The sequence below is a fragment of the Lepidochelys kempii genome, chromosome 5 (assembly GCF_965140265.1).
Source record: "Lepidochelys kempii isolate rLepKem1 chromosome 5, rLepKem1.hap2, whole genome shotgun sequence".
Lineage (NCBI taxonomy): Eukaryota > Metazoa > Chordata > Testudines > Cheloniidae > Lepidochelys > Lepidochelys kempii.
The window spans coordinates 125,688,244-125,759,950 of record NC_133260.1 but is presented as its reverse complement, the minus strand read 5'-3'; the positions used below and the strand labels follow the sequence as shown (position 1 = coordinate 125,759,950).

Below are 71,707 nucleotides of genomic sequence, written 5' to 3'. Positions count from 1 at the left end.
CCGGCTTGCTCTTTTCTGAGAAGTGCAAAGAAGAAATTAAAAGAAATTAAAACCAATAGTAGAAGGTTTTTTAGCCATATAAATAAGAAGAAAGCAAGGAAAGAAGAAGTGGGACTGCTAAACACTGAGGATGGGGTGCAGATTAAAGATAACCTAGGCCTGGCTCAACACCTAAACCAAGGTGGAAGTCAAATTCAAACAGCTTAATGGGACCAAATCAGGGGTCCTGGATAATTTCCCTCCAAGAATATTAAAGGAACTAGCACATGAAATGGCAAGCTCAATAGCAAGGATTTTCAATGATTCCATAAATTCGGGGGTCGTACCCTGTGACTGGAATGTTGCTAAGATAGTTCCTATTTTTAAGAAAAAAAAAAGTGGTCTAGGAAACTACAGGCTTCTTAGTTTGACCTCAGTTGTATGTAAGGTCTTGGAAAAAATGTTGAAAGAGAGAGTAGTTAAGGACATAGAGGTAAATGGTAATTGGGATGAAGTACAACATGGTTTTACAAAAGGTTGATCTTTCTTTGAGAGGATAACTGATTTTTTAGACAAAGGAAATGCACTAGAGCTAATCTCCCTGGATTTCAGGAAGGCATCTGATACAGTTCCACATGGGAAATGATTAGTTAAATTGGAGAAGATGGGGATTAACATGAGAATTGAAAGATGGATAAGGAACTGGTTAAAGGAGAGATTACAGTGGGTCATGCTAAAAGGTGAACTGTATGGCTGGAAGGAGGTTGCTAGTGGAGTTCCGCAGGGACTGGTCTTGGGACCAGTCTCATTTAACATTGTCATTAATGACTTTGGCACAAAAAGTGGGTGTGTGCTAATAAAATTTGTAGATGAGACAAAGTTGGGAGGTATTGCCAATATGGAGGAGGACCAGAATATCATACAAGAAGATCTGGATGACCTTGAACACTGGAGTAATGGAAATGGGACGAAATTTAACAGTGCTAAGTGCAAGGTCATGCACTTAGGGACTAACAACAAGAATTTTTGCTATAAGGTGGGAACATATCAATTGGAAGCTACAGAGGAGGAGAAAGACCTGAGTGTATTGGTTGATCACAGGATGACTATGAGCCACCAATGTGAGGCAGCCATGAAAAAGGCAAATGCAATCCTAGGATGCATCAGGCGAGGTATTTCCAGCAGAGACAGGGAAGTGTTAGTACCGTTATCCAAGACACTGGTGAAACCTCATCTGTGCAATTTTGGTTTCCCATGTTTAAGAAAGATGAATTCAAAATGGAACAGGTGAAGAGAATGGCTACTAGGGTGTTCAGAGGAATGGAGAACCTACCTCATGAGAGGAGACTCAAGGAGCTTGGCTTGTTTAGCCTAACAAAACAAACGGGGAGGGGAGATATGACTGGTCTCCATAAATACATCAGAGGGATAAATATCAGAGGGAGGGAACGGAGTTATTTAAGTTAAGCATCAATGCTGACACAAGAACAAATGGATGTAAACTGACCATCAACAAGTTTAGGCTTGAAATTAGACAAAGGTTTCTAACCATCAGAAGAGTGAAAGTCTGGAACGACCTTCCACAGGGAGCAGTGGGGGCAAAAAACCTAACTGACTTCAAGACTAAGCTTGATAAATTTATGGAGGTGATGGTATGATGAGATTGCCTACAATGGCATGTGACCCATCGGCTACTGCTAGTAGCAAATATCCCCAACGGCCAATGATGGGACACTAGACAGGGAGGGCTCGAGTTACTACAGAGAATTCTTTCCCGGGTGTCTGCCTGGTGAGTCTTGCCCACATACTCAGGGTCTAACAGATCACTATATATGGGGACAGGAAGGAATTTTCCCCCAGGTCAGATTGGCAGAGACCCTGAGATGGGGGTGTTGCCTTCCTCTGCAGCATGGGGCAGGGGTCACTTTCTGGTTTGAACTAGAGTAAATGGTGGATTCTCTGTGACTTGAAGTCTTTAAATCGTGATTGGAGGACTTCAGTAACTCAGCCAGAGGTCGGGGTCTGAGACAGGAGTGGGCGGGTGAGGTTCTGTGGCCTGCAATGTGAAAGAGGTCAGACAAGATGATTATGATGGTCCCTTCTGGCCTTAAAGTCTATGAGATGTCCTCAGTGTCCAGTCCTGGGCTGAAGATCATTCACTGTGTGGGTCCCAAGAAGGCCTGTGTGAAACCCCTGTGGAGAGGAGAATGATTACAGATGTATCCTTGGCACCATCCCTGTGCGTGTTGAAGATAAAGAACATTGTGCTGGACAGAAGGTCCATTAGTTCCTTTGGGAAATTGATGGGTCTTCATGTGGAGATCTAGAGGCCAATAGAAGGGCTCCAGTTTTTCTCCTATAGTTAACCTAATTCCATATCTGATATATACACTTGCTTCAAAGCTCTAATCTTTTCAGGGTCAGGGTGAGAGAATCAATAGTCATTTATGAGAAAGAAAGCCATGAATTGGTCCTTCCTGTCTATGTATCTCTTACATCTTCTTCTTCTTCTTCCGCTTATCCCATCAACTAGGGGTCAGGATGTCAAGCAAGCATCGCGCATCTTCATGTGCCTGAGGAGCCATTAAGGTCTAACTGCTTACCATCTTCTTCAATGCACTCCATCCATTGCCTCGTTGGGTGTCCTTGAGATCTTTTTCCTACCGCTCTCTCCTCCCCACGTCTATCTATAAGGGGAAAAAAATCCATTAATTTAAACCTTGTCAGCAGATCTTAGATAGAAACAAGGGATCCTTGTTGCCCATTAGGGATCAGATCCTAGCCCCATTGAAGTTAATGGCAAAAGTTCAATCGACTTCAATGGGGCCAGGTTTTCACTTAGGTCTTTAGCTGCCTAGTTGAAGAGACACCCAAATACCCTTTTCCTGCAGAAGTCTAGGATAATCAGGTAGAATCTTTGAGGACAATAGCAACAATAAAGGCTGTGGAAATTGCCACAAAGGCCACATTCTTAGTAAGTAAAGGAATCAACTCAACTGTTGCATTATGAAGAAAACCTGATTATGTAGTTGATAGAGAGAAAATCCTAGTAGCCAGTTCAGGTCAGGTCATAGGTAAGATGAAGGATGAGATTTTTGAAGAGTGCCTAAGTATTTACGAGCACAAGTCCCAAGGAAAGACAAATGCTTTTGAAAACCGTGCCCAAGGGCACTAGAATTTGTTTCTTGCAGACTGATTGCTGCCATTCATTAGTTATTCAAAAGTACATTTCTGAATGAGTGGGTTAAGGGCACAAAAGACTCCTTGAGCTGTTACTAAAAAAAATGTTAAATTCCTAGTTAGAAGCTGTCTTGGATCTGCATGGACAAAGTATGGCCTCCATTAGGGAAGAGAAAAGTTTTTCCAATGGCTTGCTTCAATACAAGGAATGATTCAATCGGGCAATCTTTGTGCAAAAACTTGTGCAAACTACACACAGCAGCAAAGAATAAGCTTGTCCCAGGGGAAAGAGCAACAAAATAGGCTAACTCCAACATTTTCTATGATGGGCTGGGGGAGGATAGGGAGAGAACCCACATGGACCAATCCAGAAGATATTCCTTATCAAATTGTAACAATATTAAGGAGACAAGTTGGTGAGATATTATCTTTTATTGGACCAACTTCTGTTGGAGAAGGCAACAAGCTTTTGAGCTTACACAGAGCTCTTCTGCAGGTGACCTGAAGAACACTGAACACAACAATATTTAGGTGCTGAAGGTCAAATTTTGGATCTAAGCTATTGTCCCTTGGGAAAGGACCTCATCACACAAACAACTGGTTTAAAATCATACCTTTAAGCCCCCATATTTATTCACAAAGACATGTTATTTCGACTATTACTATTTACCTGTGTCCTGCATGTTGGAAGTTCAAACCCTAGAGGAGTTTCACTCCTCTGGAGGTTTAAAGTGTGGTTGTAACTCACCAAACCAACTCAAAAATGACACGGTGGGATTCCAGGTTAATTGGGTCTCAGTGAATCTGGATCAAATATGCTCAGTTTTCATATAAAGAGACATTTTTCTAATGGCAAGCCTCACAACCTGGGAGCTGAAAGTCAGTCTGGGTTCTTTCCTTCCGCCTGCCTTCACCAGTTGATAAACATTCTGCAGGCCAGACTGTACCCTCCAGGCCACCTGTGCAAACCTCTTCAATGAGGCTGCAAATCTGTTTCTGTTTGGAATTAAGTAAACAGTTCTGCTGATGATGCACAAGAAGGAATAGGATCCACCTCCCTTCCTTGTAAGCTGCGTTAGTTCTGCAGGGCTAACAGGTGTAAAACGTGGTGATGGTACTTTATTACATGCCTCGGCAGATAAGCATCTGAACACACACAGGATTCAGGCTGGCTCTGTCAGAAAATGTCAAGTGTACACGGATATTTTCCAGAGTAGAACTGCATTTTAAGACAGAATTTTAATATTCATTCAACAGGGTTTGTTTTTTTCAATGAATAAAGTCCATCATTGATAAAGCCAGATTTTTAAAAAAGCACCAAACAAAGAATAACGGTCTGCCCCCAACACCTCCCACTGTGGAGAATACATTGTCATTGAGGCCTTACTTAATTTGCGATATTGCGGAAATTACAGATCCCGCGATATTATGTTTCCATCGCAATTTTGTCAGCTGCCCGGGACTGACAGAGCGTGGTGGGATTCCCGCTGTCAGCCCCATGCATTAATGACTGAAATATAGCTGCAGCAAAATGTCTGGTTATCAAAAAAAAAAATAACAGGCATAACCTAGTAGTTGAGTGTTTATATTGTTCCAGGAAATTTTTCTTAAACAGGTCTTCTCTGGCTTTTCAAAGTTACCACAAATAATAAAGGTCCATTATTACTTTTCCGCCATTTTCCATGACTTGTCCGCAACTCAGCCGCAATTATTTGACAACCATCCTGCGATTCAAGTAGGGCCTTACCTATCATTTTTCCATAAGCGTTGTTTTCTCCCGCACATATTAATGCAATTTGTCAAACTCCCACCCAGCTCTCACCACTCTGGTCATTCACTCCATCTGTGGAGTTCACATAGGGCCTGACCCAAAGCCTCTGGGGGTCTCCTGTGAGGGCTAACTGCCGCGGAAGTTTGAAGTGCTATGTCAGAATGAACAGGGCTCTTTTGATAAACTAGGAAAGCTCTTGTGATTTTTGTAATGTCTGACACCTTGGCCCAGATGACTCAAGCATGGTTTTCCAATGGAGACCTTCATGCAGGTTTGCCGGGTGAGAACATCTATCTGCATAAGAATTCGTTTTAAAAAAACACATTTCCAGCTATAAATTAGCCATGAAAGCTGCCTGGGTTGAAGACGCTGCTCTGTGGACTGTTACCACTTGAAATCTCATTGCATGTTCTTTCTAAAACAAAGTTAATGAGGACTAACAATGCTGTGAAGGCCAATCTCCAACATTACAACTCCCTAATCACCCTGAGAATGTGGCAGCACTCACATAAAAATACATTTTTATCCTGTTGTTCAGGGCTTAAACAGAATGTAAGCTCCAGGAACCCTGGTGTATGGAAAATTTGCCACTGACTGAGCAGCCTAGATACATCTCGCTCCTCCTCCACTCAACTTGTATCTTAAGAGGTTCTTTTGAACTCTTGGTGGATTTTCTATGCCCAGTGGTTTTCCATTTTGCCTTTTAATTTTTACTTTAATGACTTACTTTTAACAAAAGAACAAAGTAACCACAAAGCTTTAAAATAATAATAAAAATAACTCCTCACACACACATTGGGTTGTTTAAATTTTAAATTAGCTTCAGCAAAATTCTGCTTTAATTAAACTTAGAAAATTCCACCTAAACTGCATACTGCGTATAGATTAGTCAGACATTCTGTATTCATCTATTTAGATTGCTGATCTGAAATCTGGCAGTTATCATGTGTGTAGAAGTTATGTGGGTGCTATAGAATGGGGAGACTTTAGATTAATGGATAACTTGTACCTATTCAAACAGATAAAGGTATCTTGGCATCAGAGTGTGTGAGCCCAACAGAACAAAGGCCTCCAAAATGAACCCAATTCTGTTTTCAGCTGTATCCTACAGTAAAAAGAGGACCAAAGAGGCAGAAGTTGTTGGAGTGTATCCAACTTTGTCACTTATTCTAGGCCTATGCTCTGTAAGCTCCTTTACAATGATACAGATTTTTATTTTATAAAAATAGTATTTTATCTGTATGTGCTTTACACTGTGGTATTCAAAACAACTCAGTATGGTGAGGAAAAAAGAATTCCTTAAACCAGTCAATACAAATAGACTGATTTGGGGGGAAAGAGAGTTCTTAGGGCAGTTCCAAAAAGTTAATCCATTTTTTTTAAATAGTATTTTTGTATCATTCAAACACTTCTTTGCTTTTATATTTTTCCTCCTTTATAGACTAGGGTTCTTAAGATAGTCAGTTCTGAGTGGAATTAACCACAAGGTACAGTGTGGGAACGGAAAGGGGAGGAGTAGTGGGGGAATCTACATAAAATTTGTAAATACTTAAAATATTTTAAAAATTGATATGGTATTCCAGAGTTTCACCTTTTCCAAACCGTCCTGTTTTCAGCACTTGTCTTATCTTTTAGGCAATTGCTACAATATATAACAGAGTTGTAACAATTCCAGAAACAGTCCTTTGAATTTCAGTACTACAGCTTTCAGACAAGCAGTCCAGGGTTCCTTGTGCCATTCAGTGATATATCTCTATCCACTACAGCAGACGGGCTCAGAAGAGGGGGTTGAATGAATTGGATATACTAACTTTCAAACAGGGATTTTTTTAAGTTTCATTGCTATAATCTATCTGTCACTCAGCCCATAAAAATGGGGAGCTTTTGTATTCATTCTCTTCATTTTTCTTACAAAAAAGAATCAGCAACATTATATAATGCTGCCCGGGGCTCTATGTCATGTAACTATCTCCTGGCCATTTCTTACAGCGATGGTCTGGTCCGTGTTCCTCAGTATCCGGGGCTGGGTGTAAGACCCCCCTTATGTAAGCAAATATATATGTGTGGACATAGGACAACGCTGAATTCCAAGTTCTGTTTCCCCCTTCACTATTGTTCAGAATGATAAATTGCCTCTTTTTAGTAAGACAACAGCCAGCGCTATTCTTGTTCAATCTATTCCCAGTTTACCAAAACTCAAAGGGCTTCTGTTCCACTGTAACATATTTTTAAATAAAGACCTACAGGGGATCCAACCCTTCCATGGTGAACAACTGGCCCAGAAAGAACTTGGATTGCAGAATGCTTTCGCTAACCTGTACCTTTACTGAGGAGCCCCAGCTACCAGAGATGATGTACCCTGGCAGAGTTCGCCTCTGCTGAAATATTTAGTTTTTGGAGACAGGGCCTGACCCAAAGCCCATTGAAGTCAATGGAAAAATTCCCACTGGCTTAGGTAGGTTTGGGATCAGGCCCCAAGTCCTGTCTTGGGGGAGGGAGGGTGGCAGGAGAATGGGTTGGCTTGGTGTGAGGGCAGCCAAACAGCTGTTAGCAGCATCCACGATGAGTCATTATTAAAGAGAGTCATTGTAGGTTTCACTTGAGTGGAGTGGGTTATTGTCCCTGTGATGGGAGGTATAAGCCCCATCCTGCCTACGGTTGCCAACTCAGTAATATTTAAAAACCGGACACTCCAGAAGGAGTGCTGGAATCTCCTCTGCCCTGTCTCTTCCCCCTGAGGCCCCACCTCTGCCCTGTTTCTTCCCCCCAAAGCCCCACCTCTTCCCCAAGGTCCTGCCCCCATCCACTCCTCTTCCCCTCTCCCCACTATTGCTCGCTGCTTTTCCCCTTCCACACCCTACCTCCCCACCTGGGTCAGGAGAGACTCGCCTGCAGCACCGGGGCTGGGAGCTGCACCCACCCAACGCAGGTAGGAGTCGGCCCCGGCTGAGTAGGGGCTGGCACGGATGATGACCCAGTGCCTCCCCTGCCCAAAGTAACTGGACTTTGGGTGACCAGTCAGTAGATCTGACCGGACTTTCCAGTGAAAAACCAGGCACCTGACTACCCTAAGCCTGCCATAGCTACTAAGGGGGTTAAGAGACAGTAGATACCTCCTCAGCGGAGGCTAATTCGCAGATCTTCAACAGCTGGGTCAGAGCCTGCAGACCAGGCAGGAGGGAGCTGCTGAGGGGACCCTGCGTCAGCCACAAGATGGCAGGAAGCAGCCGAAGGAGCTGGACCCTCTGGGGAGAAAGTGCTGGAAGGAATTGCTCTGCAAAAGGCTCCTGCAGGCAGACAAAGGTAGAGCATGGCCGAGGGATACAGCACACCTACCCGCAATGGGACACATTTACAACCCCCAGGGTGTCGTCCACCACTGATCTCGCCCCACGTTCCCACCCACAGCACTCAAGCGCCTTCTCCCACAACTAAACGTCCTTTCAAACAATTATAGCCGAGTGTGACACTGCACGGCCTGACAGTCAGTAATTGGGCTTTTTTGCATTGCAAAATGATGATTAGCCCCTCCGCTCATTATCAAAGCAAATTAAATTTTTCCATGTAGAGGAGCCAGTTGCATTCATAAAAGCTATATTGTTGATACAGGCAGAAAAAATTAATTCGTGACAAATGTGAGGAAAATTAATAGTCTTTAACCGGGACAATATTTGACTGTGTCTAATTGTCCTTTGCCGCGTAAAGCATGCTATCTCCTGAAAAGTACTGACAGGGATTCTTGCTAAGGTGTCTACATTTATTCTGAAGAGACAGTATTTAAACCATTTGAAACATAGAAATTAACCTAATACCAACCTGGGAAAAGTGCAACAACAACAACAAGTTGCAGAAACTCAGCAGCAGTCTGTGGTGTATTTGTGGATAAATACATTGGCAGAGCTTCCGGGTACATTTCAGGAAGGGCTCATCTAATCCATACCCGTCAGGCGGGGGGGAAAAGAGAAACTGCCAAGGAGCTGATGGTCACTGAGTGCAAAGGGCCCCGAACTGGTCTATGGAATCAGCTGCCTACTGGCACTTTGAACAGCTGCCCCCTGCAGGTGTGAAAGGAGTGACAGAGAAAGAAATTTCAGCCACCCTAAAAATATCCACCTTAGAAAAATTGTGATCTATTTAGTGTCAAATTAGATGTGATACGAATGGCACTAACCCAGGTCAGGGCTTAACTTGTGCCAGGACTTTCTAGGTGTGGCAGGTCGTAGCCCCGGCACCTCTGGGCTTGCCGCATCAGTTATTCAAGTAAAAAAATTGCTTGAGCCCCAGGACCTAATTGCTTGAGCCTCGGCACCTCTTTCAGACCCAGACAGTCGTGCTCCTTGTCCCTTACTTAGTGCTCATGCAACAGGAGAGGAAGCACTAACACTGCCATGTATAACGTGGCCCTTTACAAAGCTGGATGTTCCCAATGCTGCCATTTTAAGAGCTCACACCTGTGTGTGGCCAGCCTCGCTGCCTCTAACCTCTTGTTGGACCCTGGGGAACAGCTGACTGGCAAGGGAATGTCATGCTGGATCAAGCCACCGGTAAACCGGATGTTACTGCTTCAGAAGGGCCCAAGGATGGACGATCAGGGCAAGAGTGAAAAGCATTGGCAGCGACACATGGGGAAGTTGGCACAGGACCATGCCCAGCCAAATCCAGTACTCAATCCAGCTGCTTTGTGCCAGGCCGATGGAGCTCTTGTGTGGCACCGAACAGCTGCAAAATCTCTCATGCTAGCCCTGCCCCAGCTACTGGTGTACAGGGGGTGTGTCGGGGGTGGGTGGGAGTGGGTGTGTCCAAGGTATCCTGGCACCCCAACAATGGAATGGGGCAATTAAGTATGACTTAGAGCAGCCCAGAGACTACTCTTACTTACATTGGGGACTGTTGACACCTAGCTGGGCCCAGCATCACAGTAGCATAAAGAATTTAGAAAAATCTGACCTACAAGGAAAGGTTTAAAAAACTGGGCTTGTTTCGTCTTGAGAAAAGAAGACTGACGGGGGGACCTGATGACAGTCTTCCAATATGTGAAGCACTGGGATAAAGAGGATTTGGAGCAACTGTTCTCCATGTCCCCTGATGGTAGGGCAAGACATAAAGGGCTTAGTTTGCAGCAAGGGAGATTTAGAGTAGACATTAGGAAAATCTTTCTCACTCTAAGGGTAATTCAGCTCTGGAACAGGCTTCCAAGGGAGGTTGTGGAAGACTCAGGACTGGAGATTTTTAAGAACAAGTTGGACAAACTCCTGCCTGGGTGGCCTAGGTTGACTTGGTCCTGCCTTAGCACCGGGGGCTGGATTTGATGACCTTGCGAAGTCCCTTCCAGCACTAGGTTTTTATGATTCTGTAAAGCAGGCTTGAATGCACCTTTGCTCCCCTGCCCAGCCTTGCACTAAGCTCAGCCCTGGGTCAGTGTCACTGGTCCCTCACATTTATACACGCTGAAATTATTCTACAAGAGTTTTGGAGGGGAAAACTTTTTTCAAAATCCCTAGAGGACCAGGGTCTGGCAGATGGCTTGGATCTACAGGGAATGTAAGGAGCAGCCCATAGTTCACAGGGGCAATGTTACCTGGCAACTCCCTGGAGCATTGTGGGAAAACAGGGAATCGGCAAACCCCAACAAGGAGCAAAATCTTGCCAGTGCTGCACCTGTTACCGCCGCTTCCCGGCCCTGGCAGCTAGAGCAGGTGGCTCCTGGAAGGGCTAGACAAAGAGAAATCAGCCAGTTTGCCCTTCTTCCTTGAGTCTGCCCCTTTCTCCACATCTGAAGCCCTACTCTGAATTCTCTCCCCTACTCACCCCCTTCACTGAGGGCTCTATGAATCATATAGAATTAAGACACAAAACCTCGTCTGATGGGCCTCTAACAATCACACAGACAGACCTCTGGAGCTTGATTTTTGCAAGCGCAGCCGTTACTAAAATCCTTTTGACTGCATTAGAGCCTGGTTTTTCGCTGCTGCTACGTCTTCCAGCTCTCTAACAAGCATGCTTGCTTCATTGGAGTGTACAATTATTTTCAACGCTTACGATAACATAAACACTTTCACGTGGCTCTCTCCCATAGTTACACTGTGAAAGGCCTCATACTCCTCGGTCTTATAAAGCATCCTTTATCTCTACTGTTACATATAGCTAAAACATCCACCTCGATCCCCCTTTACACTGATCTGAAATGCTCCCTTCGTTCTACTCAGCTAGGCAAGTTGAAGTTAATTTGCATTGGATAATGATTTTCAATTAAGTGATAACAATCCTGTTCCGTACAGAAATAATCTCGTCCACAGGCCAAATAGTTTATCCTGACTAGGGAACAAGGCTAGAGCAGTGCCGTTACCATTGTCAAGCTACCAGTGCTGGAGAGCGTGATGCTGTGATCAGGGAGGATTAAAGGGAAACCCAAGGGCTAATTCAGCTCTTCTCCATCACTTTTAAAGTGGCCCAGCAATGCAATCAGCACTTGGTGCCAATCCACAAAGATACTGAGGTGTCTAACTCCCTTTGAGGAGCTGGGCCTAAGTATTGTTGACGATCTGCCCGTTCCGTTTTGATTCCTAAAGGAAAGCTAAACTGCTCCAAAAATCTGCGGTTTGTACCTGTTGTGGCTATACCAGCCCTCTGTCCCTCTCCCTTATATAGCATCGGTGACAGTGTTTGGCATCAAAAGGGAGTGACGGACAAGCGGTGCCCACTGTAATCATTATGATGCCAAAAACCCCAAATACACTTAGGTAAGCTGGATTTCAGTTTGCAGATTTCGATCAGCCACTTAAGGGAAAAAATATTTCAACTCAAGGGAAAAGGGCAGCTTTCTCAAAAGAAAAGCATTAGCCTGGAAATGAACGGTTAGGGTGCGCTTTGCAGGGAGAGGAAGGGTGGGGTTGTGCGTAAGGCATTAGCTGGGATTCAGGAAACTTGTGTTTAGTTCCTGAACCTGTGCCAGACTCCCTCTGTGACCTTGGTCAAGTCTGTGAGGCCCTGATCTTGTTCCCATTTACATCTTGTCAAAACTCCCAGTAATTCCAACGAGCACAGAATCGGGGTTTTCATCTCTCTCTGCCTCCAATACCCAGCTGTAAAGGGAGGATACTAATGTCTGCTTTGTCTACTTAGCCAGTAAGCTCTTGGGGATAGGGACTGCTTCTTGGTATGACTACATGCAGCACCAACAACAATGGGGGCTTGCAGTGTTGCTGTATCATTTTAAAATGAGAAGTTACTGAAATGTGCAATTCTCATCACCTAAACAACCTGCACACTGCCCCTGTCAGGGCAAAGCCATGTGGTGGTGCTTAAATGTATGCCTCCTTGTGCATGCATTGCTTGATGTGTGCATTCAAATAGCCAGTTCCTCACTCCTAGGGCTAAATGCTCAGCTACTTAGCTAGGTGCATATGCAAGTCAGAGGTGTACATTTTGCAAGCCCATGAATCCTGCACTGGAGCTGTGTGAATGGGCCTTAGTGTACAGCACAAGCGATGTGACCCACTATGTCACAAAGAATTTGGCAGCGAAAAGAGGGAGTATCGATCAGATTAGATCTCATTAAGTTTCAAGTCACTTTGCAAGCCACACAAAAGGCTTGGAGATTCCAACTCTCAACATAGATTCAATAGCTGACACAGTGTTTGGGGCTCTTTACTAAAATTTCGGTAATGTTACCAAATGCATGACAGGACCCTCACTGTATTCTCTGCAGTATCATCATCATCAAAACTAAACTGAAATTGGCAAAGTAAGTCAACAAGGCATATTTGGTGTTTTTTGTATTGTGTGAGTTCTCTTTACTCACCAATCTCATGATTCAGTAATTCACCAGGGGGCTCCCAGCCACTAGTGACATTCTACTGAGAGTAGCGTACAGATAGATAATCCTAATGTGCAACGCAACAATAACGTGAAAAGAAATACCGGGGAGTGGAGTGGGGGGGGGATCACTACAGGAGTTTGGGTAAATGTTTACATTTTTTAGAAATATAGGGTGAAATCCTGGTCCCAGTAAACTCAATGAGCGTTTAGTCATTGTCTTCCATAGGACCAGAATTCACCCACAGCTAACAGCCTCATATGGCAGACAGCTCAGTTCAACGTACTGAAACTTCAGCATAGAAAAATAAGTCAGAGCTCTTCCAAGTGAAGATGGCAATACCCTTCAATCCACTAGAGGGCACTCCGTCTAGGCCAGGGCTGAGTTACATTAACAGAGCCAAATTCAGAGGCTTGTCCACCTTGTGCATACTGATGTTATTTATTCACATAACTTTTGTTGACAAAACTCTGTAGTGTAGACAATACTTAGGACTGCTTGTACATTGCTGCATGCATTAATCTCACTTGTAGCATCTGCACCCCATGCTTTAAGGTGGCGATAAGTGTTTGTGCAGTGTAATCCTTTGTAAGTCATCAAACAGGAAAGAAACATTAATTAATGTAAAATGCTGGCTTCGTAAAGAAGGTGGTGGGTCAGTGGTTCTCAAACTTTTGTACTGGTGACCCCTTTCACATAGCAAGCCTCTGAGTGCGACCTCCCTTATAAATGAAAAACACTTTAAAATATATTTAACACCATTATAAATGCTGGAGACAAAGTGGGGTTTGGGGTGGAGGCTGACAGCTCACGACCCCCCATGTAATAACCTGGTGCCCCCCTGAGGGGTCCTGACTCACAGTTTGAGAACCCCTGTGTTAGGTCCTGCCTACCAAGAAGGCCCATTGAAACCAAATGAGCCATTATGGACCATCAAAGAACAAAGACTTTGTTGATTTTGTTCCTCCCTCCCTGCACCCCTTGAAGAGGAGACGGGCATATGAACTCATCCCATCAGCTTGAACTCTGTGGGAAAGGCAATAAAAATCCCTAACAAGAAGAAACTTGTATCTCTGTGCTGCTTGGACTTTGGGAGGTCAACATTTCCAAGCATAAGCAAGGGATCCTCAGATGCTTTGCCTGGATTAGCCCTAAAAGACATATAGAGTTTGCACATTACAGCAGCGTTTAGCACCTTTTGGAACCTAACACTGTAACTCATTTCTGTGTGTGTGTTTCCCTGCTTTAACCTTGTAAATAATCTCTTATTTCTTCTTAGTTGATACATCTTTAGATAGTTTATTGTAGGACTGGCTACAAGTGTTGTCTTTGGTGTAAGATCTAAAGTGTAATTGACCTGGGGTAAGTGACTGGTATTTTAAGATTGGGAGTAACCTGAATATTGTTGTGATTTTTGGTGTAAGGGACCATCTATCACAAAGGCCGGCTTGCCTAGCCGGCAGGCTAGACCAGAGTACCCAAGGGGACTGTCTGTGACTCCATGGTTGGCCTGTTATAGCGTCTGAGGAGCTTACACTTGATACTTGGTTGGTGAAATCTAAGTATGGAACTGACAGCCAGGTTGCGGTTTGTGCCCTGAAGTTGGTACTTCTACTCCTAAGCCACTCTAGACAGCTTGACACACATCAAGCAATGAATGACCACGGAATGGACACAGCCCATTTTGTCTGCCTACGGCTCCAGTCGGAGTTATCCAGGCACAAAGGTCTGCCATTGTGCACTGCTGTGGAGGATCTGGGCCTTAGGTTTTAAGCTCCTTGGAGCAGCATCTTAGTTACTGGGATCAGTATCATACTGAGCGCACAGACAGTTCTCCGTCAATATTATCTATTATATTCATGCGTCAGCTCCCTTCCAGCGTAGGGGAGTGAAATACAGTCACCAAGCTAAAATAAAAAGATAAACATTAGAGATGGTCGGAACATTTTTTTGCCAAAATATGCTGTTCCAAAGCTGAAGTGATTGGCAGAGACGTATTGGTTTCCACAAATCTCCATTAGGCAGATTGATAACATGAGGATCCCTGGGACAAGAGCCCAGCTCTGCGGAGCCTGGACAGCTGACGTTCTCACAGCAGCCATGCACAGCCCCGTCCATGGCGCCCTGTGGAGATTAGACACTGCACGAAGCGCCTCCAAAAGGCTTCAGCATGGCAGGCCTCTGATTGGCCCATGCGCACTATTTAGCCCTGGAGGGTGGCCCAGGGTGTTGTCTGGGTAACCACGCAGACTCCTGGCCTGCTGTGACTCCAGACCATGCCTCACTTTCCCATGTCCAATCTCCACCCCAGCCTCACGCTGACCCTGTCTCTTGCTTAGTGATCCCAGCTCTAGCGATTATTCCCATCCCTGCTCGCCGGCTTGTGCGCACCAGCCCAACTGTGACTGCTAGGCCAGACTGCCTAGGCCCTGGTCCCTTACAGAGAGCCAGTGAGAGGCAGCAACAGAGGGAGAGACCCTACAGCTTGGGGCTAGTGGGACTAGCCTGGGTTTGTGGCCTGGCTCTGTCTGATTGGAAGCGATCGGGGAAGAAAAACTTGAGCAGGGTTCTCCCCACTGCCAGGCCAGTACCCTAGCCACCAGGGCACGGAGTGTGACATACACAAGACCATTGTTGTGAAAAGGTTTTGTTTTCAGGCCAGTGTGGAACACAAACACATTTTAAAACCCTGAAAGTCGCCATGAAACAGAATTGTTCCCCTCTAGTCAGCCCTAATACACCTTTGCCAAAAGCGGACGACATTCGCATAAAAATATTGCTCGGGCATGTAGGAATGATATCAGGAGGGCCAAATTGCACCTGGAGCTGCAGCTAGCCAGAGATGTTAAGAGTAACAAGAAGGGTTTCTTCAGGTATGTTGGCAACAAGAAGAAAGCCAAGGAAAGTGTGGGCCCCTTACTGAATGAGGGAGGCAACCTAGTGACAGAGGATGTGGAAAAAGCTAATGTACTCAATGCTTTTTTTGCCTCTGTTTTCACTAACAAGGTCAGCTCCCAGACTGCTGCGCTGGGCATCACAAAATGGGGAAGAGATGGCCAGCCCTCTGTGGAGATAGAGGCGGTTAGGGACTATTTAGAAAAGCTGGACGTGCACAAGTCCATGGGGCCGGACGAGTTGCATCCGAGAGTGCTAAAGGAATTGGCGGCTGTGATTGCAGAGCCATTGGCCATTATCTTCGAAAACTCGTGGCGAACCGGGGAAGTCCCGGATGACTGGAAAAAGGCTAATGTAGTGCCAATCTTTAAAAAAGGGAAGAAGGAGGATCCTGGGAACTACAGGCCAGTCAGCCTCACCTCAGTCCCTGGAAAAATCATGGAGCAGGTCCTCAAAGAATCAATCCTGAAGCACTTGCATGAGAGGAAAGTGATCAGGAACAGCCAGCATGGATTCACCAAGGGAAGGTCATGCCTGACTAATCTAATCGCCTTTTATGATGAGATTACTGGTTCTGTGGATGAAGGGAAAGCAGTGGATGTATTGTTTCTTGACTTTAGCAAAGCTTTTGACATGGTCTCCCACGGTATTCTTGTCAGCAAGTTAAGGAAGTATGGGCTGGATGAATGCACTATAAGGTGGGTAGAAAGCTGGCTAGATTGTCGGGCTCAACGGGTAGTGATCAATGGCTCCATGTCTAGTTGGCAGCCGGTATCAAGTGGAGTGCCCCAAAGGTTGGTCCTGGGGCCGGTTTTGTTCAATATCTTCATAAATGATCTGGAGGATGGTGTGGATTGCACTCTCAGCAAATTTGCGGATGATACTAAACTGGGAGGAGTGGGTAGATACGCTGGAGGGGAGGGATAGGATACAGAAGGACCTAGACAAATTGGAGGATTGGGCCAAAAGAAATCTGATGAGGTTCAATAAGGATAAGTGCAGGGTCCTGCACTTAGGACGGAAGAACCCAATGCACAGCTACAGACTAGGGACCGAATGGCTAGGCAGCAGTTCTGCGGAAAAGGACCTAGGGGTGACAGTGGACGAGAAGCTGGATATGAGTCAGCAGTGTGCCCTTGTTGCCAAGAAGGCCAATGGCATTTTGGCATGTATAAGTAGGGGCATAGCCAGCAGATCGAGGGACGTGATCTTTCCCCTCTATTCGACATTGGTGAGGCCTCATCTGGAGTACTGTGTCCAGTTTTGGGCCCCACACTTCAAGAAGGATGTGGATAAATTGGAGAGAGTCCAGCGAAGGGCAACAAAAATGATTAGGGGTCTGGAACACATGACTTATGAGGAGAGGCTGAGGGAGCTGGGATTGTTTAGCCTGCAGAAGAGAAGAATGAGGGGGGATTTGATAGCTGCTTTCAACTACCTGAAAGGGGGTTCCAAAGAGGATGGCTCTAGACTGTTCTCAATGGTAGCAGATGACAGAACGAGGAGTAATGGTCTCAAGTTGCAGTGGGGGAGGTTTAGATTGGATATTAGGAAAAACTTTTTCACTAAGAGGGTGGTGAAACACTGGAATGCGTTACCTAGGGAGGTGGTAGAATCTCCTTCCTTAGAGGTTTTTAAGGTCAGGCTTGACAAAACCCTGGCTGGGATGATTTAACTGGGAATTGGTCCTGCTTTGAGCAGGGGGTTGGACTAGATGACCTTCTGGGGTCCCTTCCAACCCTGATATTCTATGATTCTATGATTCTTTTGTTAAAGGTCGCACAGCTACCCCAAACCAGAGAGCGAGTAAAATGAAGCATGATTGTACCAGCGCTCCATGTGAGAGGAAATGCGTTAATGATTAGCAAATCAGTCATAAGGTCTAATCATGCTTCTGTTTGTCAGGGTTGTGTTCCAGGGGATCAGGCATGGAGCCGGGGTCTAGAACAGGTTCCAAGGGTCACAGCTGGCTGTAGAGTTGGGAGCAGGCCAAAAGCAGAGCTGGGGGACATGCCATGGGTCAGAACCAAGGTCAGAGTCAGTAGACAAGCCAAACCAGGGTCGGAGTCTGGATGCAGGCAAATGGTTGAAGCTGGGTTGGCGTCAGGCCAGGGGTTAGGTGTAGGGCTGGAGCGGGCCAGTAACAGGGCTGGAGCAAGGTTAGAGTAGGGCACGGACAAGTCTGGAGCAGGCTGGAACAAGAGTGGGGCCAGGCCGGGACAGGAATTAGCTCAAAGGCCGGCTGGAAGCCTAGGGAGTCTTTAGCATTGCGAGGCAGCAGGAGAGTTCCTGGCCACATCGTGCTGTTGCCCAGACTAAGGATTTGGCTACATTTAAATGCTCTCGTGGTACAGCTGCGGCACCTCTCCCGTCAGCGCAGGTTATCCACCTCCCCGAGAGGAGGTAGCGTCAGCCTAGTGCTGTCTGCACAGGGTGGAGGTCGGTTTCACTAGGCCCTGAGTGATGTAGTTATGCTAATTGACTAGCCCTAATTGTCTAGTGTAGCCCAGGCATTACTTGGTGCCCCTGGGCTGGGTTTGTGGGGATAGGACTGGTGGAACTCACAGAGGGGGCATGGATGTGGTTCACTGGCTCCCATGCATGTTCCTCCAGGCCGATAATGTAACGTGAACTCAAAACAGGAGAACAACAGGGACCGTGGGCTCTGGCATTGGGTGAGGGTCTTCAGGGATCACAGGTGTTCTAAGTTTTTATGGTCAGTGAATACCTGGACAGAGAAACATGCGCCCTCCAAGTGCTGATTCCACCCCCAAAGGCAGTCTCAATGGAGAGCAGCTCTATTGTAGATTTCATAGTTCCGTTCTGTGGGAGTTTGCTTTCTGGGGTAGAATGCGCCTGGGTGGAGACTGCTCAGTGACCCCAGCAATTCTGCCAGTACCCCTCTATGGCACAATCTGAAGTGTCTGCGTCGCCAACAAAGGGCTTGGATGGTCGGGGTGCTTCAATATAGGTGCAGAGGTGAAGGCCTTCTTTAGCTGCTTGAAAGCCCGCGGCGTCTCCGACACCCAGATAAAGGTGGAATTTTTATGGAGAGTTTGGTAATTGGAGCCACTACTGGGGAGAATTTCTTGATAAATCTCTGATAAAAATTCACAAATCCCAGAAAGCACTGAATGTCACAGGTAGTCTTCGGTGAGGCCCCATCCACAATGACGAAAAATTTCTGTGGACCCTTCCTGATCCTGTCGAGAAAGATGATCTAGATGACGCAATGGACAATGGTGCAGTCCAACTCATATCTTTCCAGTTTGGCTTATTGGCAATTTTTCCTGAGGCATTCCAGCACTGGCCGGATGTGCTAGTTATACAGAGACTGGTTCTCCAAAAAGATGAGATGTCATCTCAGTAGGTCCCAGTGAACTGGTCTAGGATGTCTTTGAAGGTATTGCTCACTAATCGAAACACGGCCAGGGCATTGGAAAAGCAGAAGGGCACAACCAGCTACTCAGAGGGACCATACCTGGTGCAGAAGGCTGTCTTCCACTCATTGCTGTCCAGAACAGCAAGGGGTTGTGTCCATGCCTGCCCTGCAACCTTGGGTGCCTCACAATGCTTTACTCTTGCAGCTCCCACCTGGGCTGCTCACAAACAGCGGGCAGGTCACACTCTGCATGTGCCCTGGTCCAGCAACTCTGACCCCAGCAGCCTGTCCACAACACACCAACCACTCTGGCTTCCTGCAGCCTTGGTTACTACCTGTAGGGTGACCCCAGCACATTCCCAGACCTGAATTTCTCCCCTCCCGCCGAGATCTGTATTCTGCACTGGCCTGCCCACTCCTGAGCAGTTCAGATATTACAGGTCCCTTGCATCTGTGAAAGGTCTGCTACTTCAACTGGAGTTACCAAACAGCTCAGTTTATCCACAACACTGGATAAGTTTTGATTAAGAAAATAAAAAAGTTTATTTAACTACAAAGAGAGAGATTTTAAGTGAGTCCAAGTAAAAGGCATTAGAGTCAGAAATGGTTACAAGAGAAATAGAGCTGAAAGGCTTTATAGTAACTAAAACTTAACAAGCTAGACTTGGTCCCAGGTAAAATCCTTACCACAGATTCCAGCAACAAGGATTCTCCATCCCACCCTCAAAGTTCCAGGGCTTGTTCCTTTCTCTACTTAGGTGAAAGAGAGAGAGAAACCCCCCTCAGTGGATTGTTCTGAAGATTACCCCTCAAAGCAAAGTTTATTCAAACCAGAGTGAAGAGTCTGGGAGTGAAGGTGGGCCCATGCTCTTTCTTCTCCCCTCCTTCCCCACTCTGAACTCAAGGGTACAGATGTGGGGACCTGCATGAAAACCTCCTAAGCTTACTTTTACCAGCTTAGGTTAAAACTTCCCCAAGGTACAAATTATTTTACCCTTTGCCCTTGGATTTCCATTGCCATCACCAAACTTTATCTGGGTTCCTGAAAAAACGGAGTTTGGACACGTCTTTCCCCCCAAAAATCCTCCCAACCCTTGCACCTCACTTCCTGGGGAAGGTTTAGTAAAAATCCTCACCAATTTGCATAGGTGACCACAGACCCAAACCCTTGGATCTTAGAACAATGAAAAAGCATTCAGTTTCCTTACAAGAAGACTTTTAATAGAAGTAAAAAAAAAAAAAAAAGAATCACCTCTGTAAAATCAGGATGGTGAATACCTTACAGGGTAATTAGATCCAAAACATAGAGAATCCCTCTAGGCAAAACCTTAAGTTACAAAAAAGACACAAAAACAGGAATATTCATTCTATTCAGCACAGCTATTTTCTCAGCCATTTAAAGAAATCATAATCTAACACATATCTACCTAGATTACTTACTAAGTTCTAAGACTCCATTCCTGTTCTATCCCCGGCAAAAGCATCACACAGACAGACACAGACCCTTTGTTTTTCTCCCTCCTCCCAGCTTTTGAAAGTATCTTGTCTCCCCATTGGTCATTTTGGTCAGGTGCCAGCGAGGTTACCTTTAGCTTCTTAACCCTTTACAGGTGAGAGGATTTTTCCTCTGGCCAGGAGGGATTTTAAAGGGGTTTACCCTTCCCTTTATATTTATGACACCTGTGTATGCTGACAAGCAGATTTGTCTTGTCTTCTTGCTGTCTCAGGGCCCTGTTTACTACTTATATGTAAATTGAGATAAATACACATTCCTTTGTTTAGGATACACCTGTTTAACCACTCCTGCCTACTCAGGGCTATGTGAGTTTGAACATAAGAATGGCCAAGTTCCCTCTAGCCCAATATCCTCTCTACCAACAGTGGCCAATGCCAGGTGCCCCAGAGGGAATGAACAGAACAGATAATCATCAAGTGATCCATCCCCTGTCGCCCATTCCCAGCTTCTGGCAAACAGAGGCAAGGGACACCATCCCTGCCCATCCTGGCTAATAGCCATCAATGGATGTATCCTCCATGAACTTATCTAGTTCTTTTTTTGAACCCTGTTATGGTCTTGGCCTTCACAACATCCTCTGGCAAGGAGTTCCACAGGTTGACCTTGTGTTGTGTGAAGAAATACTTCCTTTTATTTGTTTTAAACCTGCTGCCTATTAATTTCATTTGGTGACCCCTAGTTCTTGTGTTATGAGAAATAGTAAACAACACTTCCTTATCTACTTTCTCTACACCAGTCATGATTTTATAGACCTCTATCATATCCCCACTTAGTCGTCTCTTTTCCAAGCTGAAAAGTCCCAGTCTTATCAATCTCTCCTCCTACGGCAGCCATTCCATACCCCTAATCATTTTTGTTGCCCTTTTCTGAACCTTTTCCAATTCCAGTATATCTTTTTTGAGATGGGGCGACCACATCTGCAAGCAACATTCTAGATGTGGGTGCACCAACATTCTAGATGTGGGTGTGGATTTATATAGAGGCAATATAATATTTTCTGTCTTATTATCTATCCCTTTCTTAACGATTCCCAACATTCTGTTCACCTTTTTGACTGCCACTGCACAGTGAGTGGATGTTTTCAGAGAACTGTCCACAATGACTCCAAGGTCTCTTTCTTGAGTGGTAACAGCTAATTTAGACCCCATCATTTTATATGTATAGTTGGGATTATGTTTTCCAATGTGCATTACTTTGCATTTATCAACATTGAATTTCCTCTGCCATTTTGTTGCCCAGTCACCCAGTTTTATATGAGATCCTTTTGTAGCTCTTCACAGACTGCTTGCGACTTAACGATCTTGAGTAGTTTTGTATCATCTGCAAATTTTGCCACCTCACTATTTACCCCTTTTTCTAGATTATTTATGAATATGTTGAATAGGACTGGTTCCAGAACAGACCCCTGGGGGACACCACTATTTACCTCTTTCCATTCTGAAAACTGACCATTTATACCTACCCTTTGTTTCCTATCTTTTAACCAGATACCAATCCATGAGAAAACCTTCCCACTTAACCCAGGACAGCTTAGTTTGCTTAAGAGCCTTTGACGAGAGACCTCATCAAAGGCTTTCTGAAAATCCAAGTACAGTATATTCACTGGGTCACCCGTGTCCCCATGTTTATTGACCCTCTCAAAGAATTCTAATAGGTTGGTGAGGCACAATTTCCCTTTACAAAAGTTGTGTTGACTCTTCCCCAACAAATCATGATCATTTAGGTGTTTGATAAATCTATTCTTTACTGTAGTTTCAACCAGTTTGTCTGGTACTGAAGTTAGGCTTACTGGCTGTAATTCCCAGCATCACCTCTGGATCCTTTTTGAAAAATTGTTATCACATTAGCTATCCTTCATTCATCAAAGGTTGATTTTAGTGATAGGTTGTATACCAGAGTTAGTAGTTCTCCAATTTCATATTTGAGTTCCTTCAGAACTCTTCAGTGAATACCGTCTGGTCCTGGTGACTTATTACTGTTTAATATATGATGTAAAAGCATGGCAAAGCGATCAGGTCAAACTGTATAATCTCCTGGTGGTCTCAGATCACGACCTAGAGAGGTGCTGTCTCATGGGAAATGGGCCTCCACCTCAATAGCCTCCACCTGCTCAGGGACAAACTTCCTCTGGATGGGCAAGTGGTTGGCTTGGGCAAAGGCCAGTCCATAAAGTTGCTGGACGCCCCAGAGTCAATCAACGAGTGGGGTATAGCTTACTTCAGTTGTGGTTGGGGTCTGGGAGCTGGAGGGGGGATTGTAGGTGCGGTTGGCAAGTGTCCGCCTTTGCAGCAAGTGAGTAGCAAGAGGATTTTCTGGGAGATTGCTCTCCAGGTTACATCCAGCCACAGCCGTTCTACCAGAACTGAGCGGGGTGGTTTCCAGTAACCGTAGTGGATCTGGGTTTATGGGGTGCCCTGAGTCAAAGTGGCCACCTTCTCCGCAGTACAGCAGAGGCCAGGGCAGTGTCTGTATTCCTGCTCTTGGTCTGTACAGCACCTCCTGGTGGTGTCGATCTGCATGGGGTCTGGCGCAGAACTGACAACAGGCGTGCGTAGGGGCCCTCGATACTAGGCTGGGGATGGGTAGAAGCCTGTTTCCTTTCCAGGCAGCTCTCGCCCAGCCAGTTATTGATTCACAGGTGACGCTCGATGTAGGATGGTAGCTCAACAGGGGGCTCCAGGGGGCCCAAGCCATTTCATCCTTTATAGTGTTGTTCAAGTCAGTAGCAACATACCCAATGACTTCAAAGGGAGCAGGACCAAGGAACGGAATACACAACCCTTGGTAGAATTGTACCACTTCCAAAATTCAGGGTATTTATAGACAATCGAAAGCTTCAACCTAAAGAGATGGAAAGGTGGAGCCAGTCCTTATCATAGAATCATAAAATATCAGGGTTGGAAGGGACCTTAGGAGGTCATCTAGTCCAACCCCCTGCTCAAAGCAGGACCAATCCCCAATTAAATCATCCCAGCCAGGGCTTTGTCAAGCCTGACCTTAAAAACTTCTAAGGAAAGAGATTCTACCACCTCCCTAGGTAATGCATTCCAGTGTTTCACCACCCTCCTAGTGAAGAAGTTTTTCCTAATATCCAACCTAAACCTCCCCCACTGCAACTTGAGACCATTACTCCTTGTCCTGTCCTCTTCTACCACTGAGAATAGTCTAGAACCATCCTCTCTGGAACCACCTCTCAGGTAGTTGAAAGCAGCTATCAAATCCCCTCTCATTCTTCTCTTCTGCAGACTAAACAATCCCAGTTCCCTCAGCCTCTCCTCATAAGTCATGTGTTCCAGACCCCTAATCATTTTTGTTGCCCTTCGCTGGACTGTCTCCAATTTATCCACATCCTTCTTGTAGTGCGAGGCCCAAAACTGGACACAGTACTCCAGATGAGGCCTCACCAACGTCGAATAGAGGGGAACGATCACGTCCCTTGATCTGCTCGCTGTGCCCCTACTTATACATCCCAAAATGCCATTGGCCTTCAAACACTTTACTCACATGTTGGCCCAATGAGTTTCATGGAGGTAGTCCACTGAGTAAAGTTAATCACTCCACAAGTCTTTGCAAGATCAGGCCCTAGATATTTGCTACAAATTTTATAGATGCACCATATATCTATAAGCAAGGGGATGCACAGGGAGATATACTTGTGTTATACACATTGTCCATTGTCAGTGATCAACGGTAAGGTTTGGGATTGCAATAGAAAAACTTGGGGCTAGATTCTCAGCTGGTGTGAACTGGTGTAGCTGCATTGCATTCAGAGTAGCAACCTTGATCTACACCAGCTGAGGGACTGGCCTGGGATTTTTAGAATAAGGCTGACAACTCCTAGTTGTTGTTTACTTCCCACAGCTCGCTAGTTCTTTTACCAATGTTCAAAGCTACATGTGATGTATACACTGGAGAGTAGACATCTTCACCGTGAAGTAAGTTGCTTGGTGTTCTCATTTGCATGCCATACCCAGAATGCTGAGGGAACAAACTGAAAGGTTTGGGGGCATATTTATGAGCACATAGATTTCTATAGTGTGCTTTGCTTGAGTAAGGTTTTTATTTTAATCCACTGATGCCCAATCAGTTGGGAAGATTGGCCTGTGGTGCTCCTGCAAGTGAGAAATAGCCTATACCGTATCTTTTGAGTGGTATTTTTATATTCAAATTAGACATAATCTCCATGAATAAAATGACTGTTCCCAAAGGGATCATGCCCAATTTAAATGTCTAAAATGCCATTAAAAGGGCACTGGCTTGCCATTAAAATTTAACTCCAGCAAACCCCCAATGTCATTTGAATTATACTTTTATAATTAAGCCTGCGATGGTGGAATAATAGTTTTGATGTACAATCTGGTACTATACAGTAAAAATGCATTGTTTCAAAAAAGACTGCAGCCAGATCCATTGTTAAAAACAAAGCTAAACACCAGCCGTGCCTGCATGCAAATATGCAGCCATGACTTGGCAGTGCGACTCAGGGCTCCCAGAGAGAGGATGGCAAGTCAAGACCTCATCTTAACAGAAGCTCAATGGGGAATAAGTAACAATCTGGTCTCAAGTTAAGTCTTTGACTCCTGCTTGTTAAATAGGCTCAGCTATGACAAATTACTATGGTAATAATTTTTATGACAGGAATTACTCACCATCAGCATGAGCTATGACTACTAAGCATACTTGGCACTGAATTCTAGGTTGGTTTCAAATGTAGAGCAGGCATAGCTAGACTTCACCCCATTCAGCCAAGCCCATCAGAACTGTTCCTAGCCCAGAGCAAGACACTCAACTTCCATAGATGCAGGAATCTCATGGGTAGGTCCCCTTGCTTTCCAGAACCTGGGCAAGTGGATTTTTAAAGCCCCAAGCTTGTGTAACTCATTGCCACAAGATGTTATTGAAGGCATGAATTGAGCAGGACCTTATTAATCACTTCTATTTCAGGAGCACCTAAAGGCCTCTATCAGGTATCATTGCGATGGACACTATATAAAAATTTAGCAAATGGCAGTTCCTACCCCAGTAAAGTCTATAAGACAAGACATAAGTGGTAGAGGAAAAAAGCGAGTGGATGATGGAGAGGGGAGTGAGACAGGACAGGGTAACAAAACTAGGATTTCATAGCATAGACTAGCTGAGTATACATTTCGTAGCCAGTCAGTAATCACAATTTGCCCCCCAATGAAAAAGAGAATTAGACCCTTATATGAATAAGAACCACCCACAGTTGTATTAAATTAAAATATATTTGTAAGTGATATAAACCCTCATGCTTCAAGGCATAAATCAACTCTTAAATACCTGGGAATTGGAAGAAACTTTACTGATGGACAGGTTATTCCATAAACTCCTAGTGGTGCTGATCATTGTCAGGACATTGGACTTCGGACCACTGGTCTGATCCACTTTAGCAGCTCCTATGGCCCCACAAAGCACAGCTAAGCACACCAGCCAGCCAGGTAAACCTCCAAGGGAGAAAGGGCTGCATGAATGAACTGCCTCCCCCCGACAGCTGCCCTGCTAAACCACTTCGCACAGCTAGCCAGTCTGCTTGCAAGTTTAAGTTTCAATAGGAAATCAATACGGCTAGCGCTAAGCTGCTCCCGATTGCAGCATGTTCCATGAGCAACTTGAGCTGAATGGGACCAGTCGCCTTCAAAGCAGTGTTAAGCACACGGGCCAGAAGAGTGCTTGAAGGAGGACTAGACCACAGCCTTCTCCTAGAAAGCCTTACACAGGAGTGTTAAACAGCCAACACCTTCCAAGGGAATGTCTGGGGGAGCAGTTTTTTTGACAATAAGGCCACTTATTTAGGAATCTAAATCTGGGTTTAGGAGCCTAGTTTTAGGCCCTCATTTCTGAAGCTCTTGGCCATGAATCCTGTGGCGTTTGAAAGGAGGCAGAGCAAGGGGTTTCAGCTGGTTTCTTGGGTGACTTTTCGCTTTGTGTTCTTTGTTACAGAGGCAGCTCCAGTGGCCTCTAGCATCACATGGTAAGCACGTGGTCATGCATCTCCTGCAAGGAGTGGGTCTCCACAGTGGTCACGCTGATAGGACTTGGTGGCATGGTGACTGTTCTGGAGCAGGGCAAGCCGGCAGCTAACATGACAACCAAACTAGCAACCCAAGCTCCAGTGGGAAACTTGAAGCACAGAAACAAACTGGTTGATGGGAGAGGTTCACCTCTGTGGGAATCTCGCACACACCACTCAGACGTTTCCCTCTCTCCCCACCTGTTCCCTGGAGGGAGGGACAGTTCCTTCCTTGCACCTGCTCCTGTGGGGCTTGGCAGCTGCAGAGAAGCAGGAGGAAGGGCTAGAAAAAATTTTCCTCTAACTCCATTGCTGGGGGGCGGGTGGCAGCAGCTGGGACCGGGGCACGGGAGAAAGGCTAGTGAAGAGGCCTAATCTCTCAGGCTTAGCAGCAGAGAGCAAGGATGGGGCAGGCTGGGATGGAGCCTCCATTAAGCCAAGGCATTGTGCAGTTGACATGCAAAGCACCAAAGCTGGCAGGAAGGACTCAGGTGCCTAGATCAAATCAGACATGTGCCCACTCCCTCCCCACTCCTCTGAGCTGCAGCCAGCTGGGAGCAGGATCCCTTGTGAACTGCAGAAGGAGATGCAGGTAAGAAAAAGGGCCATGGTGGCATGCAGGCCATGTGTTTAAATACATGGGGAGAAGAATCTGGGGTGGGGGGTGGGGATTCACCTGGTTTTGTCTGGTTCTTCAGAGGATCACAGTCCTTATCTCAGGGGTGGGCAAACTTTTTGGCCCGAGGGCCACAACTGGGTATGGAAATTGTATGGTGGGCCATGACTGCTCATGAAATTGGGGGTGGGTGCAGGGGTAGGTGAGGGCTCCGGCTGGAGATGAGGGGTGGGGGTGCAGGAGGGTGCTCCAGGCTGGGACCAAGGAGTTCAGAGGAAGGGAGGGGGATCAGGGCTGGGGCAGGGAGTTGGGGTTCAGGAGGGGTTCAGGGATGCAGACTCTGGGTGGCACTTACCTCAAGCAGCTCCAAGAAGGAGCGGCATGTCCCCGCTCCGGCTTCTATGCGGAGGCATGGCCAGGTGGCTCTGTGTGCCACCCTGTCTGTAGGCACCGCCCCTGCAGCTCTCATGGGCCACGGTTCCCGGCCAATGGGCGCTGCGGGGGCCCATTGGCTGCCCCTACGTGTAGGAGCCAGAGGGGGACATGCCGCTTCTTCTGGGGGCCGTGTGGAGCGGAGCAAGCCCCCTACCCCACTCCCCAGCTGGAGCACCGGAGCAGGGCAAGTCCCAGACCCCACTCCCCAGCGGGAGCTCAACAGCAGGACTAAAACATCTGGAGGGCAGGATGCAGCCCCCAGGCTGTAGTTTGCCCACCCCTGCCTTATCTTGACTGCCCCAAATCATCTGTCATCTCCAAATGTTGCCACCGCCAGCTCACCCCTTTCTCCAGGTCACGACTGTTTACTAAGCCTGGAGCCCTGGGACACCCCATCGTTACTGCACCACCATGCAGAAAAGCTGACCCTTCATTTCTACCCTTTGCTCTCTGTCTCTTAACAGGCTCTGAGCCATGACAGTACTTCCTCTCAGCCCGAGACCGCTTCGTGCTTTAACTGCCTCAGGTGAGCCTTTGTCCCCGGCTTTTTGAAAGGCCAAATAAACAATATCAACCCTTATTAACTACTTTGTGGGCATGCTCAAAGACCTGGAATAAGTTAGGGAGCTGGGGCTTTCCTGGGCAGAAGGTGGCTGGTTCATTCGTACCTCACATTCATCGAGGTGTTGCAGAATTCTATTTTTAATTGTTTCAGTCAGCTTAGCTAGCCCCAGCAGAAAGGCTCCCTGGTCTGTAATTTACAGGGCCACTCCTCGCAGCGTTTTAAAGATAGAGCAACATTTGTTCCCCTCCTGTTCCCTTATATTAGTACTGTCGCTGATTTAATGAGAGGTGGCATGTTGTAGCTAGTAACTCAGGTTTCCTTCAGAACACGTGGATGCAGGAGCTTCTAGCCCAGGAGGTTTTAATGGGTTTTAATGGGTTTTAATGGGTTGATATTCCAGCACCTCTTTTTTTACTTGGAAACAATAAGTATCGCCCCAATCTCCTCTGTAGCAGTGTCTGGTACCAATAAATCATTTAGTTTCTATGTAATGTCCTTATCCTCCTTAATTGCTCCATTAAGCACTTTTGACCCAGCAGAGCACTTAAGCACCTACTTAACTGAATCAAAGCCAGAGAGATGTCACTTGCCAAGGGTCACATAGGAAGTCTGACACAGCTGAAGACTGATCTCTGGAGTCCCGGTCTAGTGCATTAACCAGTAGGCCATCCTGCCACATCTCTCCTCTGAAACCTAAAGAGTTTAAATATCAAAAGTGTTAACATGTTACTCCCATTGACTTCAGTGGCCATTGGATCAGGCCATAGAGCTATTAAGCCCTGACTGTATATTTGTCAATTAAAAGGCCTTTGAAAGGAATGAATGTGGAACATGGGCAGTGCGTTCTTTTTTATACCACACAATATGCTGCACATTGTCACACTATTGTTGTGGAGGTGCACAGATCAACACAATACTAAATATGGATTTACGGCACGATCGACCATAAGAAATCTGAAGCAGCTATCGTCTAACAAGTCAGTAATATACTTTATGCGTAAATATCTAGTCCCCAGACAGGAATATCTCAGAATGAGCTTTCTCTCGCTACCAAATAATTAATATGCATTAAAGTGTATAATACATATTTAAATACGCATTTAACTGTTTGAGTAAGTAGTTGGGTGAATATGCATGTTATACAAAATACATATTTAACTAATAGTGTAATTAATTAGAGAAAACATTCAAAACCACTTATTACTTAAGGGAACAGAATATCTGCAAAAGTGTTTTAATTACTTTGGTTGTTATATTCTAAAAAAACAACGATGGAAGTTGTCTGTTTCAAGCAACATAAAAACGAATAGGAGTACTTGTGGCACCGTAGAGACTAACCAATTTATTTGAGCATAAGCTTTCATGAGCTACAGCTCACTTCATCGAATGCATACTGTGGAAAGTATAGAAGATCTTTTTATACACACAAAGCATGAAAAAATGGGTGTTTACCACTACAAAAGGTTTTCTCTCCCCCCACCCCACTCTCCTGCTGGTAATAGCTTATCTAAAGTGATCACTCTCCTTACAATGTGTATGATAATCAAGGTGGGCCATTTCCAGCACAAATCCAGGGTTTAACAAGAACGTCTGGGGGGCGGGGGGGTAGGAAAAAACAAGGGGAAATAGTTTACCTTGCATAATGACTTAGCCACTCCCAGTCTCTATTCAAGCCCAAGTTAATTGTATCCAATTTGCAAATGAATTCCAATTCAACAATTAACAACAATTAACTTAGGCTTGAATAGAGACTGGGAGTGGCTAAGTCATTGTGCAAGGTAACCTATTTCCCCTTAAGCAAAAAGAAAAGGAGTACTTGTGGCCCCTTAGAGACTAACCAATTTATCTGAGCATAAGCTTTCATGAGCTACAGCTCACTTCATCGGTTAAATTGGTTAGTCTCTAAGGGGCCACAAGTACTCCTTTTCTTTTTGCGAATACAGACTAACACGGCTGTTACTCTGAAACCTATTTCCCCTTGTTTTTTCCTACCCCCCCCCCCCCCCAGACGTTCTTGTTAAACCCTGGATTTGTGCTGGAAATGGCCCACCTTGATTATCATACACATTGTAAGGAGAGTGATCACTTTAGATAAGCTATTACCAGCAGGAGAGTGGGGTGGGGGGAGAGAAAACCTTTTGTAGTGGTAAACACCCATTTTTTCATGCTTTGTGTGTATAAAAAGATCTTCTATACTTTCCACAGTATGCATCCGATGAAGTGAACTGTAGCTCACGAAAGCTTATGCTCAAATAAATTGGTTAGTCTCTAAGGTGCCACAAGTCCTCCTTTTCTTTTAGCGAATACAGACTACACGGCTGTTACTCTGAAACCTGTCATAAAAACGAATCTAACACCTGGTGAGTCAATCTGAAAAGGGAGAAAAAGTCAATAAAACAGAATTGATAGACTTCTGAGCAGCCACACAGCTAACAGACTGTACTGGTTGTTATAAAGAAGATGGTGATCAATTGATCCCCTTGTCCACCGATGGGAGGACAAGAAGTAATCCACTAAGTTTGCAGCAAGGGAGATTTGGGTCAGACATCACGTAAAACTTTCTAGCTACGAGGACAGTGAAGAACTGGAAGAGGTTACCCAGGGCAGTTGTGGAATCCCCATCGCTGGTGATTTTTAAACACAGGTTCGACAAAGACTTGTCAGGGATGGCCTAGGTATTCTTAATCCTGCCACAGCATGTGAGGGGGTGACCTCCTGAGGTCCCTTCCAGCCCTGCCTGTCTATGATTCTGTAGCTAGGTGCCTCAGAAGTACTCTAGGTCAGGCTTATTAAAAGCTAGTATGTGGTCTGGAACTTTTTATTTATCTACAATATAATGCAATGAACAAAATATATCATCTGGTGGAACGTGAAGTAATCAGTAATTGCTCACAACACAGCCATCAAAATAATTAGTCTGAATATACAAAATAAATATGACTCTCTTCAGCTATGCTGGGTCATGGAATTCAGGGCTCAGCTGTATCAGAATGTTCTTTCATGGTGCTGGCTGTGTCTGTCTCCGCCTTTGCAGGACCAGAATGTGTCCCCCAGGTGAAGTCAATATGTTTGCCTCCTGCAATCTAGTCTCACGTGGGAGAGAATTAAAATATTGCCAGCCCAGGAACCTGATTGTCCTTTTTACTAGGGTTACGGTGGAACTCCATAGAACTTGAACGGCGGGACTAAGAGAAATGAAGATCAACTGCAGAATTTGAAGCGGCTTCTTTACGTTCCCTTTAAACACAAGAGGCCTGTAGCCAAGCTAAGTGTGTGCTGCCCTGGGATCCCCTCACCTTGGGCTTGGCTGTCCTCAGAATCAGCTGACTGAGTCTGAACCCTAGCACTTGCCTGCACTATAGCTGAACCGCCTGACATAGTCCATAGCATGTTATCACAAAGCTCTCAGAAATAAGCCGTCCTGCATAGAGCAGTCAAGACACCTTCGTGAAGACTGCTAGCAAAAAAGAGGTGTGGTTTCAACCCTTGCAGGCCTAGGGCCCAGCAGTCAGTTACCTAAAGCTTAGTCAATGTTCATAGAAATCATAGGATTGGAAGGGACCTCATCTAGTCCAACCCCCTGCGAGCAGGACCAAACCCCAGTTTTTGCCCGAGATCCCTAAATGGCCCCCTCAAGCATTGAGCTCACAACCCTGGGTTTAGCAGGCCAATGCTCAAACCACCAAGCTATCCCTCCCCCCAATCTGGAGAGTGATATAAAAACCTGAAGGAAACAGAAGTTTAGGCTGAGATTTTCAAAGCTACGTAAGGCCTTTGGACACTTCGATTGCAATGGGAGTTTGGCACCTACATACTTTTGAGGCTCTGGGCCCCAGTTACTATTCAACTCAAATGGGACTGGGGTGCCCAGATTCCCAAGACTGAGATTCCCAGCGCTCCACTAACATGAATGGAGCTGACTGGGCTAGAGATTCAGTGTCTTGGCAGGTCATTGGCGGCACTGTGGCTCCGGAAGGAGCTTCTACTCCATTCCCGCTGAGATCGAAATCAGCCTAAACGTTTGTCTGTGACACCAGGGAACACAAGGTTCCCTCTCACTCATGAGATCACCCATAAGTGAAAATTACCATTTTAAAAGCAATTCCTACTGTAAATACGAATGATGAACCCTGGATTCTGCTGGGGCAAATCATAGGCCCCCAAAAGTTGCCAGCACAAGCTTGTCATCTGTTTTATTGACCTCTTGGTGTTTCTGGCTGATGTGGCTATTTGTATCAGGACAGCCATGATTTCAGTTCATTCCTAAAATATGAGCGAGAGGGTTTCTTCTGGTCATTTCCCCACGATGACATTGCAAACAGAGGGCTGGCTAGACATGAGGAAAGGAACATCCTCTCCCTGCAAAACACTGTGAGCCCCCGACTCACTCTTGAACTTCATAAAATACAAGCCATCTGCCAACAAAATGGAAAGCATTCACCTGACCAGCAGCCCAGCTATCTAGCCGGTATACCCTGCAGATGGAACAAGTAGCTCTGTCCCTGCCTAGACGAGGGGAGAGAGCGAGCGTGCATTCGCTGCTGTGATATTTCTCCCACAGACATTACAAAAAGATGCCAGGGAAGGAAACAAGCAACGCTTTCTGTTATGCATGCATGATCTACAAAGGATAAAACATAGGGATGGCATGTGTCATCCACAAACTCCCAACTTGATTTCCACTTTGCACTGTGACACGAGGTATAATAAAAACCCAGTTTCTTTACAGCTGCTCTCTTGCTCCTATTGTAGGATCCAGCCCCAAGCCCTGCCTTTCAGTCACAAGGAATAGCTTCACGGATAATAAAGCTAGACGGGACCATTGTGATCACCTAGTGAGTCTGACCTCCTCCGTAACCAAGGCCATAGAACTTCCCTACATTAATTCCTGTTTGAGCTAGAGACGATCTGAGCAGTTTTATAGAAAAATCCATCCTTGCCCAGTGCTGCTTCTTGCTGTTTGCTCTTCCTTCACAGACCTCCCGGTGGGTCTGGGTCAGATGCTCCCGTGGCTGAGGTCTACCCAGTGTCGAGTAGAGTGGTACTCTCACCTCTGTGACTTGCATGCTATGCCTCTGTTAATACAACCTAACATTGCATTTACTTTGTTTGCAACAGCATCCCATTGCTGACTCATGTTGAGGTTGTGATCCACCACAACTCCCAGATCCTTCTCAGCAGGGCTGCTGCCAAGCCAGGTAGTACATGTGAAGGTCCCTTGTGCTGTGCATCTTCCCAAAGAAGGATCCATATAGCTCTTCCTAGTGGATTGCTCCAGCTTCATTTCCCTGGGGAATGGGAGGCAAGCTGCGTGGCAACATACTGCGCCATTTTGAGGCCTGATCCAAAGCCCATTGAGGCCAATGGAAAGACGCCCAGTGGGCTATGGATCAGGCCCTGTTGTGGTTATCTGCCCCCTCCATGCATTTCCCCTCCGTGGGGGGAATATATGGTCTGTGTCAGCAGCAAGTGTCCCAGCAGGCATCAGCTGAAGCAATCAGATAAACTCTCTCCAATGCACATGCCACAGACAAATACAGGGCTAAGCCCAGGTTTTTCCAGGCTGGTTCTAGTGTTCCAAACACCATGGAGCAGCTTGCTGTACATGTATCTCCATATTGCTAACATGGGATGGGAGCAAATGCAGAGCTCCCTTTGTTCCTGCAGTACAGCTGCCCCCATCCTTTTCCTGTCGAAAGGAGAGGGTTCCGATACCCTAACGCTCGGGAGCACCTCTGCTTCTATTTTCGATTGGAGGAAATGACCTGATGAAAAAATATGTTTTTTAAAAAATGAAGCAGTGTCCAAATACACGCCAACGTCTAACTGTCTGTGCCCTCAGGTTGTGCGGCTTAGCTCACGGCGTCACATTTTGTGAACAGGTATGTGAATCCGAGACAAAAATATTGCCCGATACAGCAGTACACAGCAACTGATAACAATAGCTTGCTTCTGAACCAGTGCTGAGCTCAGCCCTGACCACCGACGCTTTGTGCTATTGTGTAAAATAAATAAATCAGGCCGTGTTAATGCTTTAAAAAGAAAACAGTTTAATCATGGTAAGAAACTATACCTTGAGGGTATCATTTCCAAAATACGGGCTGAGATTAGAAGGGATTTGTGAGATTGTGTTTATTCCCAATTTAGGCGCTTTCCATAAATTAATTATAGAAGCAAGGCAAAACAAGTGAGAAGTACACTGGGAAATTCTCAGAGTGTTAGTCATTTTCATGCACTAATATTCATGCCATCTGCCTTCCTTTCTCTCCTTTCTTTAAATGCTCCATTGTTAACCATGGCTTATTTTCTTCTGCTGCATTTGTTCCATCTACTTCGGTCATGCTACTGCGGGCGGTAGCGCAGCCCACACAGTTACATTTATATTGAAAATGCATTAAAACTAGGAATGCTTGGTTTTTTGTATCGGGCACTTTACACAGCAAACAGCACTTAGCCAAGTGACATGGATATATATTCCTTTTGGAAAGCATACGTTTGTTTGATCTTTACCCACTGTCAGAGTTTGAGCTATAAATTACAACAGTCAGGGCTAGTTCATAGATCCCAAGGCCAAAAGGGACCATTATGATCACCTACTGGTGTCTGACCTTCTCTATAGCACAGGCTAGGCAACCTCATTTTGAATTCTTCATCAAGCCCATATCCTGTAGTTGAGTTAACTCATGGATTGTTTTTTAAACAAAGGCTATTTTTAAAGACAGCCTTGCACAGTCCAGTAGCCACAGCGTGGGTCTGGGAGTCAGGATCCCCGGGTTCTGTTCCTGGCCCCAACACTGATGTGCCATGTTACTTCCTCCCCCGTGCCTCGGTTTCCCTATCTGTAAAATAAGAGGGCAGTGGGCCAGGAGCAGACAGCGTCTCCTCTAGCTGTGCAGGGAGATGGGCCTGGCTGCTGGGGAGCTTGAGAAGGTACCTGGAGTGGAGCAGGGCTGGGGGAAGGCCAAGGGAGCTGGGGAGCTCTGGCCTGGAAACCCCCCAGGCCACAACCTAGTGTAAGGCCGAATAGGTACTGGGGTTGCAGGGGACAGCCCAAGGCTAGGCAGAGGCAGCAGGTCCAAACCCCCCTTGCCTGTGATGAGTGGCTTGTACACTGCAGTCTGCCCCAGTGTGCAGGGGCTAAATGGTGACTGGCAGTAGTCAAAGACTGAGGCGAGGTGGGGATAGTGAGTGAGGGTTCCCCTAGGAGGGAAGACCCAGACAGTGGGGGTACTGCCAGGGGGCAGCACCAAGTGAAAGGGGCACCGGGGTCTGGGAGGGACACAGGGGCCTGAAGAAGCAGCGAGACACCAGCCTGCAGAGGGCGCTCTGAGGCTGGAAACGCTAATTCCCTGGACGACCAGCAGGAGGCGCTGCAGGGGTGAGTCTCATGCCGTTACAGGGCCTCTAAAGGGAACTCGCTTTTAATAGCATGAAAATTGTGGAGTTGTATCCCAGCTTCCACATCTAGGAGCAACAGGTGCAACTGAGCCTAGTTAGTCTCCAGGTACGTCTACACTGGAGGTGGCATTTCCAACTTGGATCGACATACTCATGCTATCTTTGATGGAGCTGGTGCATTATAAATAGCAGGGTAGCCGCAGCAGTGCAGGCAGCAGAAGGGGCTAGCCAGACCTAATGCGTCAGACAGAATTGTTCACCCATCCGGCCCCTGTGCTATGCTATTTTTAGCGACTAGCGAAATCAAAGCAAACACAGGTCTGGTTCCCCGAGCTGGAATTGACCCCTCCAGCTCCAGTGCAGACATGCCCTAAATCTTAAAAAGCGTCTGAGTTCCTTTCAGCAGAACAACAGAGAAGCTTGCTGACAAAAAGCCAGAAGAGGGAGCTCTAAAGACATAAGAGCTGCCCTATTAAGATTGTTTGGGATTCACATTCTTTGCCTGGCCCTGGTAAACAATTAGAGCCAGATCCTCTCCTGGTGTAAATTGGTGTTACTCCATTGAAGTGATGCTGATTTACAGCAGCAGAGCATCTGGCCCTCAGCCACATGCAAGAAAGATGGCCACAGATTTCACAGGTGGGTTACACAAGAAAGATCTCAGAAAATAAACCTGAACATCAGTGGGCAGCTCAATGAGTCTCTGCTGCAGGGGCCCTTTACGTTTAATCGCATGGCCTACTGCCGTTGCTTTGCGCTAGAGTGGTCAGAAAATGGGTTTTAACACCATAGAAAGTTTTGATTTTTCCCATGAAACCCTAAAGGTCCATTTTCATCTCAAAAGTTTTAGGGTCTCTCCGTTTTTTGATGAAAAGTCATTTTTCCGCAGCGAGCAGACACTTCCCACGGAACATGTAATGTGGTCAAAACGCCAGTTTTCTGCTGAAAAGCCGTTTGGATGGGAAATTGTCAAGGGAGCAGAAGTCGAGAAACCTGCTCATCTTGCTGCAATGCCGTGAGGCCAGGCTGCACCCTTTCGGGGCACCGTGCATCCATGCAGAAGGGCAGATGAGCACTGAGGCCAGCTCCAGCTCTGCTGAGCCCGGAGCATGTTCCCTGCCCTCGGCGGTGATTGTCTGCACTGCTCCACACACCCTGCTGCTGCACAAGTCAGGTTCATTCCTGCTCTGGGCAGATAGAAACCTACTTTCAATAATGTCATTCCAATTCCTGCATCAGTGTGAAGCAAGGTGGGTTAGGGAACGTGCGCAAGGGAAGATGCCCACATGTGATCAGCCACGTACAGTGGGGTCCAATGATCATCTCAGCTACATCAGTGTAGTTATGTTGACTTCAGTGGAGTTGTTCCCGATTTACAGTAGGGTGAGGTCAAAGCAGATTCAATTAACTAAAACCAAGATACAAACTCGCAGTAGGCTAAATCACACTAAGAACACAAATCCAGTCGGACAATTGTCCTGGCAGAGATCACAGACCAGTTGAATCACACACACTAATGAAGTAAGTCCACCAGGTTGTAACTTCCTTGTGAAACACAGAACTGGGCTAGCCAGGCAGCTGCTGAGCAAGAACTTGGAGCGCTAAGGTCTGGTTTAGAAGCTGCCTACGTTATAAACTGTTGGCCCTACAATATGATAACGTGACCCACATTAAAGAAGAAGCGAAAGGCCAAGCAACCAAACTACAATCAGAAAATCATCAAAAGGGGAGGAGAGAGAGAAACATTTGATCATTTCTAAAATGTTGAATCCAGATGAGAGAAAGGTTCATGTTAATCTTACGTTGCAAGATCAAATGAATCATTTGTAGGAGAGAGGAAAGGTACAGCTTTCTAAGCTGTAAGTAACAGGGCCCATAAGAAAAACCAATAAGGAAAGATTTAAATCAAAGACAAAAATAAACAGAGTTTCTAGGATGGAACCATCGAAGCCAAACAGGCTATAGTCATATGCATGCACCATGTGTAGGAAGAGAGAATTACAGAGACATTTGAAAAGAAAGGAGGAATAGCCAATGCAGCTGCCCCATCACCACTAGTTGGTGTGTCACTGTAGCCTGCTGGCCGTGGGGGCCTGGTCACGGAAGCGAGAGTTTGGTCTAGTGGTTAGAGCTGAGTCCAGGGAGGGTAGAGTCCAGGAAACAAGCCGAGGGTCAGGACTGGAGGGACTGAAGCCAAATGCCAGAGCTGGCGGGGAGGGGTCTGATTCCACCACTGCATGTTTCCAGTTTTACTTCGATCTTACCTACAATTAGAGCAACACAGTAGTGAATCAGGCCCTGCTAGGGTATTTTTTGTCTGCAGAGTTGTTGTAGCCATGTTGGTCCCAGGCTATGAGCGCAACAAGGTGGGTGAGGTAATGTCTTTTAATGGACCAAATTCTTTTGGTGGAAGGGACAAGCATTCACGTGTAGCTCAAACACTTGTCTCTTGCACCAGTAGAAGTTGGTCCAATTAAAGATATTACAGGAGTTCCCAAACTTTTTGCCTGCGTGACCCCATTTTGAAACTAACTGTTTCCTGTGACCCCAGACAGCAACAAAGCAACATACTGCTCAAGAAATCTAAAGAATTTACACATTCAAAACAGTATTTAATGCTCCTTGACGTGGCACATGGACTCGCGTGTTGCGACACAGCCTCTTGAAGTCCGGCGGCAGGGTAAAAATCTAATGTCTGATATGCGAGCAGCGGTAGATTGATACTGATGGACCCAAGTGCACCAAATCCAGCTTTGCACAAATACACGCTCACAAATGGCCCCGTCAGTTTCAAGGCGCCGGTTGAGAGTGCAGGCCATTCATTCTCAACAGTGAACCAAAACTCTAACAGGAAAGGCTGGACAGAGGTTTCTCACAAGAATCGATTGCAGGACATTTCGATGAGCTATTCAATTTCAGCTACTGGCAAATCCTTGGCGTCAGGCTCGCACTGAAAGGAGTTTCGCACCCAATCAGACTCTGTCATGTCCTAGTCAGAGTAAAAGGTTGCAAACTCTTCCTTTGTGTGGTGGAGATGCTCAGCCATCACCTGCGTGGGAGGCTGAATAATTTCACTGTCAGCCAGGAACTTGCAGAGCTGGAGGAAGGAGTCATTTGTTGTCTTCCATCGATTATTCTTCCAGAAATCAATTTTCTTCATGAATCCTGTGGTTCGATCACTCAGCTGACAGATGTGGGTGTTCTTTCCTTGGAGATCTGCACTCCATTCATTCACTTTCCCAAATATGCCTGTGACATAGGCAAGACGGCACATCTTCCTTTGGTCACCCAGGAAATCAATGAATCCGCTCTTTGTGCAATCCTTTGCCTCGCCACCCAGCTCGTCTCGCAGTTCAGAAAATCATCCCAGTATTTTCCCTTTCAAGGGCCAATGAGCTTCAGTGTGGAACAAAACCAGGTCGTGAACAGACCCTGGGTTTTCACACACTGTTGCAAACAGCTGTACGCAAAGAGGATGAGTCTTCATGTGGTACACAATAGACGAGACCTGGACTCAGAGCTTTAGCTGCCGGGTGTTCTCTGTGAAACATGCAGTGAGTCCACACACCAGATGGAGTAACAGACCTGGTTTGTGGCCTGCCATAGACAGCACTCCATCTACACAAAAGCTCACTCTGCGATCACACAGGATATTTTTGTCTTGCACGTGGCACGTGGAACATTCCTTGTGCCATCTCATGTTTGGGAAGAGGCAGGAGAACAGAATATCTTCTTCAAGAACTGCACCCTCTCATGTGTATTTCATAAAAGCCAAGAAATGTGCATCTCGGCCCTCCGTGCTCACGTCAACTTGAAGAGCAAAAGCATCCGTGTGTTTCTGGTGCTCCACCAGTGCGTTGTCCTGGCCTGCTGCCATTGCCTCAATCCTTAGCTTCACTGTGGTGTTGGAGAGTGGTGTGGCTTTGAGTTGGCTTGCCTCAGTTTCCCCACACATTGTCTTCACCATATCGATTGCAGCTGGAAAAATCAACATCTCTCCAATGGTGTGAAGCTTTTTGGCCTGTGCGATGAGGTGTCACCTTTTAAGAGTGGTCAGAGATGGACATGGATCTCTTGAAGTGCACTTGTTGACGTGGAAGTTCTTTCCAGAGCTGGAAAAATGACCTTGGTGTTCTTTGTGAAGGGTTTCCTAGCGTGATTTAAGAGTCTGAGGCTTCGTGCTTCCGCTAACTAATTGCAATTCAGCAGGCACTCCAGCCTTTCTTCATTCTTGACAAAATCCCACTGGTGAAGCCATGCGCAAAGGAAGCCTCGTCATATCTGTGAGCACGTTTCTTATGCTCCTGTTTTTCGTTCATAACTGCATGGTGAGACTCGCTGCTGGGGGCTGAAGCAGAGTCTCTGTGTAAAAACGACTCCCTTGCTCCTCTGATCACACATCAGAAGGAGGAATTCACTGGTAAGAAATGAGGCCAGGATGGAGGAAGGCAGCAGGACAGCACGGAGACAGTGCCTTGCAATGATTCTTTGTCCTTCAGTGCCAACAAGGTACTCAGTGGGGCATAAAAGTAGACATGGGCCCTGCCTTAAGGAGCTCACAAGCCACAGCAGATTCCCATCTCAGAAAAGGCCAACACAGGCTGCTACCAGCTCAAGCAGAGAGGATGCTCTATTGATAAGGCTGCTGCCCACCGAGGAGGATCTTTTGCATTCAGGTCTCTCAGTGAATGGCATGGCAAACTGGTGTCCTCACAACCACCTCTGCACGGCCGGTGTGTCTGGGCCTGCTCCACAAACACTGCACCAGGAGGCTGCCATTTTACAAAATGTCACAATGTGACTTTGCATGCACCATATGCTCTTGGCACGGCATCCGTGGAGCAGGTCTGGACACGTTTAGGGGCAAACAGCATCGTCGCATGGGCCGAATCTGACCCACTGGATCTGCTGATGGTGTGAGCCCATTTGGGATTGCAACCCACAATTCGGGAACTGCTGAGAAAATGCCTCACCCAGTATATTTTTTGACATAGTCCCATGTAAATATTTGGGACCCCCAGTCTCAGTCTTTGTTACTTCACAATTCAAAAGCTAATTGTTTTTAAACAGCTATGGGATCTCAATTTCAAATAGAACTGAGGAGAACCCCCAAAGCTCTTTTTAATGCAACAGGAAACATAAACCAGCAGTTGTTCTGCAGAAGTTCAGTTTTTTCCCCAAGTCACAAAGGTTGGTGTGAGCGTGTTTTCTTATTAACTAAGTTTTCCCTCCTCACAGTCCTGGTCTTATTTAAACTGCGAGATTAAAGAAGAGTGTGCAAACATAAGCGGTGACAGGTCAGCTCAGTAAAGAGAAGCCGGCCCCACCACTCATTGGTCCAAGGGATCTTATCACACAACCTCCCACTCCCTGGTCACACAAGCTTGCTGAACTGGCTGTCACGAAAACATCCCATCCAAAATCCTGCTTTCGGACACTGTTGGTGCCTTTGCTCTGCAATGGGGACACTCTGTCATTTGAGACGTCTGAAGACGAGGCTGGTGTCAGATTTCCACAGCTGGTGTACATTACAGGCCCCAAATGCAGGTGGGAAGCTGTTACCTAGAATCTATGTGACCAGGCGGATTCCACCGGATGGGATGAAGATCCTGCGCCAGTCAGGGCTGTGAGTATTCCTTTGAATTCCAAAACCTCCCCTGGGAAAAGAAAGGCAGAGCAAAGCCCACGCCTCGCACACCATTCTCAAACGTTGCAATCTGTGGAGTAATAGTAACATAAAACTGGAGTAACTGAAAGGAACTCCCTGCCCCCAGTATGTCAATGTCTCTGAAGTTAGTCCACTTGGATTGAATGTGGACTGTAGCACTGAATGAATCATTAACTTCCAAGGAAGGAGAAGGTGCTAGATTTCCAACAGGTCCATGGTGCATTTCTTGAATGCTTGAGGTTTGTCTGACTCCCCCAACTAGCTTGGAAGCAGTCTCTGAGGCTGAAATCCTGGCCCCACTGAAGTCAATGGAAGCTTCGCCATTGACTTCAGTGTGACCAGGATTTCACCCCAGGTGAGGTGAGAATTTGTTCGGCATCCATGAATTCATTATGCAGAGTTGTTTCCGAGACTGTATGCATGGGCTTGGACATCTCACTGCAAAGCTGCTGTTTGAGTTTGATACAGATGGAATCACAAAGTTCGTAGCAATGTGGCTATTGGGAACTCATTTTGACTTAGCAACGATTCGCCTGCATTGTAAAACTACTGTTCTAAGTGCCATTTTGCCATTGAAATCCAGGGAAATTTTACCATAGTCTTTAGCAGTAGCCTTTAACCAGAATGCCTGCTGGAATTCACAGGCATCCCAAAATGTGTGACTACTGTTGTTTTTATTAGATGTGCTCGGGAAAACAGTACAAAAATGTAAGATTTCAATAAAATTCCTTACATTTAAGTCAGTGAAAGGCTAAGGCATTTATAAAGCTCTCTTCCGCAACAATGTCACTTTACAATGTAAAAATCAGACAGTGTTCCAAATGATTGCAACTATAATTTTAATATTCTAACCAAATATACATTTTATGCCTCGAACCAACAGTAACCTGACTTTACATGACAAATCTCTCTGAAAAAATTAGATATTGTTGGATTTTCTAAAACAAAATATTGAGCTTTGAGAAGCCAAGTTAAATGAGGGCAGAAAAAATAGCGAGTCTTAATTAAAGAACGTTTGATCCAAGTGGGAATTAGATGCTGAATGGATGAATAGGCTGAGTGCCTAATAGGTGACTCTTTTATTATTTAACTTTCAAAGAGTTAGTTCAGAACTATGTACAGTTACTCAACCTTCAGTGGTGTCAAAACCCAGAAGGCCATGAATGGTGACTGGACTGTGTCCACCTGTCTCTGGGCCAGGTCGTCATGGGGCACAAAGGAGTCAACCAACCCGCCCTGAGGCTAGAAATTGCAGCCCTGTGTGGCAACAGAAAGCACTGTCTATGCAAAAAGTGAGTGGAATATGGAAATCCAAGCTGGTTGGAATTCTTGAGTTACGAAATCGGGTGAGGAGTGGGAAATCCATTTTTTTTTCTGAGCTGGTCAAAGTGTTTTGAAAATTTGAAGTTTTAAACAGTTTTTAAAATTCTATTTTTTAAAACTTGAAAAAAGTCACCATTGTTTGACCAGCTCTGTTGGAACTAGGCACAGTGAGCTAAAGGAGCTATTTAATGAGTATGAACAACTGCATCTGTAGCTGACGCATAGTGAGATGCTTCTGGCAACGGACGTGTTCACGTCTATGGGTACAATCTACATGGAGTTCGAATGGCAAGGAGAAAGAGAGACCTCGCCACGCAATTCAGCAGTGAACAGGGTAGCAGCAAAGGGGGGTATTTCCAAGGCTGCCTAAGTGAGTTAGGAGCACTGTTTGTAATTCTAGCAAAACCCATGAATGTCACCCCAGACCCAGGAGTGTTCAGTGGTGTCACTAACAACTGCACATTAAACTTCAGAGGCTGCTACTCCACTTGCTATTAGCGCATCAGTGGCTGTGGGAGGGGGCGTATTTCTGTGTCTCTTGCTGGCGACTGGGGAGTTCAAACCATTGCCTGACCCATCCCAAGGCCATGACTGCATAGCAGCAGTCAGTGGCTCTGGAGAAAGCGGATGAGGTGCCTCAGAAGAGAGTCAGGCTGAAATCAGGTCACTCCCTTCCCTCCACACACACCAGAGGAGAGCTAAGGTCAGTGGGAAGGAGTCCTGGGGAAAGAGCATGTGAAAACTTGAACCTCTAAGTAAATGTGCAAATTTGGCCTGTTGTCACCCCCTTTGAACTGCAGGGTCTAATTTGGGTACCCCACACACGTGGGAATAGGATGACCAGATAGCAAGTGTGAAAAATTGGGACAGGAGGGCAGGGGGTAATTGGCACCTATATAAGAAAAAATCAGGCCATCTGGTCACCCTAAGTGGGAACCTGTCGAATTGTCCAGCCCTAGGTGGCACGAGACAGCTATCTGTGCAGCAGCTCCAGATTGTAAGTGATATTGACTTTGGAACGAGCAATATCCGTGATATGTGAGTAAACTTCAACAGTCACTGGCCCCGCTGATCACTGCCATCACACACAACGCGCTGCTTCTCATCCTGCCCCAGAGGAGCTCTGGGGTTGAGCATCATTATTCGGTAATGTTTGGGAAAATGAAGCAATTTTGTGTCATTCCTGAAAGCCAGAGCCTCACCGTGCTGGCAAGACAGGCCTAACAAAGGCAGGCACGGTGCCATCTCAAACACACAGGCTCTGCTAATGCCCTGCAGTCCTGACCGGGCTGCGGTGCTGCCCAGCCAGGGTCACCCCACTCCCAAGCAGGTGCCAGCTTGCCTGATGGTTTGTCCTATGAAGGAGAGAGATGCCAGCCATTTCTAACCCATGTCAAGCTGAGGAAGGGACTGCTGGGAAAGACCCTGTCCACTGCTGGGAGAGCCAGTCAAAGATTTTCCAGTGAAACCATTTTCTCATAGGAAAATAGGGTTTTGTCAAAATGTATTTTTCTGCAGAAAAAATGTTGTTAGACGTAAGTGTTTCATAATGAAATATTTTGGGGAACAAAACCCAATTGTTCATTTCAAAATTAAGGAGCTCCCTGCCACACACTCACACACACTTTCCAATACTGTTTTCCAACTGCCAAAAGTTGGAAAGAAACCCTGCTTCTTCATGCCATTTTATTGTTATAATTAAAAAACAATAAGAGTAAAAAGCGGGTTTTCTCCCCACTTCCCCCCTTTTTCCCCTTGGAAATGGGGGGGGAAGGGGAAAAACTGCTGGGGAAAAACCCAAACAGTTTTTTTAAAACAGAATTTGAGGGTTTAATAAACCAAACCATTTTGAGGTCAAATACGTTTTCATTCAGTTTTAAAGTTTCCCATAGGAAATTAGAATTTTTTAGTTAAAACAAATGGATATGGAGGTTTTCCCCCTGCAAATTACCCATCCAAATCGCATTGAAGCCACTAGAGAGGCTCCCAGTGACTCCAATGAGTGCTAGCCTGTATATGGAAATGGTGATAAGGGGGAATTGCCCTGTAACGGAGTGGCCTACCCTTCCAAGGACCAGGAGGCCTGAGGCAAGCCAGGCAGTCCTGTTCAATCAGCCCAGCCCATGCCAGATCAGCTACCTCCCAGCCTAAGAGGGTTGGACTAATTGGGGTGAGGTGACAGCCTGAGACATCAGGACCTCAGGAAAGGGCTGAGAACAGACAGATGGGTAGAGGAATTGCAGGGGATGGGCTGTGGGGGGCCTGGAAGGACTCCAGGGAACGTGCCTGAGTTTCAGTGTTCTGCCCCCCCCGAGTAAGAGACATTTAAATGGAGCCCTCAGGGAGCGCTAGGAGGAGCCCCAGTGGGGAAAGAACTCTTCAGTTGTTTGGATATTTGTGACTCTGGCAGGGGACTGAAATCTGAGAGCCACATGAACCCTGGGAGAGCCTGAAATCTGGCTGAGGAGAACTGAGGCAGGGAGAGCCATGGGTGGCCAGCAGGGACTGCTCCAAGGCAGGCACGCCCTGCTATGACGTATGATTTACCATAACAGGGGACCAGGGGGAAAGGAAAGATTGGCACAATTCCCTGGCAGAGATTCCTCCTAATCCTTCCCTTGGAGGTGGCAGGCTTCACCCCAGGGCTTCTCCTAACAGAGTAGAGAGCAGCTTGGCCCTCCCCACAGCGTCACGGCAGTTTGCTAGAGGCACAGGGCTCGGCAGAAGCACTGGCCTCCTTGAGTGCCAGGCTAATACGGAATGGGGCAGGGCCACGAGGCCGCGTGGCGTTGTACAGCTTGTCCCTCCCATACGCTGTGTTGGTTGCTAAGGAGCCCATAGTGATCTAACTAGAGAGGCAGCAGGTGGTCATCAAGGTCAAACTAAAGTTTTTGCCCAAGTCACCACTGTGTGACCCAGTGGTGCTGGAACACTTTTTACAGTGGGGTGCTGCCTCTCCCCAGAGCTGGGGCCAGGACCGGGCTGTGGCTCCGGGAGGGGGGGGACGCGGACAGGGGTAAGGGGGCTGAGGCTGGGACCACAGCTGGGGGCGGGAGCAAAGCCCGGGTGCGGGGCCAGGAGCGGAGCTCCAGGTGCGGGGCTGGCGGTCGGAACCCCATGCAAAACCTGGGGGCACTGCAGCACGCCCCGCACCCCAATTCCCACGCCTATGGTGTGACCCTGGTTTTAAGATGGCGCAGCTACTGGTTTCGGTGGAATTACCCTGGTCTAAGAATGATGGAGCAAAGTGAAGAATTGGGCTGTGTGTCTTCAATGGTGTTTTGAATTTGCACTGCCTCACACAAACATACGTTACCACATCCCCCTCCTGCGTAAAGAAAGAGGTGTTTCCTCCCACTTTTAGTCCAGTCGCTCACTTTGACAAATAGGGAGTTAATCGGTTCATTGCTGCTGTTTAATATGCAGTCTGGAAGCAAGAGTAAGGAAAGACTCAAACCGTGAGTATCCACCCTGAGATCACGCCACTAGAATCTAAAGCACGTGGTATTTGGGGTAGGGACCATCTTGTGCTTCTGTGTCCGTACAGCACCTGCACAATGGAGTCATGGGCCTCGGCTAGAGCTCCTTAGCACCCCTGCAATAGACGCATGCTAAGTGATATTAGCTCTTTTAATAAAGAAAAATTAAAATGCTGCTCCTTAAAACACAATTGCCCAAAGATTTTGGTTGCAGCTAACTAATTACAAAATCCCCTGCCTTAAGAAGGATTAAATAAACTGGGCTGGTTAAAATCCCTAATGGAGAAAATATGTTGTTTTCTCCCCTACAGGAAATTTTCGAATTCTTAGACTGTTCCTGCAAGATTATTTTTATAACTGCCAAAACACATGTGTTCGCACTCCAGTGAGCACAGACTTGCATCTGGTTAACAGACTCCAAATGTCACAAAACCTGAAACAATGGTGCCAATTTTTGATCCACGTGTAAAATCTCTGGCGCAAAAGGAAACGAATCACGGCTGTGAGTGGGGTATGAACCTGTAGATGCCTGAGCAATGCAAAACTGAGAGTGATGACAGGCACCAAACCCTCAACACAAAATTAAATTCAAAGCCTGGCCTCTGGCTGGGCCGGTGACCTAGCCAGGAGGGGAATATGCTTCTGTCTAGGATAACTGGGTTATGCATTCTTGCTCTTACTGCTGATGGGGTCTTAGAGCATTGCAGGGATTAAGGGCCAAATTCATCCCTGGAGTAAGTGCACTGGCTCCTGTGGAGTCATACTAGGAAGGAATGTGGCCTCTCAGGTGGAGAGTGGGGTTAGGTCTCAATTCCTATAGCAGTTAAACACAATACAATGACGACAGGTGATTCACAGAATCATAGATTAGGGTTGGAAGAGACCTCAGGAGGTCACCTAGTACAATCCCTGGCTCAAAGCAGGACCAACCCCAGCTAAATCATCCCCACCAGGGCTTTGTCAAGCCAGGCCTTAAAAACCTCTAAGGATGGAGATTCTATCACTTCCCTAGATAACCCATTCCAGTGCTTCCCCACCCTCCTAGTACAATAGTGTTTCCTAATATCCAACCAAGACCTCCCGCACTGCAACTTGAGACCATTACTCCTTGTTCTGTCATCTGCCACCACTGAGAACAGCCGAGCTCCATCCCCTTTGGAAGCCCCCTTCAGGTAGTTGAAGGCTGCTATCAAATCCCCCCTCACTCTTCTCTTCTGCAGACTAAATAAGCCCAGTTCCCTCTGCCTCTTCTCATAAGTCGTGTGCCCCAGCCCCCTAATAATTTTTGTTGCCCTCCGCTGGACTCTCTCCAATTTGTCCACATCCCTTCTGTCGTGGGGGGCCAAAAACTGGACGCAGTACTCCAGATGTGGCCTCACCAGTGCCAAATAGAGGGGAATAATCACTTCCCTCGATCTGCTGGCAATGATCCTACTAATGCAGCCCAATATGCCATTAGCCTTCTTGGCAACAAGGGCACACTGCTGACTCATATCCAGCTTCTCATCCACTGTAATCCCCAGGTCCTTTTCTGCAGAACTGCTGCTTAGCCAGTCAGTCCCTAGTCTGTAGCAGTGCATTGGATTCTTCCGTCCTAAGTGCAGGACGCTGCACTTGTCCTTGTTGAACTTCATCAGATTTCTTTTGGCCCAATCCTCCAATTTGTCTAGGTTACTCTGGACCCTATCCCAACCCTCCAGCATATCTACCTCTCCCCCCAGCTTAGTGTCATCCGCAGACCTGCTGAGGGTGCAAGGCAGCATGGGCTGGTAAGTAGAACAGCAGACAGGGTGTCCAGCGATGTGGGTGCCGGTCCAGGCTCAGCCGTGGCTCGCTGTGTAACTGGTGGAAGGGCCCACCAGACCAAATTCTTTGCGTCTTACGGAGAAAAACTTTCCCTGACTTCAGAGCAGCTGGCCCATTGCAGGGGGTGTGGAGCAATCGAGCAAAAAGCACCTTTCACTCACTCCTGCTAAGGTGCACCGGGACCTCTGCTTGATTAAGACTGCAGAATTTGGCCTTTACCCGCTCTGTGCCTTAGTTTCATCATCTGTAAAATGATGAATGCACCTTTGCAGAGCGTTCTGAGAGCCTCCATTCAAAGATGCTACCGAGCACAAAGAAGTGTCAGATCAGGTGTAGGCATGCGCACACCATCAGGGTGTTCTACAGCACCCAGAGGATGGTGGGATGGAAGGGGAGGTAGGTAGATAAGTCTTGGCAATACCTGATCTGCAATAAACATAGGAATGGAGGTGGAATTTGTGGGCACAATCCTGCCATCACTGAAGTCAAGAGGAGCAGAAGCAAGCCCCACGTGTCTATCAACCTCCTTTACCCCACTACATTCCCGACATGGTTGCATTGCTCACATCGCATGCCATGCAGCGTACTTGTAGTGTGCTGATACACAGTAGTTGACTGCCACGGTAGTTGAACCATACTGTATCTACTGTGCTCACTTATCCCCAGTGTAATCCTGGAGTAACTCCAGCAAAGCTAATGGATTTACATGCATAAAGTGACCACACATCTCAGTTTTACTGAGCCCATCCTGTTTGTCCATATGAAGTGTCCCAGTGTTTCCATTTCACACCAGTGTAACTGATATCACCCTCCATAGCCTTGTCTTTTTACACCTTTCCCACTTGTGTTACTGAATGAAGTCCCTATTTCAACACGTAGGGACACATTCTGCTTCCAATTATGCTGGAATGCTGGACTGACCCCAAGGACATGAGTGGAGTTACGCTGTATTTACATCCAGGTAACTGAGATGACAATTGTCCCAGGAGGACCATACAACTGGTTGCAGTACAATGACAGGAAGCCTTTCGCTAGAGACGATTCAAGATTTGACACCAAACACTGCAGTGGTAATGGTAGCTCTTCTGAAATTTCCTCATGTGCAGACTTTAGGTATACGATAAACCCAGACTTTAGGTATACGATAAACCCAGACTTTTAATTTTAGTGGTTCTCTTCATTTTCTGACCTGTCTGGCGAACTAGATATTGCTTGCCCTGAAAAAATAATTCACAAATAGCACACACTGAGCAGATACTTAGCACTTCTGGGACACGTTCTTCTTTCTAAAGGGCTCCATCGTAACTTGGCACAGAGCTCGCTGTTCCAAGAGCAGGCCAGAGAACACACTGTGCCTCCAAGAGCCATTCTGCTATCCCCTGGATCTGGGATGTTCTAGAGTAAAATATCACTGCAGGTTACCCTCGCCCAGCCCACGGGCCCAGCAAGCTGCTCTGATTGTCAAACAAGGTGAGTACCCAGGTCTCTGCTCAGTCTCCCTCTGGCCTCTTGCTCACAGGGGTAGTTGGGAGACTAGCCAGACATTGTCTGGCATTGCAATCTGAGCAGGAGGGCAAGGGGGCTTTGCTGCCTGGTAAGGGCTGTAGCAAACTAGCTCTGTGTGCTTTACAAGCCACAGCCACAACCCTGGTACCTTTCCCCGTCTCGCCTCTTGCAGCTGCAACATTGAGCAGTGGGATTCAGATGAGCCAGTGCCACGCTCAGAACTCCTGGAGAAGGTTGCTGGGATTCGAGGCTTGTATTGCCTCCTGACGGAGAAGATAGATGCCGAAGTGCTGGACGCGGCAGGTAGGACATTGAATACTGCAGAAGTACTTTGAAATTGTCTGTATGGCGGGAGCAGTGACGAACAAGATGCCCCCAAACTATCATGCATTCATGTCCACTCATGCTAACATGTCCCCATTTTACATTATTGATGGTCTGGTGTGGAGGCTCAGCAGCTGAAATGCGCATTGAAGGGGCCCTTCTGCTTCCCAGTGTGTACATATAAAGAGGCATCTACACTGGAATCAGTCCATGAGGCAGATTTCTTTCTGAGTGGCCATTTCCCTGATTTGAATTAGGTTTCTGCATGCATCCTGCTATTTGGCTGGGGGGTAGCCGGGGGTCTGTTTGGGTAGCTGAGGAATGATTTTTAAAATCACTTAAAGAATGAGGATCCTGTTGTAATCCAATGCTATGAGCTAAAGGAGTAAATTCATCAGCAAGTAGCAGTAGTAGGCTTTTATCCTCAGTTGCAAGAATCTGATGCAACTCACTCTCTGAGGAGCGCTATGCAGGTGTAACGCAGTGGGAATGTGAGACAGCAGTCTGCAGAACATGGTGTGGCGAGGGGACTGGGAGGGTGCGATGGAGCTAAGATAAGCCACCCATGCCCTGCCCAGTGGTCGCTGTAGTGGTTTCCAGGAGGAGTAATAGAAGGTTACTAGAATTATAGAATAGAACTATAGGGCTGGAAAGGACCTCAAGAGGTCATCAAGTCCAGCCCCCTGCGCTGAGTCTGGACCAAGTAAACCTAGACCAGTCCTGACGGGTGTTTGTCCCACCTGTTCCTAAAAACCGCCAGTGATGGGGTTGCTATAGCCTCCCTTGTAGGACTATTCTTGAGCTGAACTACCCTTAGAGTTAGAAAGTTTTTCCTGGTATCTAACCTAAATCTTCCTTGTTGCAGATTAAGCCCATTGCTTCTTGTCCTACCTTCAGTGGACATGGAGAACAATGGATCCCCGTCCTCTTTGCAACCGCCCTTATCCTAGCTGAAGACTGTTATTCAGGGGTGAAAGTAAGTCTAGGGACTTACCGGTATGGGGCTGGGCTGGGGCCGACTCTGGCCCCCAGAAGGGGTGGGGCCTCGGGCAGAAGGGGCGGGGCTGGGGGAGGTCAGAGCCAGCCCCGGCCCACCCTGTACCGGCAAGTGCCTCCTTCCCCCGCCCCGGGGTAAAGGCAGCAGGGGGCTCTGGCAGCGGTTGAAAGGGCCCGGGGCAGTAGCAGTGGCCAGAGCCCTGGGCCCTTTAAATCGTCCCCGGAGCCCCGCCGCCGCTTCCCCAGGGCTCCGGCAGCAGGGCTCCGGGGACGGGGCTCCGGCCACCACTACCACTCCGGGCCCTTTAAATCGTCCCCGGAGCCTGCCGGAGTACTGGGAAGCAGCAGCGGAGCTCCAGGGACGATTTAAAGGGCCCAGGATTCAGCCGCCGCTACCCCAGGGCTCCGGCAGCGGGGCTCTGGCAGCAATTTAAAGGGCCAAGGGCTCCAGCTGCTGCTGGGTGCCGCAGGCCCTTTAAATTGCACCTGGAGAAGCCAATCCACCCCGGTACAGCACACCGGCTATTGCCGGTACGCTGTACCGGGGCGTACCGGCTTACTTTCACCTCTGCTGTTATCAGATTCCCCCCTCAGTCTTCTCAAGACTCAAGCTATTGAATGTGTGCAGTAGTAGATCCGGCCTAGCTCTCACCGAGCATGGAGCTGAGCTCTGGCTGGATGTGAACGTCAGTCCGTTTGTTCTCTCCTCCCACCACAGGGCCCAGCCTGCAGGTGGTCAGCACGATGTCAGTGGGCTATGATCACATTTCTCTGGAGGAGCTGAAGAAGAGGTAAAATGTGCTGGTGTGGTTTAGTCACAAGCTGTACAAATGTAAGAGTCACTGCAGTCCCGTCTCCACAAGGAGGGAAATGGCGGTAGTTTAAAGGTCTGACTGCCCTTGGGCTGGCTCAGTAGCCCCTTGTTATATCGGAATCCCAGTCACTCCCTACTTTGTTAGGAGCATGGTGCCAAGATTATAAATGATGCCAAAGCAGACATCATGGAAACCACCTCATTTAGCACTAACTCCTGTCACCATCCCCACCCTTCCTGGTCGTGTCAGCAAGACAGCCAAGGAGGTCCTGAGCTTGGAGGCTGATGGCTCAGCAAGGTCAGCAACAGGAAGGTAGCAAGGAGAGCAGCCGTGCAATCCCTGGTCTTTGTAGAATGAAGGACCTCAGTCCCACATCTGGCCCCCTCACATTTGCTTGTCTCCCATACTTAGGTGACCTCCGTGTCTTTGTGGCCCCTCCCATCTCCTGAAGGGGAAGTCATTGCTAGTTCCCCAGGAGCTCCACCCCCTTCTTGAAGGTTAAATAGACTAGCACGTTGCAGGAGCAATAAACGCATTTTACAAGAGAAAGTACCATTCAGTGTGTGATTATCTAATGCACAAAAATGAATAACAAGCCACAGTCATATTATCTTAAACAGAACCACATGGCATCTGTTGTGCACCATACTCATCCTTCCTCTTTCACAGTCAGCCACCTCACCCTCCCCTTCCCTGCCTGCAAACCCTAGCCTCACCTCTTCCCCTGCCATGATGCCAATCCCCAATCTCCTCAAGTGGTTCTTCTGGGGTTTTTTTTTTTAATGCAGTTGCAACATTCCCTGGAAAAACCCAATTCCTGAAACAGAGTCAATAGGAGTCAATAGATGCCTCACAATAATAACAATAGATGTTGTTATATTTAAACCCCGAAATCTCCTTCTCAGGTGGAATGACTAGAAAGATCTCCATTTTCAGAAGCGGCTAATGATTTTGGGTATCTGTCTTGACACGTTGCGGGGGCCGGGACCAGTTTTCAGAAGGTGTTGCATGCTCACTCTCTGATAATCGGACCCCTGGAGATGTCTCAAGTATGTCCTAGGAGTGGGGAATAGCAAAATTTGGCTCAGTGGTGGTCTCAAAGTTCACCAAAATATTTTTGTAGAGGCTCAGCTACTTTCAGCGAATTTCCCGTCCACCACGAACCCCCAACCAGATGTGCTGGGTTTTCATACTGAACTTTCGCACAGCTCTAATCATAGCTTCAATCCAAGCCCTTCCTGTAAGTCTAGAGAAAAATTTATTTCTGAGGACATGTGGCATAATCTTCATATCCTAATGGTCTAGAAACAGTTCAGGTGTGACCATTCCTACATTGAGAAGATTCCAGTAATGTAACGGAGTATTTGTTATTTGTATCTTTGGATGCAGAGGAATCAGGCTAGGATACACACCAGACGTATTGACTGAAGCAGTTGCTGAACTCACAGTTGCTCTTCTTCTGGCAACTTCCCGTCGACTGTTAGAAGCTGTGGATGAAGCTAAGAAGTAAATTTTTTTTGTCTTTATTCAAACTACCTAGTGAAAACTGTTTATGTCGAGTTTGTCGGCAGGAAGTGAAAGACCAATGTGTTGGTGAGTAAACAACCAAAAGATGGGGTGTTGGACAAGTATTTTAGGAGCATAGTCTCCTCTCTGTGGTTAGGATTTTTATAGATGATACTTCACATGTCCTGAGAAGAGAAAATATAGCCTATGGGTATGACTGCACTGCAGTCAGATGTGTGTGTGCACATACCCAAGCTAGCTTTGAGCCAGCTCCTTTGAATAACACCAGCAGCGCAAGATGCAGCTGCACGGGATTCACACAATGTACACGGAGAACAGGAAGGTTCAGAGTTAATCATGTATGCTGCGTTGTTGTAGCTGTGTCAGTCCCAGGATCTTAGCGAGACAAGGTGGGGGAGGGAATATCTTGAGCGGACCAGCTTCTGTTAGTCAGAGAGACAAGCTTTCAAGCAGCTGAAGAGCTCTGTGTAAGCTAGAATGCTTGTCTCTCTCGCCAATAGAGGTTGGTCCAATAAAAGAGGTCAGCTCCCCCACCTTGTCTCTCAACAGTGGCTAGTCTAAGATTTGTGGGGGATATAAACCATTATCGCTCAAAGCAAAAATCAACCACTAATTAATGAGGATTCTTGCAACTTCCTCCTGGCCAGTGTTGGAGACAAGACTACTGGCCTAGTTCAAGCCTTGGTCTGATCCAGGCTGGCAATTCCTGTTAAATGATCGACCAGAGCTAAACAGAAACAGTCTCCACATTCCAAAGTGCAGGGGAAGGGTTGATGCTGTCCTGTGTATGCCTGAAATAGCTTCCAGTGTTATTTTACAGCGGTGGCTGGGGAACCTGGAAGCCTCTGTGGATGTGTGGCTATGGTCTGACAGACAGCACTGTGGGGATTCTAGGACTTGGAAGAATAGGTAAGTTGCAAAATCCGTTTTCATACAGAGCTGGCCAAAATGTTCTGTATTTTGATTTCTTTTGCTAAAAAATCAAATTGATGAAAAGACACACACAAAAATCAACCAGAGTTAGACTCAAACCCTGAGTAATTTTGAAAAGTGTCAGCAATTTAAAAAATCATGAGGTTGCTTTTTTTTACATTTCTGTTTTTATATCAGTTAAGATTTAAAAGAGTAGATCTGGCCACCATTTTAGAATTTGCCAGTTTTTAAAAAGTTGACCAATTTTGCAAAATTCCTCTCCTCCAATGTTTTGGCTGTCTACAGAGCTGGGCAAAATTTTTTGGAGTTTGAGAAAGGAGGAAACACGTTGAAAAAACGTTTCATGAATAATTTTCCTTTTTGGCTCAGTTCTAATAAAAACACCATTAAGTGCTTCCATTTTGTTGCTTGTTCTAATGCTACAATGGTGGACAGATCTAGATTTCAAGCACTGATTTTGCATAGGTCTGATAGTCTACTACCTTGCACCGTAAGACCTCGTTTATACCTGTGCAATGTCCCTACCGCTGGTGTAAACAAACAAAGAATTCTTCCGTAGCATTCTACACTTTGCACATTTGTCATTACAGCTGGGCAACATTTGCTTGGCAAATAATAAATTTGCCACAGAAAATGCATTTTTGCGAGGCCCTGAAACTACTTGAGAATTCTGGTCAAATTTGGCAAATAGTTTTAACCAAAAATTGATTATTTTTTTTCCCTGAAAAAATTGAAATGGTCCATTTTGGCCATTTTGAAACTAAACATTTAGACTTTTCGTTTGAAGCAATGTTTCATTTGGAAACTTAGCTAATTAAAAACAACGAAAAAGGAAGATTCAAAGCACCTGAAAATGACCCAAAATGAAATGAAAAACTGGTAAAAAATTGTTTCAGGTCAAATAAAATGTTTTGGTGACCCCCCAAACTAATTTTTTCAGGGTTTTTTTTTCTCCCACAATGAGAAAAACTGAAAAAATTCAGTTGTGGTTTGAAACAAGCCAATTTTTTTTTCAGCTCTCCTGTCCCCCAAGCAAAACGTCAATTATTCACTCAGCTCTGCATCTAAGTGACAACATAAAGTGTTGGGCCGTGGAAAGCCTTTTAGCCTTCTGTGGCTATTTCATCTCTTGGTCTGCTACAATCCTTTCAAAAACCACTACTTTCCACTTAAGCCCTATTAAATCCACAGGGGAGAATTTTGCCCTCACGGCACAGTGTAGAGCAGGTTAGGATTACAATAAAAATATTTGCTGTATTTGCACATTGCCATCAACTGGATTAGCAGGGGATCAGCACCTCTGAAATTGGGCCACTTTTTAGGTACCTAAATATGGAGTTCTGTCCCTAGGTTTAAAAATGTAGCCTTTTGCCTCAGTTTCCCCATCTGGACTGTGGAGAGCAGACCTAATCCTGTTTGTTTATGCACCCCATTAGGTTAGCATGAGAATGAGTTGGTGTTTGTAAAGTGCTTGGAGGAAGAAAGCCTATTGATATTAGGTTTCTTTACCGTCACCACAACAAAGAAGGACAATGGATGCACTTTCTGGGGCATGGTTACTTGCTAGACTATTTAATAACTGCAGTAACCAAATCCATTTGGTTACTAAACAAGACACAGGAGGTGTTCTTGGCAAACAGAAGCAACCTAGACCAGGTGCGCTTGGGCTGGAAGTTATGGTAGGGGCTCAGCAGCAGGCTCTCATCTCCCACCAGTCCCACAGAAACCCCATGGCTGAAACACTTGGGCAAGAAGAGGTCCCAGACTGGGATGTGGATGCCTGTTCTTAAGGGCATCATCCCATCTCAACACTGAACAGATTATTCCCCTGTACTCCGTAACTCTGACCCGGTCGTTCTACAGTGGCCTCTCCACTCAGCAAGTCCCTCTTCCCTAGAGAGTGGGCTGAGGGGTGGTGTTTCATGGGGACTGCTGCCATGGGCCTCCATGGAATGGCCCACCTTGATTATCACTACAAAAGGTTTTCTTCCCCCCATCCCCCCGCTCTCCTGCTGGTATTAGCTCATCTTAAGTGATCACTCTCCTTACAGTGTGTATGGTAACACCCATTGTTTCATGTTCTCTGTGTATATAAATCTCCCCACTCTATTTTCCACTGAATGCATCCGATGAAGTGAGCTGTAGCTCACGAAAGCTTATGCTCAAATAAATTGGTTAGTCTCCAAGGTGCCACAAGTCCTCCTTTTCTTTTTGCGAATACAAATATGGCCGCTACTCTGAAACCTGTCATGGATGTCCTGAGATCCATGCAGATTTTGGGGACCCCTCACAGGTGTAGGGAGGTGGACACCTTATCCCATGTGGCTGGAAAGTCCCTCTCCACAATGTGAAGATGTAAAGGAAACTCACCTTAGCCCCCTACACACTGTTTCTCCTGCAGAGGGGGAGGATTTGCACAGCAGATGAGCAGCAATAAGGTGGAACTCATGGGTGTAATTCCCATTTTATAGGAGCAGCTGTCATGGCCCGGTTAAAGCCATTTGGAGTCAAGAGATTCCTATATGCCGACACTGGCCCGAGACCTGACATGGCCACCAAAATCCCGGCCAAGTTTGGTAAGATGGAACAGAGCGTTTTTCAGACTGTGGAGAAATCCATCTGGAATCCCACCTCAGCAAAGGCTGAACTGCCGGAAAGCCTGTTTTCCTAACTACCCAGCTAGGGAGCTTCCTGCCTTGCCTGTGTATGGGCTGTGGAGGCTTTAGTTTAGATTAAAAATAGAGGCAGACTGAGGTTCCCCCAGCCATCCTTGCAGAACACCCCCATTTAAAGGCCAGGCCTCCCCCCCAGAAAATATGAGATTGGCATAGAAATGGTGAGATTTTAAAAATCATAAGTAATGGATTCTTTTTATTTGCGTTGTGGTTTCTGAGCCTGTAAGGGTCTCACCTTTTCATGTTTTTCCACAATCGTGAGACCCAGAAATATGCTTTTTGTAAAATTTTTAAGTGAAAGCTGAGATTTTCATGGAAACACATGACTCCAGGAGCTGGGGCTTTAAGAAAATACTCAATTTTGTGAGACTCAAAATCAAACCAGGAGAGCTGGTGACATCCCTTAAGTCCAGAGAAACAGATTGGTTAAGCAGTTTTGTTAAAAAGCTTTTCCTTTCTACTTGTTTAGCCACAAGCCTTTTTGTATCATTTCCAAGGGGTAGCCCGTCACATCAGCATATTGCAAATGACATGGTTGATTCAAAGCCCAGGGAAGTCACTGAGCACAGATGTAATTAAATGTGATCAATCACCCCCATGCCGTATTATCCAGACAATACACACAGAAAGAGTTTGCCCCCAACAGCCGTGACTGCAGAATCTAAAATGGCTCTTTCTACAAATGTACTTTTAATGCGTTTCATTGGTGTACCTTGCTCTGTGCCTCGAGGTACGTCTCCCAGAGTAGCCATCATGCCCATTCTCAGCTGGGCATTTTGAACTCTGATCAGCTGCCTCCACCGGGGGAGGAGCGGGGGAGACTGCAGGCCGAAGGGGTGGGGAGGAGCCCCCACGTGCTCTGGCCCAGGGCCCAACAAACCCCTAATCTGCCTCTACGTGCGCTGAATGCAGATGGGGAGGGCTCGTCAGACAGCTGCAGGCCTATGGAACTCAGAGGATGTCAATAGCTATCTTAAACTGGACTAACCAGTTCCACTTGGCGGAAATTGTTTACATGAATTTACAGTAAACATAAAATATTTTGGGCCCCCAAGAATATTCAGACTAGGGTCATAGGACTAGAAGGGACCTACTGGGACATCAAGTCCAGTCCCTGCTATCACTGGCAACCCCGTATATCATCCCGTTTACAAACGTATCAAGCTCCAGCTTAAAACTAGTTTGGTTGTCTGCCCCCACCGCTCCCATTGGAAGGCTGTTCCAGAGCCTCGCTCCTCTGGTCAGAAACCTCTTCCTAGGTCAGTCTGTTATCTGTGGACTCTGGTCAACTCAGTGCAAAGATAAATCCAAGCTATTTCCAATAGTATGTGCCTTTTTAAAAAATCTCTGCAGCCTTTCTGCTTTGTTCTGAATAGTACCACTGGATGAATTGGCTCGGCATTCGGACTTCATCGTTGTGTGCTGTGCCTTGACTCCTGAAACAAAGGGCATCTGTGGCAACAGTCTTTTCTCCCGAATGAAGGATACTGCCATCTTTATCAACACCAGCAGGTGAGGTAGGACAGGAGGGAAAGAAACGTCTTAGAGCCAAGGCTCAGCAAGATAAACACACAGATGTCACACTGGAGAACATAAACTTCTGACACAAATCCTTCTGTGGGCACAGAGGGAGACAAGATTTATATTCCCAACTCTAACAGCATCCCAGCTCAATAAAATAAAATCAACTTTCAAGCAATTATTAAAAATAAAAGGCTTCCGTTGGTGTAATCCGACAACACGCTGATTGTGGGAGATGTATCATGACACAGGCAAATCCCATCCAGCGGATTCGGTCTCATTAGATAAGCTGATCCCACACACAATACCGTATGAATCGTGCCGGAGGACAGAACTGTAAGCCCCTGGCCTCAGAGTTTATTATAAAGCAGCCTTTAAGATCAGACTGCTGTGCACTCCAACTTTATCCAACCCCGGTGTTAAAGCTTTCACCAGATAACTAAGGCTCTTAGCTGCGAGAACAGCTACACAGAGATGTCCAGAAGTTGATGGATACTTTGTTTTTCTTTTCCCAAAAGGGGCGGTGTAGTGAACCAGGAAGACCTGTACCAGGCATTGGTCAATGGTCAGATTGCAGCTGCTGGTCTGGATGTCACGGAGCCTGAGCCTCTGCCCACGGATCATCCTCTTTTTAAACTTAAAACGTGTGGTGAGTCTGTGTTGGAAGCTGCCCCTGTCACCTGAAGAGCAGGGCGGAAAATGGTGATTTGGGAATTTAAACCTGTGGCCTGATTTCTAGACCAGGCAGCCTCTACTTGCGCTGGTGTGTAGCTGTTCCGATGGAGCAGTATTCCTTCGGAAAAGGCAGCTGCATGGATATGAAAATGTTTCGGGGGAGCGTGTGAATTTTGACAACATGTTTGACAGGAGGAAGTTGACAGTAATCACTCAGACTTTTTTCATTTCATTTCAGTATGGTCGAAATGTTTCATTCCAACACGGTCAAAATGTTTCATTTTGACCTTATCATTTTGATCCATTTCAGTGAAACTTTTATATTATATTAAAATAACAATTATAATATTATATTGGATTCGTAGCTCATAATTACTACTATACACACTAATTAATATTTTGTGTTATAGTATAATGGTTTGACACTATCAAAACAAAAAGAAAAGGAGGACTTGTGGCACCTTAGAGACTAACCAATTTATTTGAGCATAAGCTTTCGGGAGCTACAGCATCCGATGAAGTGAGCTGTAGCTCACAAAAGCTTATGCTCAAATAAATTTGTCTCTAAGGCACCACAAGTCCTCCTTTTCTTTTTGTGGATACAAACTAACACGGCTCCTACTCTGAAACCTATCAAAACAAAATGTTTGGATGTTTCCAAATTAACATGTTTTTTTTTTAAATTTCTGTTCTGTGGCAGAATTTCTAAATTTTGACGAATTCAGAATGAAATCAAATGTCAACATGTCAAAAGTTCCCACGAAATAGAAATTCCAGTTTCCAGCCAGCTCAGGGGTTCATTTCTGTGTGTTTGTTTTTCCAATGGTCTTTACAATCCTGGGGATTCTGCATATCAATGAACCTCCTTTGAAAGACGTGTGTCCTGGAATAAAAAATAATTGGTCAGACCCTCTGCTGGTGTAAATTAGTATAACTCCACTGTTGTCACAAGGTGCCTGGGTAAAGGTTACACCAGTTTACACCAAGGTGTCTGGATAAAGTTTACACCAAGGTGCCTGGGTAAAGGTTACACCAGTTTACACTAAGGTGCCTGGATAAAGACACAACCTTAACTCCACCTCGGAGTGTATGCATTAAACCAGCCTTGACTTACATGATCACCTTATTTCTTAAGTAGTACAACGGCATACAAAATTTCTGTGCTATATACACCCTTGAAAATCTTATCATTTCCCCCATTATTTTTCTATGACCACTAATTTCATTGTCATAAAGGGCCAGTAAATCAGTACTGACTTAGGGTCAGATCCTCAGGTAATTACATCACATGAGGATTTGATCCTTTGACTTGATGTGGTACCTTCCCTCTAATTTAGTAATTTGGTCAGTACCAGTGTACTGTGTATTTTCTTTTCAATCAGCAGAAGTGAAAGTCCTTTAGGGGCAAATCAGGGAAGGAAGCAGTTAACTACAAATTTGGTGGCTTAGATGTGCCAATACATTTTCACCCTTACTCTAAGACAGATACTGGATGTGTAAATATGGCTTGCTGTGTATTTCCATGGGCCTCACTTGTCTGGCATACTCAGAGTAATACATAACACTACAAAATGTATATCTAAAGCTCTAGGCTGTTACAATTTATTTGACAACTCGCATAGCACATTGTTAATGCATCCACACAAGGAGGCTGACTTAACTATCTGTGATATAGCTCTCCCATGCCATCCCCACAGTAGCGTCAGTGAATTTATTTAGGGTTACCATATTTGAACATTCAAAAAAGAGGACACTCCACGGGGAGGGGGCAGTATTTGCTCGCGCCCCCCCCAACCCCACCCCAACTCCACCCCCATTCCAACACCTTCCCCAAAGTCCCTGCTCCAACTCCGCCCCCTCCCTGCCCCATTGGACCCCCTTCCCTAAATCCTCGCCCTGGCCCTGCCTCCTCCCCTGAGTGCGCTTTACTCCCCTCTTAAATGGCTGAACTGTGTTTGCTCAAACGACCAAAACAAAAAAATCCCATGCAAGAAGAGACTAACCCTAAAACATTGTAGCCCCAAAGCCAGAAGCTTCAGTAAGTTCTGAGTGAGATACACGAGACTGGAAATGCCGTGTTAGCAGGGAATATGAACTTACCTACAGCGATGGCAGCTACCGCCCCGTCTGCTAACATTCAGGGGACTGAGGGCTGGACTGGCAGTGGGATACAGAGCCCCAGGACCTGTGCCAGGCAGGTCTGTAGATCCCGGGTGACAAATAGCATTAACTGGCCGTCGTCAACCCACCTTTAAAGGTGTTGAACTGTGTCTACAGGAGGCGTAAATTCATGTCTAAAAGGGCAGGGCCTTGGCTGCCAATTTTCAACCAGCCCAGCTCTGTAGTCACTACCACATGGTGACAGTCAGATGGCCTGTGCAGAAGAAGCGCAATAGTTTTGCCCTGTCCAGGGGATGGAGCTTCACGTCATACCAAACCGCCAGGTGTCAACTCCTTGGGGCAGAGGCTGTCTTTTTGTCCTGTCTTTGTACAGCGCCTAGCACCATGGGGCCCTGGTCTGCGGCTAGGCTCCTAGGCTCTACAGTAATACAACTAATAACAACAATTAGCAGTAGTTTGCACCTTCACTGATCGTTCCAGAAGTGAGCCCAAGGAGTGGCTGGGCCACGGAACTCACTCAAAGCTCTCCCCAGCTTAAAAGGGGCCCTTTGCTGGCATGACAGTAGCTAAAGAGAGACATGCATTCTCCTAGGCTGCAACTTTCCAAGAGCATTACAAATAAACACCCACGCCGTCAACTTCCCCTGCGCACCCCCAGGAGCCAGGCTCATGTGCAGACCGACCGGCGCATGTACCTGCCTGCGACCCAGGGACATCCCTGTGCATGTTATGCCACCCATAGCAAAAAAAATGTTAAGTACCTCAGAAGCAGGAAGCCTGCTAAACAACCAGAGGGGCCACTGGATGATCAAGGTGCCAAAGGAGCACTCAAGGACGATAAGGCCATTGTGGAGAAACTAAATGACTTCTTTGCATCAGTCTTCACGGCTGAGGATGTGAGGGAGATTCCCGAAACTGAGCCATTCTTTTTAGGTGACAGATCTGAGGAACTGTCTCAGATTGAGATATCATTAGGGGAGGTTTTGGAACAAATTGATAAACTAAACAGTATAAGTCACCAGGGCCAGATGGCACTCACCCAAGAGTTCTGAAGGAACTCAAATGTGAAATTGCAGAACTACTAACTGTAGTCTGTAACCTATCATTCAAATCAGCTTCTGTACCAGATGACTGGAGGATAGCTAATGTGATGCCAATTTTTAAAAAGGGGCCCCAGAGGTGATCCTGGCAATTACAGGCCGGTAAGCCTGACTTCAGAATCGGACAAACTGGCTGAAACTATAATAAAGAACAATATTGTCAGACATATAGATGAACATAATTTCATGTTCATCTATATGAACAAGGTCCCTCACCAAAGGCTCTTAAGCAAAGTAAGCAGTCATGGGATAAGAGGGAAGGTGCTCTCATGGATTGGTAACTGGTTAAAAGATAGGAAACAAAGGGTATGTATAAATGATCAGTTTTCAGAATGCAGAGAAGTAAATAGTGGTGTCCCTCAGGGGCCTGGTCTGGGACCAGTCCTATTCAACGTATTCGTAAATGATCTGGAAAAAGGGGTATACCGTGAGATGGCAAAATTTGCAGATGATACAAAATTACTAAAGATTACTAAATTACTAAAGTTAAGACCCACGCAGACTGTGAAGAGCTACAAAAGGATCTCGAAAAATTGGGTGACTGGGCAACAAAATGGCAGAGGAAATTTAATGTTGATAAATGCAAAGTAATGCACATTGGAAAGCATAATCCCAACTATACATATAAAACAATGGGGTCTAAATTAGCTGTTACCACACAAGAAAGAGACCTTGGAGTCATTGTGGACAGTTCTCTGAAAACATCCACTCAATGTGCAGCATCAGTCAAAAAAGTGAACAGAATGCTGGGAATAATTGAGAAAGGGAGAGATAATAAGACAGAAAATATCATGTTGCCTCTGTATAAATCCATGGTACACCCACATATTGAATACTGTGTGCAGATGTGGTCACTCCATCTCAAAAAAGATATACTGGAATTGGAAAAGATTCAGAAAAGGGCAACAAAAATGATTAGCGGTATGGAACGGCTTCTGTATGAGGAGAGATTAATAAGACTGGGACTTTTCAGCTTGGAAGAGAGACGGCTAAGGGGAGTTATGATTGAGGTCTATAAAATCATGACTGGTGTAGAGAAAGTAGATAAGGAAGTGTTGTTTACTACTTCTCATAACACAAGAACTAGGGGGTCACCAAATGAAATTAATAGGCAGCAGGTTTAAAACAAATAAAAGGAAGTATTTCTTCACACAACACAAGGTCAACCTGTGGAACTCCTTGCCAGAGGATGTTGTGAAGGCCAAGACCATAACAGGATTCAATAAAAGAACTAGATAAGTTCATGAAGGATACATCCATTGATGGCTATTACCCAGGATGGGCAGGGATGGTGTCCCTAGCCTCTGTTTGCCAGAAGCTGGGAATGGGCGACAGGGGATAGATCACTTGATGATTACCTGTTCTGTTCATTCCCTCTGGGGCACCTGGCACTGGCCACCATTGGAAGACAGGATACTGGGCTAGATGGACCTTTGGTCTGATCCAGTAGGGCCATTCTTATGTTCTTATCCGTCTGGTCGCTTTGCCTGTTCTGGTCTTATGAGCCACCAGAGGAGTGACATTTATAAGAATCCGGCAGGATTTGACTAAAACATCATCTTAACTTTAAAAATCCCTTTAAACCTCTGCAGAATTCGTGTAAATTTCAATCCCCTGCCAGCTCACACGGATGGAGCAGGCAGGCAGAGCGGAGAGTCGATGTGACTCGCATGCAGACAAAATGCAGCTCATAGGTTTAGTCTTAAGCCGGCCATTCCTGGCAGTGCCCTTTCAATCCTCCGGGCTTGCAGTCCCCCTAGCAAATCTGGCTAAATTACAAGGGGTGAAAAGACCTCTGTGAAGAGTCCCATTCCCCACCTCTGTCAAACAATCTGTACTTCCCCCCCTCCTGTCCTTAAATGTCCTCCTGGGATCATTTTAGTTAGGCAGCATCCCTGCCTGTTGTATTCCCACCCAAAGTGCAGAGGTGCAGGTGAGGGCCCTAACAAGATCCAGAGTCAATACAATCCTAGTGTCTTCATTGGACTATGGCTCAGAGCTGAGTGCGGTCTGTCCCAGGAACCGATTGTCTCCCATGGCCAGGGCAAACGTTGTCAGGGGATATCTGCACAGTGGGTGATGAACGCTGATGAAAGGGTGAAATTCACAGTGGGCCGGGGCCCTTTGATTGCTATTGCAGGTTCCAGAACCAAGAAATGATCTCTCAGGACTTTGTTCCCTTTCTCTTTGCAGTTATTCTCCCCCACATCGCCAGCGCTACGGTCGCTACCCGGAACGCCATGGCCGCCTTAGCTGCCAGCAATTTACTGGCAGGTCTGCAGGGAAAAGCCATGGGCAAGGAGGTGCCACTCTGAGGGGGACGCAAAGCACACACTCTCCTTGTGCTCAAGCCCTCCTGCAAACCACTCTGGCCTGGATGAATGCAGCCTGCCATCGCTGGGTGCTGTTTGAGCGGCGGAGGTCCCATGACAAGCTGTCGGAGGGTGGGAGCACCACTGTTTTCTTCACCAAGAGAAAGAATAGGCCAGTTCTACTGCTGTTTCAGATGTACTGTGTCCACCTCCCTCCCCTCCCATTACCAATGTGCTGCAGCTCAGCGTATGTATTACATATTGCACCATGTCTCCCCACAGCGCTCGTCTACGGACCCACCCCACCCCCCGACATTAGCAGCTCGTTATAGCGAGTGTGTTCTGCTCGTTGCTGGACATGAATGTCACCAAGAGATAAGCAATCGCTTTCAAATGTGACCTTTTTTCTCAAAGCTAACTTGACATTTTCTAAGGGGGAGAGGGTTCATTAAAACTGTCTGTAGTCTTATTGTGCATTAGCCAATCAGCGGGGAAGATCTCCAGTAAATTTGCATTTTTAGAATGGGCACATTCCCAGAAATAAAATGTATAACATTGTTATCAACCTTGGCACTTTTTTTTTTTAGTTTAATTTTCTTTGTGAATTCAGATTATGTTCTCCTCGTTATGCTGGAACCTCTGAAAGCTACTGTCCATTAACGACGTGAAAAGACCTTTCCGCTTCCACTGCGGTAAAAAAGATAGTTGCCAAACTACAAAAGTTTTGATGTTCCTAATTAACCAAAATGAAATCTTTATATCCACCTCTTGTATTCTGTTCCTCATATCTTAGTGTCTTATTTCAGTGCAGTACTTTACATCTGCTGCATTAAGAGTAAGATTCTCAAGGGTTTTATTTTTCATACTGGGTGCTTCATTTGTCCCCAGTCACCATGTGTATTTTCTCGGTTGCTGCATATTTATTTTACTGACAGTAGATGTGATTCATCGTATTCTGACTGGAAATTATTATTGTCTTTTTTTTTTCCAGTCACAGCGTGTAAAAAGGACTAAAATGAAGCTGTTGTCTGAGGAAGAGGCACACATACGGGCGGGGGAGAGGGAGGAGCAAATTAATCAAGGACTTTAAACAGTGGTGTAACTTACCATGCATGATTTAAGTGTACTGGAAAATAAGTGTAAGGAGTAAAGTGGTGGAAATGTAAAGTGCAGCCACGGGCCAGTCTGGCATTCAGTGTGTGTGCAAAATGAATGTCTCGTGCACATCCAGGCTATGCCTCCACTGGAGTTTTAAGGTGAGGTTCTCCAACGAGATCACAAACGCACTGTGAAATCTGAGGGTGGACTGGACAAGTTGTAGTTTTACTGAACCCTACAGGAGAACCTAGAGCCCATCTCGACCAACTAAGTCAAGGCAAATCAATTTTTCAACGCACTCGATTCCTAAGACATGTGCTTGCAAGCATAGCACGGTGGCCAACTCCTGCTTCTCCTTCCTTGTGCAAGTGATCACTCTGTCTTCACTGGGGCTACTCACCTGAGTAAGGGAACGGGATGTGTTCCACTGTTGACCAGTCCACAAGTAGGATAAACCCTTTGATGGGCTGTTATCTCAATAATCTACCACTCATGTGGGGAGATTCAGGTTCCTTACAAGTCCCCTAACTCTTTTGGCCAAAACCCTAGGGTTCTTCTGGCGTATCTGTACTCACCTACACAGTGCTTCACCATCTACACTGCTGTTTATACCCGTGCTAGCTGGGCATGCAGTGTGTGTCCTCTACACACCACCATAAATGGAGACCTACCTTAAGAGGTATAGCTTGGAACGTTCAAAGCAGTTAAGTGCCCAAACCCGATTGGCTGCCTCACTTCCTTAGGTTCTATTGGAAATCCCAAGCTCTTGCCTGTTTTGCTAACCCAGAGGAATCTCCCTGGACGTCAACAGAACTGCTCATTCAAGGAAAGCGGTCATTGAAAAGCCTGACCCAAAAGGAGCTCCTGGAATATTTGGAGCGAGAAATACTATCTGTTTAAGGGACTTATCCAGCTCCTATCATTGTAGTCTCTGAGCACCTCACAATCTGTAATGATTTAACCACACAGCACCCCTGCGGGGCAGGGCAGTGCCGTTATCCCCATTGAACAAATAGAGAATTGAGACCCGGAGATCCTAAGTGCCTGATCCAAAGCCTCCCCACAGCAGAGACTTGCTCCTAGGTCTTCCAGCTTCTAGGCCAGCAACCTAACCCCAGATCAGCCTGAAACAGTGAAAAGTTTCTAAAGAAGATGGATTTTTTTATCTTCGCGTCCCAGTTTGTGGCTCATTATTTAAAACGTCCAGCCATGTCTGAGGTGACCTAATGCTAATTCTGTGCAGATTTACAGTTGCTGACTTCCTGTTAACTTCAGCTGCGTATAAATCAGCACAGAATTTGGCTCATTACTCATTGGTGCATTCCCTCTTCGTAGGTTCTTTCTGGGCAAAGGCAGGCTGATTTTGATTCGCCTGTGTTTTCATGCCTGCTGACAACGTAATGTATTATTCACCTGCCTGGTTTGCATCCATCACAGTCTGCGCACCATCAGTACATCAAATGTTAATTCCAAAAATTTAGACACGAGAGATAGCAGGAGGATGACAATTCTCTTTTGCAGCAACTTTCGAGGTTTGAAAGTTGGTCTCCACTTGGAATGGTGCCAAAGTGTCCATTTTCTGGTTGAAACCTCCATATGAAATTTTGTAGGAGTCCACAAAAGAAAAAAGTTTGAAAACCACAGCTGTAAAGCATAAGTCTCACCCACTGCCTCTGACAAAAGCTTTATGGAAACAGCTACATTTTGTCAAAAACGTTCCATCAAGTTCCAGTAGACACATCACAAAGAGTGGCTGGGATGGGTGCAATGGAGACATCTAGTAGTAAATTGGTGCATGTATGGTGTTACCTCTTTTCAACTCAACTTATTTGAGTAGCCCCGGTTAGCTAGTTTTCAGGGTCTAGTTGGTTATTTCCATTAGGAGGAGAAACTGCTGATGGAGTCAGGTGCTTTTTTGATGCAATCCTGTTTATGTACAACGTCCCGTTTCCCTGAACACAGCAAGAATCAAACAGCAGGACACAGTTACGAGTCTCTTTCAGTCAGCACTCAGCCCAAAAGCTCTCCCTTAGCTTTTTCTCTTGGTCTTGCTACCAGGGCTTCTCTGGTTGTGTCTGGAGCTTCTTTGATCCTTCTGTACGTTTCTGTTGGTTGTTTCTCTCTCTCTCTCTCTCTCTCTCTCTCACACACACACACCCCTGCACCAACCAATGCCCCAACCCCTGCATTCACTATGTCAGTCTCTAGGGGAAACCCCTTGGGCCACATGGCTCAGCTTCTATTTAAGCCTTGCCACGTGCCTGTGCTTTAGTTTAGGTGGTGGCTCCTATTGTTTCAGAAACCTGGTTCCATAAAGTAGCTTCATTGTTTCTTACATTTACTCTCAACGAAGGGCCTCGGTTACTTCCACCAGCTTCAGTGAAGTTTCACCCAACCTCCCAGCATTTTTGGTAGCCTATTGTTCGTTTGTGGTAGCCAGAACATTATCAGATGAAGAGCAACATGCATCTTTCTACCGCACTTGGCCTAAAGCTAGAAGTCCAGTGGATTTATTAAATGCTCAACAGCTTAGTCTTGGTGCACCTTCACTGAGTTCTTCCACTGTCTGGGCCCCAATGAGGACGTGTCATGGTGGGAAGGCCAGGTGTCTGTCAGGAGCTTGTTGAGGCTAGAGAGAGGGAGGAACTAGCAGCAGAAAGACAGGTCAACACAGGAGGGAGTCTGAACTGTGCTGGGGGATGGAGCAAAGGGAGCCAGAAAGTTTGCCGGGGACATGGCTCAGGGGTGGGATAAGGCTGGCTAAGCTTCAGAGACACATCTCATTCTGGGGATACTTATATATGAGCAAATTTAAAAACACAGTAAGAGAACCAAAGAAGTGCCACCGTGGCTAAACAACAAAGTAAAAGAAGCAGTGAAAGGCAAAAAGGCATCCTTTAAAAAGTAGAAGTTAAATCCTAGTGAGGAAAACAGAAAGGAGCATAAATGCTGGAAGATGAAGTATAAAAATATAATTAGGAAGGCCAGAAAAAAATTTGAAGAACAGCTAGCCAAAGACTCGCAAAGTAATAGCAAAAAAATGTTTAAGTACCTCAGAAGCAGGAAGTCTGCTAAACAATCAGTTGGGCCACTGGACGATTGAGAGGCTAAAGGAGCACTCAAGGATGATAAGGCCATTGCGGAGAAACTAAATTAATTCTTTGCATCGGTTTTCACGGCTGAGGATGTGAGGGAGATTCCCAAACCTGAGCCATTCTTTTTAGGTGACAAATCTGAGGAACTGTCCCAGATTGAGGGGTCATATGGGGAGGTTTTAGAACAAACTGATAAACTAAACAGTAATAAGTCACCAGGGCCAGATGACATTCACCCAAGAGTTCTAAAGGAACTCAAATGTGAAATTGCAGAACTACTAACTGTAGTTTGTAACCTATCATTTAAATCAGTTTCTTTACCAAGTGACTGGAGGATAGCTAATGTGACGCCAATTTTTAAAAGGGCTCCAGAGGTGATCCCGACAATTACAGGCCGGTAAGCCTGACTTCAGTAATGGGCAAACTGGTTGAAACTATAGTAAAGAACAATATTGTCAGACACATAGATGAACATAATTTGTTGGGGAAGAGTTAACATGTTTTTTTGGAATGGTAAATCATGCCTCGACAATCTATTAGAATTCTTTGAGGGGGTCAACAAGCATGTGGACAAGGGGGATCCAGTGGATATATTGTACTTAGATTTTCAGAAAGCCTTTGACAAGGTCCCTCACCAAAGGCTCTTAAGCAAAGTAAGCAGTCATGGGATAAGAGGGAAAGTCCTCTCATGGACTGGCAACTGGTTAAAAGATAGGAAACAAAGGGTAGGAATAAATGGTCAGTTTTCAAAATGGAGAGAGATAAACAGTGGTGTTCCCCAGGGGTCTGTACTGGTACCAGTTCTATTCAACATATTCATAAACAATCTGGAAAAACGGGTAAAAGGTGAGGTGGCAAAATTTGCAGATGATACAAAACTATTTAAGATAGTTAAGTCGCAAGGAGACTGTGAAGAGCTACAAAAGGATCTCTCAAACTGGGTGACTGGGCAGCAAAATGGCAGAGGAAATTCAATGTTGATAAATGCAAAGTAACAAACATTGGAAAACATAATCCCAGCTATACATATGAAATGATGGGGTCTAAATTAGCTGTTACCACTCAAGAAAGAGACCCTGGAGTCATTGTGGACAGTTCTCTGAAAACATCCACTCAATGTGCAGTGGCAGTCAAAAAAACGAACAGAATGTTGGGTATCATTAAGAAAGGGATAGATAGATAAATAAGACAGAAAATATCATATTGCTTCTATATAAATCCATAGTACTCCCACATCTTGAATACTGCGTGCAGATGTGGTCACCCCATCTCAAAAAAGATATATTGGAATTGGAAAAGGTTCAGAAAAGGGCAACAAAAACTATTAGGGATACGGAACAGCTTCCATATGAGGAGAGATTAATAAGACTGGGACTTTTCAGCTTGGAAAAGAGACGGTTAAGGGAGGGATATGACAGAGGTCTATAAAATCATGACTGCTGTGGAGAAAGTAAATAAGGAAGTATCATTTACTCCTTCTCATAATACAAGAACTAGGGGGTCACCAAATGAAATTAATAGGCAGCAGGTTTAAAACAAACAAAAGGAAGTATTTTTTCACACAACACATAGTCAATCTGTGGAACTCCTTGCCAGAGGATGTTGTGAAGGCCAAGATTATAACAGGGTTCAAAAAAAGAACTCGATAAGTTCATGGAAGATAGGTCCATCGATGGCTATTAGCCAGGATGGGCAGGAATGGTGTCCCTAGCCTCTGTTTGCCAGAAGCTGGGAATGAGCGACAGGGGATGGATCACTTGATGATTACCTGTTCTGTTCATTCCCTCTGGGGCACCTTTGGTCTGACCCAGTATGGCCATTCTTATATGTCAAACCAAACCCTTGGAATTTGTGAAGGTCTCCATCCCTGAATACCACGTCTCCATGCCCCGCCATATCAGCTATCAGAGCTGAGCACATTGCAACTCCCAGGCACTGAGGAGCAATGACATTCACATGCCAGGCCTGGGCTTTGCAGAGCCCTGTGCAAAGGAAAGCGTGAATGAGCCTCGGGCAGATTGGGACTGCTTGGCAAGAGGAGGATGCTCATTAGGGAGATGGGAAGGAAGGGGTGGGGGGCAGGCAGGGTGACCAGATGTCCTGATTTTATAGGGACAGTCCCGATTTTTGTGTCTTTTTCTTATACAGGCTCCTATTACCCCCCCCCGCCCCCATCCTGATTTTTCACACTTGCCATCTGGTCACCCTAGGGGCAGGGCTCGGCCCTTGTCATGTCTGTGATAGTGTCACAAGCAGGGAGCAGACAGGAGAGGGAAGATTTCAACCCCTGGGAGGGGGTTGGGACTGCACAGTTCAAAGTAGGGGGAGTCAGGCCATCGAGAGGGGGATGATCTACACTGCATGCTGGGACGAATGCTGACAAAACAAAGGCCTGCAACAGTATGGCTGCGCAATTAGGGTATCTACCTAGGGCTGGCCCTGTTAGCTGAGAAATCCCCAGGGAGCTCCTTCTTCTCTCAGCAGCATCCTCTTCTCACTGACTTTCAAGGCATGCTATTTTGGTGTCTTCAAACCGCTCTGGGCTGAAAGCAGGCTGGGGGGGTTTCACCCCCTCCCTTCCCCAAACCAGATGTATTTTCTTTCAGCTGTTTTGCCCTTTATTGATGGCAAGCAGAGTTCTGCTTTCACTAAGGGCAACTGAAATGCTGCTCCCGACTGCGATTCTGGAGGTGCCAGCAGATCAATAGGACAGCGCCAACATGCTCTGTGAAATAGCCAGCTCTGCACTGGGCCATGTTGTGTAGGATGTAAGTCGGCAGCTCAGCGATCCAATCAGACCTCTCTCACTAAGGGCCTACATCCTGGGGGAATGGCTGCCTGCAAAACATACTGTTGCTTGTTTGTTTGCTGGTTAGTTAGATAGGTTTGTTAGGGACCGAGTCTGACCTCGCTGACAACCGTGTGAATCCAGAGTAACTCCATGGAAGCCATTGAAGACACCTCTGGAATTATGTTGCTGCTGCTAAGAGCAGAATTAATTCATTACCTAGTTGTGGAGAAGCAAATTCTACCCTGCCTTGTACCCCTGGCTCCTGCTCTGTAAACAGTGGGGTTGCTCAGGGCAGAAGTTAGTCAGTTAGTTCCTATCATTTGGAGTTCCAGGGGACTGTTCTGGGTCAAACTCCGGC

General features: G+C 46.2%; 1 protein-coding gene across 2 annotated transcripts; it reads left to right on the top strand.

Annotated features, from left to right (window-relative positions):
- The first annotated feature begins 40,919 nt into the window (after positions 1–40,919).
- LOC140911828 (glyoxylate reductase/hydroxypyruvate reductase-like) lies at positions 40,920–64,923 on the top strand. Of its 2 annotated transcripts, XM_073345736.1 has the most exons (9): positions 40,921–41,210; positions 49,539–49,669; positions 51,405–51,477; positions 52,891–53,007; positions 53,849–53,937; positions 56,433–56,537; positions 58,013–58,148; positions 58,676–58,806; positions 64,247–64,923. In XM_073345736.1, exons 1-9 carry the CDS (start codon positions 41,044–41,046, stop codon positions 64,366–64,368), a joined length of 1,071 nt encoding a protein of 356 aa, XP_073201837.1. In that variant the 5' UTR covers positions 40,921–41,043; the 3' UTR covers positions 64,369–64,923. The 2 variants fall into 2 exon arrangements, with proteins under 2 accessions (XP_073201838.1, XP_073201837.1); XM_073345737.1 differs by lacking the exon at positions 56,433–56,537 and having other exon boundaries at positions 40,920–41,210.
- Positions 64,924–71,707: the final 6,784 nt, after the last annotated feature.

Bases quoted from the DNA above. Each gene is read 5' to 3' on its own strand.
- LOC140911828 (XM_073345736.1), top strand. From the start codon at position 41,044: ATGGGGACACTCTGTCATTTGAGACGTCTGAAGACGAGGCTGGTGTCA. The intron at 53,008-53,848 runs GTAAATTTTTTT...GTTATTTTACAG, and splicing joins GCTGTGGATGAAGCTAAGAA to CGGTGGCTGGGGAACCTGGA. The intron at 53,938-56,432 runs GTAAGTTGCAAA...CCCATTTTATAG, and splicing joins TCTAGGACTTGGAAGAATAG to GAGCAGCTGTCATGGCCCGG.